At 45.0% G+C, this 67,767-nt stretch overlaps 2 protein-coding genes across 9 annotated transcripts; both read left to right on the top strand.

Moving 5' to 3' along the window:
• The first annotated feature begins 9,229 nt into the window (after positions 1–9,229).
• LOC142906674 (elastase-1-like) lies at positions 9,230–34,622 on the top strand. Of its 2 annotated transcripts, XM_076054961.1 has the most exons (9): positions 9,230–9,378; positions 11,198–11,328; positions 15,573–15,682; positions 24,003–24,131; positions 24,936–25,072; positions 26,401–26,543; positions 28,131–28,307; positions 32,762–33,050; positions 33,990–34,622. In XM_076054961.1, exons 1-9 carry the CDS (start codon positions 9,327–9,329, stop codon positions 33,995–33,997), a joined length of 1,176 nt encoding a protein of 391 aa, XP_075911076.1. In that variant the 5' UTR covers positions 9,230–9,326; the 3' UTR covers positions 33,998–34,622. The 2 variants fall into 2 exon arrangements, with proteins under 2 accessions (XP_075911076.1, XP_075911075.1); XM_076054960.1 differs by lacking the exon at positions 33,990–34,622 and having other exon boundaries at positions 32,762–33,969.
• A 12,730-nt stretch (positions 34,623–47,352) lies between these two features.
• LOC116957101 (E3 ubiquitin/ISG15 ligase TRIM25-like) lies at positions 47,353–60,703 on the top strand. 7 transcript variants are annotated; one of them, XM_032979059.2, is made up of 7 exons: positions 47,353–47,456; positions 49,146–49,742; positions 50,247–50,342; positions 50,664–50,897; positions 54,038–54,060; positions 54,282–54,385; positions 57,296–60,703. In XM_032979059.2, exons 2-7 carry the CDS (start codon positions 49,161–49,163, stop codon positions 57,349–57,351), a joined length of 1,095 nt encoding a protein of 364 aa, XP_032834950.1. In that variant the 5' UTR covers positions 47,353–47,456; positions 49,146–49,160; the 3' UTR covers positions 57,352–60,703. The 7 variants fall into 7 exon arrangements, with proteins under 7 accessions (XP_032834950.1, XP_032834954.1, XP_032834953.1 ...); XM_032979062.2 differs by having other exon boundaries at positions 47,380–47,747; positions 50,721–50,897; XM_032979058.2 differs by having other exon boundaries at positions 47,381–47,747.
• Positions 60,704–67,767: the final 7,064 nt, after the last annotated feature.

Genomic DNA, 67,767 nt, shown 5'->3' on the forward strand with positions numbered 1-67,767 from the left:
TGCCTTTGATTGTCGATACCAGGTAAGTAGAATTTACTACCGCAGAGGTAGTTTTTCCAGTGAAAGGTGGCAGTATATCAGCAAGAAAACGTGCCAGTTTATAGGTGGGGGAGTTGATAGTAGAGACGATGGGACGAAGGGGTGCATCTTCTTTGTGTATCTTTGGAAGGCCATATAATCTTGGTGGTCTGGCAGCAGAGGGTTTCAACGAGAACTGTTTGGGCTGATCAATTAATGCTGTTGAATCAGAGATGATTTTGTTCGTTTTGGTAACCAGGCTGTTGGTGGGATCTCTTTTTATTTTTGTATAACTGCCATCGTTGAGTAGTTCTTGAATTTTGTTGTTATATTCTGTTTTGTCCATGATGACAGTGGCATTGCCCTTGTCGGCTGAGAGGACAACAATATCATCTCTCTTTTTTAATTGAGATAATTCAAAGCGTTAAGCTTTGCTGATGTTGCTAGGTGGCATCTTAGCGTTTTTGAGGGTTGCAGCGATTTCAGATCTTGCTACGTCTGCAGAGATGTGACTCAAGCCCTTGAGTGCAACGTCGACATGGGCAATGATATCATTAACTGGTATGTATCTCGGTGTGACAGCAAAGTTTAGTCCTTTGGCTAAAACGGATTTCAGGCCATCAGAAATGGAACTGCCACCATCGTATTTTTGTTTGCATTTTGACTGCTTGTGTTGTGGCTATTGCAAACATGATGCCTTGAATAAAGGTGTCAGTTTTTGTGCCAGTTAAAAGGGTAAAACCTATTCCTATGTCTTGTTACTGGCAAAGGAGGTCTCATAATGTAAATGCTCACCCCGAGCCCTCAATACTCTGATAGTGCGCTGTTTTTGAGTTGTACGCCTTTTGGCGTCTCCTGGTCCAACACCAATGGAGACTAGGCTCTAAAGAAAGCCGTCTCGGGTGTGGACTAATCAAATTCAAGGACAGTGCATATTATTATTATCAGAGTTGTCTTTTTTGTTTGAATTTTGACTGTTTGTGTTGTGGTTATTGCAAACATGATGCCTTGAATAAAGGTGTCAGTATTTGTGCCAGTTAAAAGGGTAAAACCTATTCCTATATCTTGTTACTGGCAAAGGAGGTCTCATAATGAGTTTAACTTATTCTTGTAAAAAACACGAGGACACGAACAACAGTTATGACTGCATGGATCTGAATTCAACATTCTAAGCATTAAAACAGTGAACGAGGTAGTGTGCTTACACAGTAGGCAAATCCATTCCTAAACACCCGTAATAAAAATGGTGTGGGAGATAGGGGGGGCACTGAGCGCGTTGCGACAGGGGTATTGAGTGATCATAAACTTCACTGCACTGGCGAGTGTGAGGTTATTCACGGGTCCCCAGCACCGTCTGAAAAAGAGCTTTCGAGCTCAGTGGTCCTTACCTGGGGAAATGCAGCTATATTTATATTTACTGGTTTCAATGAGTAGAAGGCATGGAGTGTACTTTCATCTGCAAAACGTCGGATCATATTGAGAGAAGAAGATGACAAGTCATTGATAAAGAGAAGAAATAATGTCAGATTTGGCACGGTACATAAAATACAGAAATTAATATCTGGTTCAAAATATTTTTTTCTGAAGCTATCAACAGAAGATGTGTACAGGATTAACTGCACGTGTGGCAAATGGTATATTGGGCAACTAGGACGAATGATCAGCACGAGACTAAAAGAACATCAGAGAAATATTAAATTCTCCCAAATACAAATGTCAGCAGTAGCAGAACACGTCTGCCAACAAGGATACTCAATTGATTTTGATAATGTTGAAGTTCCGTACAAAACTAGCTACTGGCCAAGACTAATTTTATCATCCATCGAAATTGAAAGAATTAAAAATGATTTAACCGTTTGGATATCCACCGCTAAGTGCTGCGTAGAAGCTAATCATAAAATAATACATAGGGATTACCGTTCGTATGACTATTTTAATATACAATAGACAGGAAGGACAAGATCAAAGGGCTCGTATTATGCTTCTTGCATAATGTACGTTCACTCATTAATCGCATCCCCCCTCCACTTGGCGCATGAACGCAGAAGTGTGTTCACTACATCTACGCCTCTATATAAGAAACGAAGCAGTTAGACTTCTCCACAAATGTGGCTGTCGCCTGACAAGGCTAGTTGTAATTACTGAAGAAACCTCGTACTCAGATTGTACATGTTGTGGCTCGGCTCTCCAACACACCTGTGTGCTGTACTAGTGACGAATTGGCTTGTTATGTTTTCGTGAAAACCATTGCTAGTTCACTGTCGGGTGGTGGCGGGTTTTAATGACGCATATATTTACACTATCTAACAAAAAAACCCCTCTATTATGGAGAATAAATAATGTTGGAAACAAATCATGACCGTGAAAGGTGGCGTCGGCTTCGGGAGGCCTGCACCCATCAGTGGATTAAGTCAACCGATGATTTATGATTATACGTCCAACGTTGTAACGTAACACGTTGATATGCACCTTTGCACTCACATTACAAGCCGCCACACATTTATGAACAATTGCGAAAGGTTTTGCAAATGCATGCGTTGTGGATGCGTAAGTGGCCAGATCAGATTAGCGGGGGACTTCATGGGTAAATTTAGCATTACAAGGTGAGTGTAACTGCTGCAGAGGAGAATATCCTGTTCTCTACGGTTCTAACCTGGTTAAACAAAATCAAAGTGTTTAGACGGTCAATAGAGAGTGTGTTATGCACATGCACAGCCCTGTTATTTCCACTGCCGGATGAGACTCTACTCATAGCTTTCAGATCACATACTTCACCCCACTCGTCAGTGCGGTTTGGTGAAGACAGGGATCACAGGCGTGGCAGCATTTAAGCACATTACTAACATGGATGTTCTCCATTTCCCTCCGCTGGTCGCGGCATAACCCCGTACCTATAATGCATGTAATGCATGATGATCGTCCATTCAAACGCCATTCCTGCCTATACTCTTCTTCAATTTACGAGAATTGATAAGATGTCGAACGCTGGTCGATTTAGTCACAGGCGAATGTGTGTGTAATGTCATTTGTAATAACGTTCAAGATGGGTTTCAAACATAACACACATTTAGTCGAGTCGTTCTTTTCACTGGAATCATTCCAGGAGCAGAATTTAATATTTTGAGCCACCCACATTTTTAATTATTTAGATTATTTCATTTTTAACCTATGAAAGGTCATATCTGGATGTTTGAATGCTGCTCAAACCGAAAATAATCCATATAATGTCCCCACATAGCAGCCACAGATTTTTATGGAGATGTGCTATGACCAATGTATCGGAGTGTACACCCTTTCTGACATGACTTTCCAAACTAACTTTCCCTCCTGATGCTGTGGTGAGTGCACACCGGCCACTAAAGTGTGGCTGTAGATACGATTCGAAAATCCACCAATGTGTGTTAATGGGGCAGTGACGTGGAAGAGCAAGAGACAGGTTTGCTTCCAGTGGTCTTCCTTATTAAGTATGAAAACGTAACAAATGTCATCAATATAATAATAGGGGTTTTCCCCTTTTTTCTGGCAACAAAACTGAAACCTGTTTACAAGGATTCATGTTGCTGCATTATCCACAATACCTGCAGTCAAAATGCAAACAAAAAACATACTCTGATAATATATGCATTGTCCTTGAAACTGATTGGTCCAAACCAAGGGACGGCTTTCTTTTGAGCCTCGACCCAATTGGTGCTCGACCAGATGACGCCAAAAGGCGTACAGCTCAAAGACAATGCACTATCAAAGTAATGAGGGCTCGGGGTGAGCATCTACATCATTAGACCTCCTTTGCCAGTACAAAAACGTAATAATAGGGGTTTTCCCCTTTTTTTCTGGCAACAAAACTGAAACCTTTTTTGACAGCAGGTATTATGGTTAATGCAGACATGAATCCATATAAAAAAGGTTGTAGTTTTGTTGCCAGAAAAAAGGGGAAAAACCCTATTATTACATTTTGGTACAGGTGTAGTGGGTTCACGGGACACGGAGACGGTGGAGTAGAGGCAGCAACTATTTATTTAACATGACAAGGGTTACACTGGAAGGGGTAACGGCCCCTTCACCCGTATACATGCTGGGACACCGTCTAGGCTATCTAGCCTAACTCCTGTGCTTACAGTTCCTCCAACTACAGGCGCTAGCGGAGGCTATCTGATCTGGCCCTGGTCAAGCACAGATCACGGCACCCCACCAACCAGACCGACCGTTAAAAGGGCTCCGGCTCGGAGGCTCTGGGGCCACACCACTGGCTTACCCTGCCGGCCCTTAAAAAGGACTGCGGTCAGGGAAGTCCCAGGGTCTATCTAGCCGGCCTTCCTTCTTCACTGGTTCTTCATTATTGGCCCCAACACACTGCCCCGAGCCCTCTGGCTCCCCGCCCTTTATACCCATACACTACTGAGGGCGGGGCTATAGCGGACGTGGTTGTAGCCACCAAGGTGTGGCTGTGTGTTACCTTCCCACACTGTGTGTTTCCCTCCCACAACACGCCTATACAGGCAAAGGAGGTCTAATGATGTAGATGCTCACCCCGAGCCCTCATTACTTTGATAGTGCATTGACTTTGAGCTGTACGCCTTTTGGCGTCATCTGGTCGAGCACCAATTAGGTCGAGGCTCAAAAGAAAGCCGTCCCTTGGTTTGGACCAATCAGTTTCAAGGACAATGCATATATTATCATAGTATGTTTTTTGTTTGCATTTTGACTGCAGGTATTGTGATTAATGCAGACATGAATCCTCGTAAAAAAAGGTTTCAGTTTTGTTGCCATAAAAAAGGGGAAAAACCCTATTATTACATTTTGGTACTGGCAAAGGAGGTTTAATGATGTAAATGTCATCAAATTGGCAATAGAACGGTGCTAAGTATCCTCCCGGTCAAAATAGCAGCAGCAATGTTAGAAACGACAGTTAAATGATCCGAGCCAAGATGTCAATTGGATCATCACTGAGCATCATGCAGATAAACATTGAAGGGATATCCCATGAAAAAAGTGACTACCTCACAAAGGCGCTGAAAATCGATGCTATTGAAGCGATCGTGCTCCGATAAAAAAAAAAAACCCATGGAGGATGAGGGTGACTGTTTCAAGCTCAATTAATACATTGCCGTTACTGAAAAATACAAAGGCCAAGCAGACGTCGGAGATGTTCGTCAAAAGTGTGACTAAAAACAATAACATCGTCCAAGTAAATGAGACAAGTGTCCCACTGTCGGTCGGCCAAGACAAGCTCCATCCATGCGCGTGAGGTGATATGCGTCAGCCACCGAAACCTTGTTCAACTTGCGGAAATCAACGCAAAATCTAAGGTTACCGTCCTTTTTCTTGACAAGCACAATTGGCACGCCTCAAGGGCTATTGGACGGTGAGATAATATTGGCGGCCAGCATGTCGTTGACCGCCCGCCGTACGCGCTCCTTCACCACCGGACTCAACCGGTGCGAAATCTGACGAATAGGACCAGCCTCACCCACATCAATATGGTGAGACAAAAGGGACGTATGGCCTAGATCGAAATCATTTTTACTAAAAACGTCTGAAAACTCACATAAAAGTGAACGCAATATGTTCCGCTGCTCAAGAGACAAAGACAAATTCTCCCTGCATAATTCGGTGACAGGACAGGAATGAGCCGCCCCCACCAATCACTGTGGCTCACCCTCGTCATGTTCAGAAAAAGCGGTGGTGGCATGAGCCAATTCCGTACCAGCGGGAACAACAACCTTGTCCAACCCCCCATTAAGAACCTGCAAGAATGGGGCTTGCTTGGAGCGCAGGATCGTCTGTGCGCCTACAAGCGCCAGACCTCGGATCGCAGTATTAGATGGGGTCAGAAGGACCCCAGCTGCCGAATCAACACAAGAATTTGGGATCCCGGTGGAATCTCGACCGTGATATCAACCAGGGCTTGCATGGTGGCGCACAACGGCGATGGCAAAAAAAACAACATCTTGCGACCCGAGGGCATTTCCAAGCAGCCCTGATCCACCAGGATCTTAACAGGTATCCTCCTAAGGAAATCAGTGCCCAACAAGCAGGGCATAGCCAATGTCCCAAAAATCAAAACCGGTCAAGATACAGTAACATCCCCTTTTGCAATACCGGTTTCCACCTGGCCAATGATGTACATGCTACCAACATATGTGTCAAAGGCCGGACGGAAATGAGAAACATGAATCGATAGTAATTGAAAGATCACATCTGAAATAATTGTAGCGGAAGCCCCCGTGTCCACTAGGGCGCGAACGTCCACTCCCTGAATCGAGCCGGGCACCGCAGAGGATCCCGCAGCCGCCACAACCACGCGACACACTAATTTCTTCCATTGTGTCACCGAATTAGGCCAATCCTTAGTGACTGAGCTCGAACGCAAAGTGTCAACATATGATTCGCGTTGTGAACGAATGCGCCCCATGTCATGAGATGCCTGAGGTTGTGAAATGGGCCGGGCGGCCGACGCATACCGACTCGCCTGTGGGGGAGGAGGTTGGGCCGTAGGAGAGGCAGCAGCAGCCGGAGCGGCAGCCAAAGTCCGGCAATCCTTCGCGAAGTGCCCCAGCCGGCAACACCTGAAGCAGGTCATGGGTGGTCGTTGTGCTCCCCAGTCCTCACGCTGACGTGATCTGTCGAATCCTCGGCGACGTGCAGCGTTGCCCCATCTTCGATCCCACCAAGGAACGGCAGCAGCGAGATCACCTTCCGAAGCTGCGTCCTCAGGCAGAATCTCCATGACCTTAGTCGATGACCAACCTTTCGGCTCCCCTTCCCGACTAGGGTCACCCATCCATGCAGACATTTGAGACCACCGCTTCAGGCTTTCGTGTGCGTGAAGACATCTGGTGGCCCATCGGGACGACTGCACATTGTGTCCACACGTAGGCAAAACCACCGCCATGTCCCTCGCCAGAGCCAACATACACTCCATGACCAACGAGTCAAGGGCCTCTTGTTTCACGTCGGGGTAGGTGGCCACAGCCAATGCCATCAGTGTGCTACGGTAGGCGAGAGGTGACTCGGAACTCCCCCGCCTACGTTGCATAAACTTTCTTCGATTGTAGGAAGGTGGCTCGTAGACTTCAGCCATCTCGGCATACGCACCTTGCAACATATTCTTCTTCTCTGGGGAAATCGACCTGAACACAGCTAGAGCGTCGCCATCCAACACGGTCTGTAGAGCGACCAATGCCCTCTTCCTCCGACCAATGAACCGAGCGGAATGCCACTTCGAACCTCCAAGCGAAGGTGCTGCAAATTCTTTAACATGCGGGAGCCGTCGGGTGCGCTCAACACCGCTCCGCCCAACTTCAGCGGTGGCCCCCGCCGGTAACATGCCACGCGGTCCCCTTAAAAATGGCGGGCTCTGACCGCACCCTTGCCGTGCCATGCAAGGTGGCGGCATCCCGTGGCGTGCGTAATGGCGAACGTCGTCTCCGCAGTCGAACCTTTCCGAGGCTCCGGCCCCCTAGCCTCTGCTCGTTACCCCCTGGCAATGCTTCAGGTGGGTGCGCCGCCACCGTAGACGACGCGATGAGCGACGCCAGCTGGAGAATCACCGTCCGCAGTGAACCAAGCTGCTCTTCCACCCTCTCCCGGCCGTCCTCAGGCCCACTGCGGCGGAGATGCCGCATCTGTGCCGCCCGCCTCCAGTGCGGCGACCTCACCAGCCGCGGCTCTTGGGACCAGGACCACGGATCCCGGGGTCGGCAGGTCCTGGGTCCCCGCATCCTCGACGTCGTCGGAAGACGCAACAGGTGGGTTCTTCTTCTTGAGATGCTTAGACATTTTCCACACGAGTAGAATATTCTTGTCTCTTGAAGGACCACTTCTGACTCCGATGTAGTTAGCGACTCACACGGCGACTCTTGAACGGTGCTTATTTTTTAACTGAATTACTGCACAGTTCCGCTCCTCTGGGTTATTTACTTTTATCAACTGCCGTGGACGAGGCGTTCTCTCCGTTCCACCGTCGAGGATCGCCACTCTCTCTCTCCGATCCCGCCGCTGGCTGGCGGCGTGCCGGGGAGAAGAGGTGAGCTCTGCCGGGGATCCGCCACGTGGCCGATGGCGAGGAGAGGATGAGCAGTGACGTGGTCTGGACCCGAGGCTTCCAACATCGGCCGTGAGTCCTCCACTGCCTCTGCTTACATTCCTCCCGGCGGAGCTGAGCTCTGCCTCTAGCCACGCCCCCTCGTAGAACCTTCCCAATGGTTCCCGAACATCCCCTCCAACTCCGCCCGTCACCTTTGGCCCAGATGTCATCCCCTCTCAGGATTGGATATCGATTACCTGATAGTGCCCGTACAGTCACCCCCTGGCACTGACTAGATGGCGCTCTCTCATTACACTAATGTACTGGATTTAACTGAATCGCAGACGTACTTCTTGGAGGCAACACATTTATTGATAGCAACACCAAGCAATAACTGCCCCATTACCAGATAACAACCTATGGTGGTTGACCACCAGGCTAACTGCACCAATTACACTGGGAGTAGCTACAACAGACCGGACCCCGGCTTGGGTCCAGGACCACGTGTTGGTGACTCTTCTCGGACGTCGAACAGCAACGCTCAAACCTGGTCCCTCTGGGGACCCGGTTTATATGCTCACTGGTCGTGGCTGGCCCCGCCCTTGGCCACGACCACCGTCTCGAATCCTCTAGCAGGATCTCGCCCGACATGTGACCACTCCCAGCCCCCACTTGGGGGCCCATGTTAGATCTTACCTGTCACGTGCCTTAAAGGGTCAACCATGGCTTGTAGTAACCCCATTCCATGGCTGACACTCTCACACCCCCATCCCGTATGGGTCGGCACTGCACGCCATGCGTGGTGCCACTCAGCACCATGACTCAGCGCTCACCGAGATCCCTCGAGAGCTGGTACTCCACCTACATATACGGGGTGTCCACGATGGCAATACATCGCACGCCGTGCCTCGTTAGAGCCGGCATTATTCAGCGACATCCACGATGTCACGACACAAACAATTTCGGACGGTTGCGATGACACCACCACCGATCCATGAATGCGTCAGGCAGAATCACGCAGGGAAACCAACCACTATTGTAAAACACGAGGACACGCACGTAATTTATGACTGCACGTATCTGAGATTAGTCTTATCGGCATAATAACACTTATTAATTCATAAACACCTGCAATCAAAACAGGTGTGGGGAGTAGAGCGTTGCGACAGGGGGTATTGTGTAATATTAGAGGTGAGAGGAGCAGGAGACCAGGTGTTTAAATAGCGGGTGCATGCGATGGTAGCGCACAGACACGAAAACCCAGAGACCTTCACTGGCAAAGATGCGCACGGTGAACATCTTCAGCTTCCTGCTGGTGCTGCTGCTCAGTGAGGGTGAGCATCTCGCAGACTCACAGACTCACACACACCGACAAAGATAACGGTCCTCCTATAGCCTTACTGGTGTTGACCGTGAGTGTGAATCAAACTGCGGTCGCCCGGTTCGTAGCGCAGAGTGCTAACCGCTAATCTATCACTCATCCCAGACTCACAAATACACAGACTCACACACATAAAGACACACACAGACAGATTCAGACGCAATCACACACATACGCTGTCTTATATACATGATGGGCCATAAGTAACTACCTACTTTTAAATAGCGATATTTTGTTAAAACAAAAAAAAACATAAATAAAGTAGAAGCCTGGGAGTTTATGATGCCCCTGAAGACACCTCAGCAGCGTGTAACAATAGTTGAAATTAATTTCAGAAACAATTGTTCAATGATTTCAGCAAAGACAGACTATCGCAGATTTTTTTAGACCCGAATGGCTCCAACTCCGCACTGTATTCATTCGGGCGTTGATTTTCCGATTTCGGGAAACAGGAACAACAGTAAATGTAAAAAGGTGTTGTCGCACCTCAATCCAGTCGATCTTCGACTTCTATTGAGCAAGTAAAGGGAGAGCGTCAATGAGAACCCCGAAACTTCGGCGAGGAGGAGACGCTGCTCCGCTCAATGGGGGAATCGCACGACGGTCACTGCGGCGAATCTTGGTACAGGACTTGCATCTTTTTCCATATAAGATTCAGCTGGTGCAAGAATTGCAGTCCAGAAACCATCAAAGCCTCCTTGAGTACCCGGTTGCTTTTATTGAACTTGCCGGCCAAGACGATGCTTTCATTACAAATGTAATTACGTCAGATGAAGCTCATTTTTAGCTTAGTGGCTTCATTGACAAACAAAATTGCAGGTTCTGGGGTTCATATATGATTATATCGAGCCTCCATGAATTAAAGAATGTTCTATCATTTAGAGATTGTGTTTTAATATAATTTTACAAAAGTGATAGGCAAAATAAATCAGGTAGTCACTTAAATGCACAGATACTAAGGAACTTGCACATACATTCACAGACACCAAGACACCTTCACTCAAACTCAGCGACTCATCGATACAAACGACACTCAAAGAAAGACTCAAATCAACTTACACGCAGACAAAGACACCCATATAGCCTCTAACAGACTGTTGCGGCTAGTGCTGTAAGCGAGTAGCAGCACCTATGAAGGCCGTCATGGCACACGAGGGGGTGGGTGACCAGCAGCACGCCCGACCGCCTTTGTCTCCCTAGTGGCGACGTTTACACACCGCCCCAGGTACTCATTTGAGGCTGAATCGGTCCTCGGGGAGGCCGAGGACCGATTAAAATAATCGTCACTGGTGTTGGCCTTGAGGAGGAATCGACCTCGGTTCGCCGGTTTCATAGCGCAGCGCGTTAACAGCTGCGCTACCACCCCCCACGAGACATACACACATTGACACACACATACGTACACAATAGTTACCCCCAAATGCATAAACACTCATGATACGTGACGTTGGCCAAACGTCTCAATATAGGACCACAGAGTTTGGATAATTGTTGGAGATTTGAGTGTTACCCTTCCCGCATGCGCTGGTTTCCTCCGGGCACTCCAGTTTGCTCCCAAATGTAGAAACACGAATTTAAGGAGTTTGTTCAACATACCAATATAGGACCACAGAGGGTGATTAATTGTTAACGTCGGGACTTGCTGCTCTTCCCACTTGTCTGTGGTTCCCCGCATCCCTAAAGCACCCTCTCTGTCTTTAATAAATAAAAAACTGCACGCTACACATTCTGAATTATGATATTAATATCGCGTTGTTGTCTCCATGTCTCAGCTTTTATCTTAGCCCAGGAGGATGGAACTGCGTTACTGCGTAACCTGAAGCCTCAAGGAATCAAAATAAACCTCCAGCAGGCCCGCATCGTCAACGGTGAGGACGCGGCTCCCAACAGCTGGCCCTGGCAGGTGAGAGTACATCACCAAAACCTCCGGGGTGCAGGGTGGTGACATGTGCCAGTGGGACTGCATTCGCCACTTTTTATGGAGGTTTAAGGTTTTAAATCTGGCAGACCGCCCTCGATAATACCGTGGTCTGTATTACAAGTAAAATGCCATGCGCTGTCTGCATCACAGTGGACATTAAAAAATTCCACTACGCCATTCAAAACGAGTAAGTCATTCTACGCCAGTGTCATGGTACAAATTACAAAAATACATTGAAAATTTCTCACATGGGATCACACGCAGCGACATCGACCCAAACTGTTAAACGACTGCAGCCTGTGTTTGTGGAACACAGCAACACTTTCCCTCGTAATGATAACCTTGCACTATACAAATTAAATCGGCCATAATACACGTACAAAGTTACCATTAAGTACAATAACAAGTGTAAATCAGTTACCGCTTTCAGGATCATTTACGGTTTCCCAATATCAGGAACCTATAACCGATGCCAGTGTAATTTTGGTAAGAAATGTGTAGCACTGTAGATGGGCTGCACTTACTTGCAATGGCAGACAGGGCCCATCAGGGGTAGTACCTCGTACCGGCAGTGGGGTTGCTTCATTCCCCAGCCCAAAAGCAGGAGGGGGCTGCGGGGTGTCCTAGGATCCCCCGGGACCCCCGCCCCCCCCCCACCTGGAACTCTCTGGAAGAGAGGCGTGGCCAGAGGCTGACACACCGGGGAGGTGTATAAAAGATGGACCTATCAATAGGTTCGGGGCCAGTCCAAAACAGAAGCCAGCAGACCAACCAGCCTAGGACCCTGGGACCCCTAGCCCTGCTGTCCTTGTAAGGGCCGTGGCTCTGTGGGCCAGTGGTGAGACCCTGGGACTCCCAGCCCGACGTCCTCGTAAGGGCCGGGTCCGAGGAAGCCAGTGGTCGGGACCCGTACCTTGGCTGGGTCGGGTCAGAATAGCCTCCCCTTGGTCACTCGTAGCCGGAGGACCTGAGAACACAGCCGGTGTTAGGCACGTTAACCAGAGGATGTGTTCCTAGGCTGTATCAGGGAAAAAAATGTTGCCTGGTTGAAAGCTATGGACTGTTACTGTTGTGCATTATAAATAAATGCGTGGCCTCTACAGGGTCCATTGCATTTCACTCTCATGCATGTGGATTGCACTCTCATGCTCACGTGTCTTTTGGATTACACTCTCATACTCACAGGCCCTTTGTATTACACCCGTTGGGTTGCACTCCCTCGTCGAGGAGGCCGCTCTTATTCTCCTTTTCTACAGTTACATGCTAATCCATCACATTAACATCATGCTAATCTCTCACATTAACATAGCCACTTCCGTGCTCTCTAATTTCTCACATTAACATCACTAGCCCCGGCCACTTCTTTGTGACCCTTGAGCTACACCCATTTTAAACCTTTTAAAAGAGTCTGCCTCAGCAGCAGACCATGCTTTACCAACTGATGATGGACGCTTGTGTTGCGCCCGAAACGTCGTGATTTATTTTATTTTATACCTACGTGACTTTACCGAAAGAACGAAAGAGTATGGATTCCTGCAGCCACGAAAGCTTCAAATTAAGATTAAGTTCATTTTAGCAATTTCTACTTTATATTCAAGTTTTGTTTATTGTTTAGAGATGTATCGGATCCTCCCGTTACAGACATATGGACAGAGCTAATAAATTCACAATTTATGGAATCTTAATCAAAGCTAGTTAAAATGATTTGTGCACCAAACGCAATGCATGGTTTAAGCTGGGTCTCACAGCTGCTTGTATTGAACACGTGTGCACATCATGCAGATGCAGTACATCTTCCTCTTTTTGTTAGCACAGCTGCTGAGAACAGGCACAAAGTCCAAACATGTCAAGGGTCTAGCAACAAACAGCAGCCTTAATGTGTTTTTTTTTTGTATTGAGCAAGGTTGTTATTATACGCGCTTTGGAAAATAGACAATAATCGGAGGGAGTTCCAACAAGGAACGCGAGCGAAAAAGCATAAAGTGTCGTGAGGGAGTGGGTCAGTGAATAGGTGGGTGAGTTAGAGGGTGGCAGGTGAATGAGTGGGTGAGCTAGTTAGTGAGTGTATTTTTGTTATAATAAGGTCATCTGTATACATTTGACACGTAGGCTTTCCCAAGCAGTGTTATGATTCATAATTACGTGTGTGGCATAAACCCTCCTCCACCCAACACAGGCAGCGAATAAAGTTATCACGTGAACAGTAGTGTATTTTTATTACTGCTTGTCACAACAATGTCATGAAGCCAGAACTGTGAAAATTCCTCCCATTTTGGATCTTCAATAGATAGTGTGGAGTCATTAATGTGCGGCCAAAAGGGAGCATGGAGTGACAGGAATTGATGCTGAGAGGTTAATGTAATTTGATGAATTATGTTATTTTATTTGACAATATCTCATGTTAGATATGGAAGTATAACGTGATGAAACAAGTACAATTAGCTGTGCGTGATGGTAATGTTACATTTGCATAAAATACGTGAGATATGTTAATGAGGTAATCCCTTTGGTGACTGCGTAATAACTTGAGCCAAATGTTTTGGTCCTGTATAGCCCTAGGAAAGTTTGTATTTGATGTTCTGTAGAAGATAGTATTGCAGTAGTATACCTGCGATCCTTTTGTGCCACATGGTAGTGTTAGTCCAACATTAAATTAGATTCAAATTGCGCATGTGGTCTGATATGGTAATTGCATGCTTGGCACACTGCTTGTGTCGAAAGACACTCAAGCAGTTAAAGACGACAGACTACCGAGTAGCACGCCCAGTGACTTGATTTTATCCAGTATTGTCACATTCCCTCTTGCAACGTCAACTTCTCCGACGTTAATAATCTGCGTTCTGCATTCTGGAATCAGCTATCAATGCTTCAGTTTTGTCAGGATTCTGAAAAATATTTTTTTGTGGAGGTGTCAGCCTCAAATGGCGAGAGGGATGTGTAACTGGTGTAGTCCACACCCCAGGACTGATGCGACCACTGTCTGTAGAGACATAAACCACTCAGTTCTTCATGGTCGGCCCTTGACACCCCCTATAGAAGTCAACATTGCAACGTCGAGATTAATTCAAATCTGTCCACCCTGGATATCTGTGGAGACAACCAACTGGGCTGTTTTCGTCCTCAAGATCCTCTTGAACAAATCCATAGCTTAGCAAATGGACCGCTTAGTTCCTCTAACTCCCTCCCTTCACCTCAGAAGTGCCTCCATATCCCTACGAAACATTTAATTTGTTAAAACTTTGTTTGGTGAACGAGTCTTTCCGCATTGCTGCTCCACGACTCTGGAATATCCTTGCCGCTAATGTGCATCTCGCGACCCCTCCCTTCACTCGCCCTCTTTACTTCTCGATTAATCCAAAACGCAAAGCTTTATTGCACCTATGCCTCACTTTTTGTCGCCGCTTGCTGTCATATTTTCACTCGTTTTTTTTGGCATTTTTTTGTTGTTCATGACCGTTACATTCCTCGTGTATTTAGAAACAATTCATAAGGATTATTGATGTGTTTGCCTTTGTTTTGTTGCTGTTTATGTACTCACGCACCAAGGATCTCCCTTGTAAAATTGCCAGGAAACTGGCTAAACAGGACCACCCATCTTGATTTGAAGCTTTCGTGACTGCAGTAATCCATACTCTTTGGTTCTTTTGGTAAAGTCACGTAGATCCTCACACCTGAAGACGGTCGCTTGTATTGCGATCGAAACGTCGTGATCTATGAATAATTTTCTACCTACGTGACTTTACCGAAATAACCAAAGAGCAAGGACCACCCATGTAAACATTCAAATAAATTCAACACTTAATCTGTATGTATCTCTTTTGGTCTTTGTGGGTCTCTTTATGAGTCTTTATATATCTCTATGTGCCTCTATGTAAGTTTACTTGTCTCAATGTATCTCTGAGCCTCTATGTATTCCTATGAGTTTCTACGTATCTCGAAGAATGTCTAGGGAAAATAACCAATAAACTCGCGACACGGGATAATCTGAGTAACAAATAAAACTGAATAGAGAATCAGATCCAAAATGGATCTCTCTGGAATGCGAAAGATGCACCACGTGGTTTCCCCAGGCCCTTGCTGCTCCACCCAGCAGTCTGGTGGCTGAACGCAGCATGGATGAAAATCACCCTATACTATATCGTACGAACATCATTATGACTAATAAATGCTTGCTGTGCTTTTCTGATATGAAACAGCTTCTCACGTATATTGTAATGTCATTGCAGATCTCACTTGCGACTGCATGGGATCCCGAAAGTCCTGATGTTATCAACCACACGTGCGGAGGCGTCCTCCTCAACACTGATTGGGTGCTAACTGCTGCCCATTGCATAAAGTGAGTGACCAATTCAATGCCTATAGCAGACATCACACATTACAGTCAATGTTTTTTCACGTGTGACCCTGGAATGCTAAGACGTCACGTCTACCACCTGGCAAAATCTTAGCCCAGTGACCAATATTAATTACTTATCCAATAAAGGATGGACTGCGTGGTAGCCGGTTCGTTTCCAGTATCATTCACTGATTTCTTCCACCACGGTAAAGTACGATGCAGGATAATTGGCACCATGGCAAACGTGATGACGTGTAAGGGCACGCACGATAAAGCAACGTGGGGTTTGAGCAGTTTTACTCTTTGCTTGCAAAGCTCTGATTACAACTATAAACTCAGTTATGCCATTGCATTGAACAGTTTATCCACTCAATACCAGTCTATTCATATGTAGAGGTGATCGCCACTCACCATTCAGTAACCTGCAGTACCACTGGGTGTCAAACAGAGGTGAGAGCGGATCGAAACGACGGATTGTGAGGGCCAATCAGAAGATTCCAAGAAGGGGCGTGGCTTGGACGGAGCCAGCCACGAACTTTGCATTAAAGCCAGAGCGCTGAGAGCTCTGGCTCAGTTCTCTCCACACGAAGACCGAAGCCCTGAAGATAGATAGGACCCTGGATCCAAGCTCTGCAGTTCTTCTAAGGGCTGGGGCTCAGTGTATACCAGTGGTCTAGACCCACAGACCGAGTGGTCGGGTCAGTCAGCCTCCCCTAGGTCCCAGCCGGAGGACGTTAGGCTAGCGGGTCACCAGTGATGGGTCCCGCTGAGTCCGGAGGCCATACCTCCCTAGGTATCGGGTAAGGGGACCGTCATACCCCTTGTCTGTGTTAGGGACCGTGTCGGAAGAAAGACAATACAATAGTGTGCCTCATAAAGAAGTTTATTCGTCCATATTTACAACAGTACACATATATAGGACAGCTTAATGGTGGCAAGATGTAAACTCCCTCTTCTGGTATACAAAGGTCGTGGGTGCGATCCTGACCCTGAACCCTGTTTATTTGGAGTATCGTGTTCTCCCCGTGGTCACATGCATTTTTCTCTGGGTCCTCCGGTTTTCCATCCATCTTTAAAAACGTTCCCAGAAAGTATTTGGTTGCTATAAATGTAACACACAATAAGCCACTTCATTGGGATATAATTTGTGGCCATGTCGCTTCTGAAAACAGAGCAATATGGCTAATTTGGACATACCTGGTAAAAAAAAAACAAATGTTTAGTTCAGTTTAACCTTTCACACTCCTGGTCATCCAAATGCTCAGTGCAGTGAAGCTGTCTCAGATTACATTACAGATACAATCAACACAGACTCAGGTTAACTTCAGAGTGCATTATCTTCACACCAATTAATATTGGATAATAACACTGTGCCTTCATGCAGGCAATCACTATGAGCAGGGATCAGAGGCCTAGGCTGGATCTTTTCTACTGCCTTTTATTCACCAAGCCTCTGCCATGCTTCTCATCCAGTCCCATCTTCTTCAGTCGGGCGTCAAAAGGTGATTGGCCAACCAGTCGAGCAAAAATGATCTAAGCATCAGGGAACTCCCTTCACCCACCAGCTCACACAGAGAGAATCCACCGCCCTACAGTTTATCACAACAGTGAATACGGTTCAAGCGTACCCGTGACACACTGCGTCTAAATACACACTTCCAAGAGGGTCCTGATACATGGGAATGTTTGGCGAACATCAATGGCAGTGTTACGCGTTTAACCATGTGTAATGGGTCCAATTGAGGCGCACACTTTAACTTGGAGGCAACACGGTTTATTAACTAACATAACAGATAACTCTGATATTAACAGGATAACGACATAGGGTGGTGACCACCGCTCCTAACCAACTAACACTCGAGGGGATAATTATATAACCGGACCAGGACAGCTTAATAGGCTGCCTGGTCCACGAGCAGAGATCAGAGACCGAGGATCGTAGACGGCGGCTTCATTCCCAGAGTTGAAGAGCCCAGCTCCCTCTCGGGACGTGGCTTATAACTGCTGCGGCGTGGCCGGCTCCGATCTTGGCCACGTCCCCTCATCACGTGACCCTCGCACCCCCATCTAGGAGTCCCCTGGCCCCCCTTGTCCGGTCACGTGCCGTCTCGGGTTCACCCAGGGTATCATGCCCTGACGCGACCTCAGTGACAGCCGGACTCTGCCCTCTAGTGAGTCATGCCGTGCCATGCTTACGCTGGTGCCATAGGGAGACACCCCACATACATTACCCGTCATCCCTTGGTACTCTCGCAACATAGTAGTGACATTGTTTATGTCGCTTACACATGGGAGGAAACCGGAGAACCTGGAGAAAACTGTGCAGACAAACTCTAAAAGAGAACACCAGTCGCCATCCATCACTATATGGTGGTGATGACACCACGGTGTTTGTGCCAGGGTAGGTGCACTCTCACTGGAAGGTCACGGGTCAAACCTACAGGAGGTGTGATAAATATCTGACTGAGATGACTGACAGATGCACTGCCTGAGCTCCCAACTGTGCCAACCAGAAGTACAGTGAGGGAAAAAAAATATTTGATCCCCTGCTGATTTTGTACGTTTGCCCACTGACAAAGAAATGATCAGTCTATAATTTTAATGGTTGGTTTATTTGAACAGTGAGAGACAGAATAACAACAAGAAAATCCAGAAAAACACATGTCAAAATTTTTATAAATTGATTTGCATTTTAATGAGGGAAATAAGTATTTGACCCCTCTGCAAAACATGACTTAGTACTTGGTGGCAAAACCCTTGTTGGCAATCACAGAGGTCAGACGTTTCTTGTAGTTGGCCACCAGATTTGCACACATCTCAGGAGGGATTTTGTCCCACTCCTCTTTGCAGATCTTCTCCAAGTCATTAAGGTTTCGAAGCTGACGTTTGGCAACTCAAACCTTCAGCTCCTTCCACAGATTTTCTATGGGATTAAGGTCTGTAGACTGTTTAGGCCACTCCAGGATCTTAATGTGCTTCTTCTTGAGCCACTCCTTTGTTGCCTTGGCCGTGTGTTTTGGGTCATTGTCATGCTGGAATACCCATCCACGACCCATGTTCAATGCCTTGGCTGAGGGAAGGAGGTTCTCACCCAAGATTTGACGGTACATGGCCCCGTCCATCGTCCCTTTGATGTGGTGAAGTTGTGCTGTCCGCTTAGCAGAAAAACACCCCCAAAGCATAATGTTTCCACCTCCATGTTTGACGGTGGGGATGGAGTTCTTGGGGTCATAGGCAGCATTCCTCCTCCACCAAACACGGTGAGTTAAGTTGATGCCAAAGAGCTCCATTTTGGTCTCATCTGACCACAACACTTTCCCCCAGTTGTCCTCTGAATCATCCAGATGTTCATTGGCAAACTTCAGACGGGCATGTATATGTGCTTTCTTGAGCAGGAAGACCTTGCGGGCTGTGCAGGATTTCAGTCCTTCACGGCGTAGTGTGTTACCAATTGTTTTCTTGGTGACTATGGTCCCAGCTGCCTTGAGATCATTGACAAGATCCTCCCGTGTAGTTCTGGGCTGATTCCTCACCGTTCTCATGATCATTGCAACTCCACGAGGTGAGATTTTGCATGGAGCCCCAGGCCGAGGGAGATTGACAGTTATTTTGTGTTTCTTCCATTTGCGAATAATCGCACCAACTGTTGTCACCTTCTCACCAAGCTGCTTGGCAATAGTCTTGTAGCCCATTCCAGCCTTGTGTAGGTCTACAATCTTGTCCCTGACATCCTTGGAGAGCTCATTGGTCTTGGCCATGGTGGAGAGTTTGGAATCTGATTGAATGATTGCTTCTGTGGACAGGTGTCTTTTATACAGGTAACGAGCTGAGATTAGGAGCACACTCTAAAAGGGAGTGCTCCTAATCTCAGCTTGTTACCTGTATAAAAGACACCTGGGAGCCAGAAATCTTTCTGTTTGAGAGGGGGTCAAAAACTTATTTCCCTCATTAAAATGCAAATCAATTTATAACATTTTTGACATGCGTTTTTCTGGATTTTTTGTTGTTATTCTGTCTCTCACTGTTCAAATAAACCTACCATTAAAATTATAGACTGATCATTTCTTTGTCAGTGGGCAAACGTACAAAATTAGCAGGGGATCAAATACTTTTTTTTCCCTCACTGTATTCTCTGCCTGCAATGTTGTTGCAGGGCGACTGCCTAAACGTCTTGTTAGCATCTTCTGCGTGCCTTCTTCATAGAGGCCGATATTGACGTCGCTGGCACCACTTGTCACCAAGTCCACTCAGCTTCACATTCTCCAGTACCAAATCAGTCAATTTCCACTCCATCCCGTGCGGTGCCCAAATATCCCCCCCTCTGCCCGGACAAAAAGAAGCAGCTTGGGCATGTGGTGGCTGGGCATGTGGGCTACATGACCCCAGCCAACACAGCCTCGTCCTCCGGAGTAGCTCGCTGATGTAACTGTGCCCCAATATCTCAAGGATGTGTGTGAGCTTCTCAAACAATCTAGTCTGATTAAAGCCTCAATCTATAGCCCCAGTGCAGATGTTCCTTTCAAGTGATCCGAGTTTCATCAGCATAGAGAAGGGAGGGCATAATCTTGACTTAAAGCTTTCGTGACTGCAGGATTTCATACTCTTTGGGTTTTTCGGTAAAGACGATTGCTTGCGTTGCGATCGAAGCATCGTGATTGTTTTCCTCTTTTTTCTTCTATCTACGTGACTTTACCGAAAGACCCAAATAGCAAGCGAGGGCATAACTGTGGCCGAGAGGCCTCAGAGCTCTGCATAGAGTGATTGGCCACATCTCTGCCACTACCCCCACTTGCCACTTTCACCTGTTCAATATTCGTAAAATCTGTCTCCCCATCTCGCTCTCTGCTGCTAAACTCCTACTGAACATCTGTGAAAAATAGCTTCATAGCTCATCGGACTGATCAAGGATAAATAAAGGTTCGTATTCACTTCCTCGTTTCCGCTCACCTTGACTATTGCAGTTCTCTTTTCCTCGGCCTTCATGCCTATGCCTTCACTCCTCTCCAACAGTTACAAAATGCCGCATCCTGTATAATTTTAGCCTCCCTGAGAATTCCCACATTTCTGCTCTACTTTGCCAAATCTACTGGCTCCCTGTCTTCTGTCACCGTCTATTTCAATTACTCACAAGTTTATAAACCCCTCCATTGTCTTGCCTCACGTTATCTTGCTTGTCTAATATCTTGCGATGTCCTATCCCTCCCTATACGCTCCCAATCTCGACTGTCCCTATCTGTCTCTCTCACCCTGTACCCAGTCACGCTCCCATACTTTTCCCTTATTCATACCCTTTCTGGAACTGCACATAAAACAATCACATTCACCACCTGCTTCCATTCCTCCATTAATACCCATCTCTTTGTCCTTGCCCATCCTACTGCTACGCCCTGTCCTCGCCCCCCAACTCCCACCAGCCCGACACCAACCCTATCGCTATCTCTATCCAATCCCAAATCCTCCTTAACCATTCCCATCTGTCCACCTGTCACCATAACTACACCAACCCCTTTTAATAACTCCACTCTTTATTTTAACCACGATCATCTTACTTACTGTTTTATAATTGTTGTAAAGTGCCTTGGTTGAAGGTACTATATATATAACATGCGATAATATAGCTAGCACACATCATTACACAGCTGATGAAAATATAATGCCGTTTGACTGATTCAGAGGGAGACCATCGATGACAATTTTAACTGGTTATAACAATCAGCCTCTCATTGCATTTGTACCAGATGGAGCTTCCTCTAGTATAGTGATAGACATCGTCTTAAAATACTTAGTCAAAAAATATGTTAAATTGTCCAGGAGCCAGAGGACATCTCTGTCGCACCCCAAAGTGAACATGAAATGGTTCTGACTCCGAGCCACGCAGATTTTCCTCGGCATGCCCACCATCAAAACGGTCCTTAATGAATATGAACAAAGGGTTAAAGATACAGAAAGCATACACATTTACTCAGAGCTCTAGCTTATTGGTGGAGTCACAGGCCAAGACTTGGTCATTAAATCAGGAAAATAGGTCTTGTTAAAATTCCCTACCCCCGTGCTGTAGCAGATGGATAGAGACTATGTCACATGTGCAAGACCTTCCCGGTCTGAAACTGCTTTGGAGCTCTTCAAGCCTCTCCTCATCATGCTTGGTGTGGGCAATATTAGCCTCATAATGATGAACAAGATGCCCCAGTTGTGGTTGCAATCAGTAAGGTTATATTTCTTAAACCTAAATCGCATCCTTCCAATCCTATGAAACTCATGCTGTGAATCAGACGATTGTAAGAATGTCAAATGTGGAACCCTACCCACAATTGCAACCCTACTTCAGCAGTGATCTTGTGAGGTCATCATTGCACAGTCCTTTACTTGATCTCAGACTTCAGATTGCTATTGGCTCTTCCTCATCAGACGACACATCAGTCAGCCACTCATATATGGTGTCGTTATTTACTCTAATATTAGAGGTAACATAGTCCCATCAGGGTCAAGTACACCTGCCCCCATGATTTTATCTGAACCTGCAAACCTGTTTCTGGGGATTAGAGATCAAATCATCGCTTTTTACCGAAAGAGTTTCAATCGATGTGGTACTGACAGTTATGTTTTTTCTAGAATTAATGAGCGATTCTTGATTGCTTACTGCTAAGGCAGGATAAATCTCCCCAGCAACCCAAAAACATCCCTCAACCCTGCAGTGCTGCATGGCCCTTCAAATGTTCTTTCTCGGATGTGAGATGTTGCAGATGGTGAGATTGGGCTTGGTCTGAAGTGCCTACTAAATGCATTTACAGACCTAAACCGTCACCGATTCCCCCTAGGCATCATGAGAAAGGGGGATAAAACAGCCACAGCTGAAAACGATGATAAAATTATTTCTTGCAACTTTTATCAGCGAGCCTAGACCAGGCTATTGTGGGTTTGAGTGCGGTCCCAAGTGGATGCCCACCACCACAGAAATAAAATGGCAGATCACAAGTCGATGATTAGTGGACAGATTAACTCCATAGTAGGACATGGGCCTGCATTCGCTCTTCCATCACTATATAGTCCAGCAGATGTTCTTGCTTGGTTCTGGCGTGCATAAATAATATTGTATGGATGTGCCAATGCTCGTACATTGTGTTGGTGAGTAGAGGCCCATGGGCTGCAGAGAATTCGAATTGCCTCCCACCATTGTTATTGACCTGGTCTGGCACATGCTTTTCATTCACTATGGCCATTGTGCCTGCGTCATGACCTACTTTAGCATTAAAGTCACTGAGCAAGATTACTTTATCCTAAGGGACACTTTAACCATCACCTGGGATAGGGAGATAATATAATGCATCGAACTAATCAGTCTTGCCTGTATCCTTCCACTGATTTTCGTCTTTGGTGGAGCGTAAGCCACCACTACCACTATTCCTCGCCTCCCATTTATGGGGTGAGGTGAGCCCATTGTAGCCTGGGACTCACAGCTTCCGAGAGTTCATCACCACGCTCCCATACCCCCTTCATTCTTTTGTTTTTGAGAATAGTTACTCCCTGTCGCAGTTTCCTGCATTGAGTGAAGGACTGTCCATCCCAAACATCAAACACTTACTCTCACACTCTACAGGGGCGAACGTACAAACTCCACACAGAAAGCACAGCTTCCGTCCCGTGTTTCCGAAGCTGCATTGACTTCAGGTTGCTGAACGAATACATTATAACGTCTCACTCATTACACACAAAGTGCTTGCCATAAATGAACGACAGAACCTTGTTGATCTCGACAAGGAGCATAATCCATCATATAAACTCTGGTCATCCTCGCAGTGGCTTTTGGGTAAATCTAGATTGGAAACCCATTTCTTAATAACTGCTTTTATTGATTAGTTTGGTGTCCTTCCCCCGCACTTCTGATTGGAATGGTTGACTACGCACAGTCATAAAGAAGTTCAACATACATACAGTACAAAGGCCCACGTGTGGACTCTTTTACACCTGGTCACCCCATGTCTTACCTAGAGACCCATAAACTTACACAGACAGAGGCGTGATTAAATGCTCTTCTAAAGCGTGATGAATTAATGGTCTCAATGCGATCACCAATGACTGTACAAAAAAATCATTACAATACATTTTGGATTTTTACTTAATTTCGCTGAATTCCAGCTCTCGTAATAATAATTTAAAAAAAATGTGTAGACTGTCATGTATCAGACATTTCGGCCACATGGTAGGGCCGGAGTTAATGTTTTTTTTTTTCCCTCAAAACGAAGAACTGTTATTAAGTGAGCGTCCGATCCTTGTACCTCATTAATCCTTCTAATCTCCTGCTCCCCTTTATCTCCCACAGCACTAGTTTTTCTCAGTCCGTGTGTCTTGGAAAACACAATTTGATAACGCTTGAAGAGGGACAACTTCATGTGCAAATCAAGAATATACACGTCCATCCGAATTGGAATGCAACATTTGTAGAACGTGGGTACGTATATACACGTTTAGCCCATTGGTGAATCCACTGTTGTATGAGGGCTTTCTCACATCTATGGCGCGATGTATAAGTTGTATGGGCATACACTACCACGCTGGTCAGCGTGGGTCGATGGAGATGGGGAACATCTTTTTATTCCACTTTTTAAGTTGTTGAATAGTTTATTTTGTGTTACTGGTACCCACGTGCAACAACACGGTAAAGAACAATCAGTTACAAGTTCCCGCACATATAGGATTGTATAGAGCAATAACCACGTGTTTTATATTTTATTAAATAAAAAAATGGAGCTGCCATAGTGGTACAATGGTTATCACATTGGACTTGCAATCCAGAGGTCCCCAGTTTTATTCGATCTCCTGGCATGGCAGTTGGATAAATTAAGACGTTTCTTTATGCTCTCACCTCTACTCACCGAACAGTAAACATGTACACAGCACAATCGATCGGCAGGTCCTATATGATGACATTAATTGTGGGTATATCCACCTTTCCCCACCCAACATATCTGTTCAGCATAGTAGTGAACCAAATATCATATAGAGCTCCTTATAGTGCTGGCATGACCAAAACATTGTAGGGCAAACCCTTACCTTTTAACTCAGAAATAATGGCAAATGTATCACGAAGTGGCTTAGATTAGGTGCCTTGCAGTCGCTCGAGTCGAATTCACCATGCGACTTGAATGATTATGAAATCGATGACCCGTGTATCATTCCTCATGCACTGTTACCGTAAACTCCGCTTCCCCGTCGTCCATTGTCCACTCACCGTGCCCCAACCCCCCCATGCCAGGTTTGACCTTGCACTCATTGAGCTCAATGAATCTGTGCCGATCACCAACAAGATCCAACCTGCGACCCTGCCCTACCCGGGACACATCCTGTCCAACAACCCCGAGTGTTATGCGACCGGCTGGGGAATTCTGTCAAGTAAGGACTAAACAAACAAAGCATTATATTTGGTAATGTCTGACTTTTCCAGGATCAACAAAGGTCCATCGTGGTTCTCCCTTTGTATAAATAATGCCAGCACAAAGCAGCTGCGTTCATAAATACATTTCTATGCTCATGATATCACTCTATATTTCCCTGAATCTTCTGTCCTCAATTTACAAAGGAAACTGCAATATGATTTATTTATTATCCTACATAACCTAATGGCTTAATACGTAGGCTTCGCGACCAATATGATCCATAATAGAGGTTAAGAATAGCGTGAATATCAAATGTACTAAAACAACATTTAGATTAGCAGACAATGTGCCTCCCTACACACAAAAAAGTTGAGTGTTTTTTAGACATCTCATCAGCCACACGTCCTTCTTGCAATGTATAATTTGACCAGCATTGGTTTAAACAAGAAATATTAATGCCATTAGGTTATCCATAATATAGGTTTTTGGGTTAGATCGCGTAAATATTTACTTTTATTCAAGGCAACCGACATTAAATGCATACATTTCCAAATTCATCAACCACACTTTCTTTCACTCTTTGCAGTTCCTCAATTTAAAACGTTGTTCGCTCTTATAAATACCTCTGTGTCTGACTTGATTCCCAACTAAAATGTGGTTTTCACATTCAGAAACACGCCAAAAAAAGAAAGACTCTGAGAGCGCATCATTTCATCAGCATTAGTTCCACACAATCAAAACTCTGGAACATTGCCAACATTCAGTGTATTACCAGCAGTCAGCCTTGCTTAAACCAATGCTGGTCAAATTATATATTGCGAGAAGGACGCGTGCCTGATGAGATGTCTAAAAAAACACGAATATATTTTCTATGTGGAGGGAGGCATATTGTCTGCTGATCTAAAATATTGTTTCAGTACATTTGATTTTCACGCTATTATTATGACACGAGGATATCATGAAGGTGCTGTTTTAAGATTGTCTGCAGCAGTTTCACAGTAGGGGCCAAGGCTCTATGTGTAATCCCAATTGAGCAATTTTCATCTATTTTTCTTTGAATAAGGGACCATGACGCTGGCAAAAACTGGCCTACTGTTAAATTATGTTATGGTATTGTTAGCGTGCACTGTGACCCAGGTGTTTTTACCATACCTAGAATGGTATGGTTAATACATCTGCAGTTATAACCAATGTGTCCTGAAGATGTCGGACCACAAAACCTCTTCAATAAGATGCTAGCACGCTACGGCTGGGCCATGTCGTCGCCCCTGCGTCTTTTAATGCCAACACCACAACAACACTAATTTTTCTTTTGTATTTGTCACATTGATTGCATTTCATCAGCCGATGGCCCATCGCCCTCCACTCTTCAACAAGTGAAGCTTCCCTTTGTCAGCTACGCCGAATGCAACAGCAGCGAGTATTGGGGGACCATAGTGAAGCCAAGCATGATCTGTGCAGGGGACAGCCTTCACTCTGCATGCAATGTGAGTGTAATGGTTATGCACACTCTTCATGCAAATACATTATTAATAAGAGGACGCTGGCTTTGTGTCAGCCATTGCAATTCCAATGCAGCAAAACACCTGCTAGTCGGATTTCGCATTTATCCGCATGAGGTTGGCTAAATGATATAATAATTTCGCATAGCCTCAACACAGTCTCCGTGCGAGGAAGCCATCCCAATCTGACACTATGCTTGCCACGTGTGTCCAGTGAATTGCAGCTCTCTGTTTGTGATCGTTATATAATCTCAAGCTCCACATGTTTTCCACTATAACTCATCTGCAGCGTTTTTACTGTGTTCGTGAAATATTATTTTCATGAGTGCACTGTGGGATTCTTGAATTGCAGGGCAACACGCTTGAATGGTGATTACTGTACATAACCGTACGATGCCACGCAGCACAAAATAAACTGAACACAGTGTATCGCCGTAGTTTTAATGACTATCTTTGACAACATTTCACAGTGTTTTCGGTAGAATGCATTCAAAATGCATGACAATGCAATTGATTTTCGATTTAAAGCTTGCGTGACTGCAAGGATTCATCTTCTTTGGTTCTTTCGGTAAAGTCACGTAGAATGAGAATAAAATAATAAATCAATAAAATAAAATAATACAATAAAATTCTCACGACGTTTCGGCCACAAGAAGGCCACTTGTGTTGTGGCCGAAACGTCGTGAGAATTTTATCGTGTTATATTATTTTATTCTCATTATACGTGACTTTACCGAAAGAACCAAAGAAAATACAATTGATATGTTTCTGTAATGTTAGGCGTGTTGGGTAATGAGACTCGTCCAACTCATTGGGGCTCTGGTGGCTCGGCACGAGGGCATCTAAGCCCGGCCTGTCTCCCTGGCTTCACGCTGTGCTCTCGGCCCCTCTTTTCCGAGCCCCGTGAGTGCGACCCACAAATGCTGTGTGGATGCTTCCCAATAATGCTGCACAGTTCCCTTGGCGCGCGGTGCTGCCTGCTAATCCCCATCTGGTCCATCCCGCATGTGATGTATCGGATAGTGTTGCCACCTCGAACGCGCTTTGTTTCTGTCGGTGTTCTTGTTTCCTCCCACATGCAAATACAGATTGAATTGGCATGTCTGCGGTTCATCTTCTTTGGTTCTTTCGATAAAGTCACCACGTAGAATGAGAATAAAATAATAAAATCACGCAATAAAATTCTCACGACGTTTCGGCCACAACGCAAGCGGCCGTCTTCAGGTGAAAGGAACAGACCTGTCGTCCCTGTCGTCCCGACAGGTCTCTTCCTGTCGTCCCGACCGATCTCTTCCTTTGACCTGAAGACGGCCGCTTTGCGTTGTGGCCGGAACGTCGTGAGAATTTAATTTTCTTATTTTGTTTTATTGTTTTATTATTTTATTCTCATTCTACGTGACTTCACCGAAAGAACCTAAGAAGATGAATATTTGCAGTCACGAAAGCTTTAAATTGAAATGTCTGCGGTTCCTTCTCGTGCCTCCACACCTTGCGTATTCCCATGAGCTACATGAATGATGCTGTATAAAACTAAGTCATTGTTACTATTGTCACAATTGTCCTTATATGCAGGGAGACTCGGGGGGCCCCCTGAACTGTAAGACGGACAGAGGGTGGGAGGTGCACGGCATCACGAGCTTCGTGTCGAATTTCGGCTGCAACTATTACACAAAGCCGAGCGTCTTCACGCGCGTGTCCGGCTACAGTGCCTGGATCACCTCCATCACGGGGATGCAGTTCCCCACGACGGTGCGTAACTCATAACGAGACTGCGCGTCTCCGTACGAGTCTGTGCATCTCTTTTGTCTCACTCACCTGCTCACTCACGCAAACAGAAAATCACTCACACAGATGATTATCGCTCACCCGCTGATTCATACGAAGAGTGACTCACTCACTCAACTCAAGCCCCCACTCTCCATCTCCCGCCCTCTCCTCTGCATTAGTTGCAGCGATTTACATGGAGATACATGCAGAGAGATCCACAAACACGGAGACAAATAGAGAAACAGGCACAGGAGGCACGGAGAGACACACAAAGACACGGAGACGAATGGAGACATATACAGAGATAAAGATACACAGCGACGTAGATAGAGTCACACAAACATGAATACAGACAAAGAGACGTGGATATACACAAAGCTATACCCAGATAAGTGGAAGCACAGACAGACACGCACAGAGGCACACACAGTCAAAGAGAGACTCACACAGGCACGAAATGCCCGTAGGCAGTTGGGGATATTCTCGTCGCGAATTTTTGCAGCGCCACTAGATTTTCTTGTTGTTGGTGAGGTCAGTAGAAGAAGAGTATCTCGATTCATCAGCTAGAATTCATCTCCACGCACTCATCCGGGCCCAAAGTGACTGAGCTCGAACGTGAGTGCAATGGAATGAATACAAATTGGGAAGCAGTGCTCTAATACTTAGTTAATACATGGCTTAACTCAAAGAGGATATGTGGCCCATTCTATGGAGGAGACCTGGCCCAGCCCAAGCAGATGACGTGGCCCAGTCAATGGAAGAGCCGTGACCCAGCCCATGGAGGAGACATGCCCCAGCCAATGGAGGTTCGAAGAAAATAGCAAACTCTTCAAGCCGGACGTACGATTTGAGCACAAAGCTCAATGTATAATTGTCCACAGCGCGCATAGATAGAGCCACACAGAAAGTGGCACCAACAACAACCACCATTCGCCACTACATGGCAGTGATGTCACCACGGCACTTATGCCATGTTAGGTCCACTTTGAGGCCACGTGGCGTATCGATGGCTTTTTGGCAGGTAACAGGACAGACCCAGATGCCGTGGTTTGACTGACATATGACGTTAACTGCCAAGGCACCCAGCTTATTGTTACCAGCGTTGCTCCTGCAATTTACTTTATTGCTGGAGGGCAATTGCCTCCAAATGGCCAGTAGCGTCCTTCATGAACCTCCTCCAAAGAGGCCAATCGGCACATCGCTAGTACGAGTCATTGGCAAGTCCAATCAGCTCCATATCCTTCGTTAGTCTATCTCTTCTCTAGCCCTGGCCGCGCCTGTTTAGCCCCATTTAGCTCTGTCACGTAATGCACTTTGATACAAATCCAAGAAAGATCATAGGCAGGCAAGCCTGAATGTTTACAGCCAGTGCAGACATTCACTTGGAGGGCTCCATGTTTTGTAAGCTCAGAGAAGAGAAGGTATCACTGTGGCCAAGAACATTCGCAGCTTCATATGGAAAAATAGACCAGGAAGCTTCCACACAGCATTATTCAGCTGATGAAAAAATAATTACACTTGACGGATTCAGAGTGAGACCTCTCCTGCCACACCAGAGCTGGTCATACAGTAAGCACACTGCCCAGGTACAAACTCTTCTACACTCTTTCTACAACTTCCCCTTCCCTCATAGAGAGTGAAGGGGGGGAGGGAACATTTAATTACATAAAATACCCCGGTAGGTGCCTTTTTTTATGTGGGGCTGATGGTAAAGCACCATCTCTTAGTAGGATTCTTCAGGTTTAGCGTCATGTCAAACACCTTCTTAGAGTGGGCAGCAATTAACTAACATGGTTTACGAATAGGGAGACATCTCTGGACCATATCCGAGCATCGATCAGCCCTCCAAAGTATTTATATATACCGATACATCCATGGAAAGTTTCTTTAACTACGTGGTTATTGAATATATTAAATAGTGAAATAGTGAACACTGGCTCCAACTCCGTGTCACCATCATTCAAATATTTAATGATTTTGAGCAGAGGGTCTGGGACTGCAAAATCAGGAAGAATAATCCAAAGTCCTTGCATATTGATGATAGAATAGGTCTTGACCAGGTCAATAAAGCAGAGATATAGGTGCTGTTGAAATTCTGTAAACCTCTACTGTACTAGACAGAGAAAACGGCATCTGTGCAGGACGGCCATGGTCGGAAATAACACCGGGGCTCCACAACGCTCTCATTAGTATGTATGTATGGCAACGTTTTGTTGAATAATCCTTTCCAGGACCTTTCCTGGCACACTTAGGATGGAGATCCCCCCCCACCTTTTTTAAAGATGGGGACCACCAGGGCATCCTTACAATCCTTTAGAAACTGTTCCGTGAACCAGACAGACTACACACACTCACACAAAAGCTCTACATAATGGGGGGAGATCATAACACATCCATAAAAGAAGGCGTCTGAGTTGGTAATTAAACCCAGGACCTTCTTGCTGTCATACACGAAAACTATGCTGCCAGATTACCATTGTTTATCTTAAGGACGGTGATAGGTGTGGTGCTGCAAATAACTTGTTTTATAGAGTGAAAGAGTGAGGTGTGATTAGGAAGAGGGTGGATGATCCCAATCCTAGTTGCAGGCAATGATGAAATTCTCGCTTGCAATTTTAATAGTTCGGTATACCAGGATATTGTGGGTGTGAGTGGGATTCGAGATGAATGCTTGCCACCCCAGTTAAAGTAAGGCGGGCATATTTTACAGATAACAAGCCAATGGTCATTGGGGAGACCACGGTAGGTCCTGGTGCCAAGGACATGGGACTGCATTCTCTGATCTGTCACGATGTAGTCCAGTAAATGTTCTTGTTTGGACCTAGCATGGATATATGATGTCGTGTGGATATTCTGTTGCTGGAACAGTGTTGTTGCTGATTACGAGCCCATGTGTTACACAGAAGTCTAACAGCCTCATACCATCGTGATTGTGCTAAACTGAACCATGCTTCGAATCACTTTGGCCCAAGTGCATGTGACATGACCCATTCGGGAATTAAAGTCACCTATCAACATAACCCTATCCCGAGGGGCCACTTTATCCAGCTCCTGCGAAAGGAGGCCATCGAAGGCATCTGACTTATGAGCCTTCCATGCACCCCTCCACTTATGGTCATCTTCTTTGGGTGTGTAAGCCACCACCAATACCATGTCTCACCTCCTGTTAATGGGGAAGCGAGTCCACAGCAGTTGGGGACTTACAGCTTCCCACACATCGTCTCCACACTCCTATGCCCCATTCATTATTTGGTTATGAAGCAGAACCACTCAATGTTGTTTGGCAGTTTTCTTCCCCACGTGGAGAACTGTCCACTTGTCATGGTGACTGGAACCAGAACCAGTCTACCTCCTGTATATAGAGGTTCCAGCTCGCGAGAGACGAATGGAAGCCTCTCCTCTACAGTGAGCGCTCGGATATTCCACATTGACAACTTCGTGATTTTTTTTTTATATTCGAAGGGAGGTGTAGAGTCTGGCTTTGCCAAATGGGGTTTGGCCCGAAGGCGCCTATATCCCTGGGGCCTTCAGCACAAGCTTAACTCGGAGTTTCCACCGTGGGTATTGGTAAGAAGTAGTGCCAGGTGGAGCAGTTACCACCCCTCGCAAATACTGATCCCCCGTGTAGCCTTAACAGACTATTGGGGCAAGTGCAGTTAGTGAGCACCTATGAAGGCCGGCATGACACAAGAGGGGGTGGGTGATCAACGCCACGCCCGATTGCATTTGTCTCCCCAGTGGCGATGTTTTTACACACCACACCAGGTACTCATTTGAGTCTGAGTCGACTTAGGCCCAGCACCGCTAAATTCACATGCAGATAGACATACACACCACCTGCTCACACTTACTTCAACTCAGCCTTACCACACACACCTCCTATTAACTATTCACCATTACTCAGGTCAAACTCACGGCGTTCAACTTCACAATATGCCTCACACTCATACATATACACCACATACTACCCTATATACGACACTATGCACACACTATATCACACAGACTATACCATCTCTCTTACACTACTGTACATAATATTAAATTCTACACCACTTTACCCATCTGCATCCTGCTATATATACCTGCAGTGTACAGTGCTCCCACATTAAATATATCAACATGCACACAGACGCACAGATACAAAAACTGCACTAATATAGACACATAAACACGCAAATACTTTGTTATTTAAGAAGCACCCGAACGCAAACTCACAAAACGCATGCACGATGGTAATGTTCTTCATGTTGAAGATGATATTGATAATAAATGTATTATTAATGTTGCGGATGATATTATTCATGTTGGTGAGGATGATTTTCATGATGATGTTCATTTTTGCTGATGATTAGAATGATGTTGATCATTAACATCATATCAATCTTGCTTATGATGTTAATGATGATATTAATAATGCTGCTGATGATGTACAGGTATCACCAACAACGACCAGTAAAGCGTCCCCGACGACCAAGGATTGGTCTCCAACGACCAAGATTTGGTTCCCAACGACCAAGAATTGGGTCCCAACGACCCAGAAGTGGGTCCCAACGACCCAGAAGTGGGTCCCAACGACCCAGAAGTGGGTCCCAACGACCAAGAAGTGGATCCCAACGACCCAGAAGTGGGTCCCAACGACCAAGAATTCGTCCTCCTCTCCTCGCAGTGTGATGATGTGGGAGTTCACCGCATCAATCCTCATCAGTATCGCACTGATGTTCTGTGAGTGGTAAACTTAGCCACACGCATCACTACAACCATCGTAGTAATGATGAGGGTTCAAGTGTCAAATTGAATATGTGACCAGGTCAGAGCTCAAGATGAGAGACCAGGTGAGAGATCAGGATTTTGTCGAATTTACAAAAGTGACCTGGGGCATTTGTTTGTTGTCAGTAGGGGGCGATGATTGCTGCTGTGTGGTCAATGTATGGCACCCCAAGTGGCAGCTGTGCCTATGCATTAGTTTGAAAGTACGGGTCGCTGAATGTTTTTGAGTGGTTAAAAACGAAACAGGGGGATTTCTCCACAAACCTGGCTGTCACCTGATGATGCTAGTTGTAATTACTGGCAAAACGTCGTACTCGAATTGTAAATGTTGTGGATTTACTCTCCAACACACCCGTGTGCTACACTCGTAACGAATTGACATGTTCTATTGACGTGACAAACCTTTCTAATTGGCTGTGTCAGGTGGTGTCAGGTTTAACGACACATTTATATTTACGCGATCTAACCCACAACCTCTAATATGGTTTAGCCTATAGCACCCCCAGTGGCAGCTGTCCTAGTGTATTTGTCTGCTACCAGTAAGGAGACGATGATTGATGCTGTTGTAATCGCAATGGAATAAATTATGTCATCATTTTATATTTTTGGAAATTTGGACCATACAATGGAGACACTCTAATGAGGATCATAATTGAGTCCCTGTGTGAGTCCATATCTATTTGTGGGAGTTTGTGTGTTTATGTATGGGAATCCGTGTCTTTGTCAGTCCTTGTGTCTTGTTGTGAGTTTGTGCGTCTCTCTGTGAATCTGCATGTCTCTATGTTAGTTTCCGTCTCTCCCTGTGAGTGCATGTGTCAGTGAGTCTGTGCGTTTTTTTTGCGAGGCTGTGGCTCTCTATTAGCCTTGTGTAACTGTTGTGTTTGTGTTTTGCAGGCATATGAAGTGATGCTGCTTGTTTGCAATCTACGCAAGGATTAAACACAGCAAGCACAGTCACCTCATATACACATGTACCAGATTATAAGATATACCTACTACACACATGTGTTTTGGGAGGTTGAGGAAGGTTGATTCAAATGAGCTCGGAATTGGGGAGTTAAAACGTGGGACAATTCTCATTATTCATAAATTAACATAAGTAACATATATACACGATTATTATATTAATATACTTATATATTAACATTAAATTACATTAAAGTGATTATTACAATGACATAGAACCAATTATTGGCCCAGCTCTGTGAGCAAATCAACTTTCTCCACACAAATTACACTCCAGTTTCCACATTTAGTGACATCAGCAGCAAAGTCAATGTTTGCTTGAACCATTGGTTCAGTGCGAGCAAAACTCTGGACCGTTTCGACATTCAGAGTCTCATCAGCAGATACAGACTTGCTTTTATTCCATATTTCTCCACAATGACGCTACATATCACGTTGTTATGTATTGAGGGAATTAACTATTTCCCGAGTTTTGTAAGGACTATGATTGCCTTTTTAACATTTGCTTGAGTTCAGTGATGCTATATACATCCACTTGGAATAAAATATTTAAAGATTTAATGAGAGTGATGATGATTGTGACGGAGTCCATCGGTTGTGCTCGCATCACGTGGACATGATTGCTGTGATAATGAGGGTGCGCCTATTACACTCAACCAATGGCTACAAGTCCCCCCCTGGTGGACTATTACTACACCATTTACATAAATAACCAGACAATTTGCCTCATTCATGTAAAATCTATCTCTCCATGTAAATAATAAAGTTATGTTTACACATACCATAAACCACATGGTCTGCCATCTTTGAGTGCATCTTATCAGCACCCTTGGTTCAACACATGTGTAGTGACATTGAATGAGTCACTGTAGCGTGTGCCGCTGGAAGATTGGTAGACAATTATAATGAGGGGTAGCAGCCCGTTCTACCAGTTGGACCTTTGGGCAAGGCACGGAGCCCTCTGGGGGAAACAGAGGGGTTCGGGGCCGAGGGCGGAGCCTGGCCACGCTGGGCAGGATAAAAGGTGAGCTCCGACTCACAGTTGGGGCTGCTGCGATCTGGAATGGAACTCATCAGGCCATCGTCGCCGTGATCCTATCTTGCCAGCCGAGCCTGCCTGCGTGCCTGTCTGCATACCTGCCTGAGTACCTGCGAGGGACCCTGGCCGTCGGGCCAGAGGTTACCTCGCCAATTCTAGGGAAATATGGAGACTGACCGTTGTTGTCTGGGCGAGCCAAGGTGGCCGGGCCGAGTCGACTGTTGCCGAGGCGGAAAAGGCTGCGATGCGACTAACTAGAGGATGGAGGTCAGTGGAGGAAGGCGATGCAGCCCAGGTGGCAACCCCGACCGGGAGGCGGCAGACAGGGGGGGGGGGGGGTTGGGGGGGGGGACGCCTGGAGGCAGTGGCCAGAGAGAAGAGAGGCACCGGCGAGGAAGGGGGTGGTCTCTGACAAGCTGAGCGAGAATTCTGCGAAAACTGAGGCCTCTGCTGGCCAGCGGATGCAAAGCGCTCAGAGCAAGGCTATTAAGGTAGATGCTGGACCTGTGGGGGCAGGACAGAACCAGGAACCAGCGGGGGCATTGGCGCGGTGGACCGGGGGTGAGCTTCACACCGGTCCATGCTAGGTGACAAAACTGCGTACGGGTGGCCTTCAAGGAGGATGTGCCAGATGAAGTGACCATGGACCGTTCAATTTTTGTATGAACAATAGTGTTGGGGATGCTACAAGTCGAACCAATGGACCGATCAGGGAAAACATTTTTCGAGCTCCCGACTGCGTGAGGTGTGCGACCTGTTGGGTACATAGAAAGTGCGTACCTCCCCGTACCACCCACAGACGGACGGGATGGTGGAGCGGCTCCACAGGACGCTCATGTCCATGCTGTGCCATCAGGTGTGCGAGTCTCAGGTGGATTGGGACTTCCAAATCCCGGGTGTTCTTGCCGCCTATAGGATGGCTCCCCACAACTGAGTATTCCCCCTTCTTCCTGATGTACGGCAGGGATGCTGATCCGCCCATGGATGCCCAGTTGGGGATTTCGGTGCCCCACCCTAAAACCAAGTTGGCCGATCATGTCAAATTCAACCTTTGGAAATTGGCCGAGGCACGGGAGGCTGTGGCACAGCATTCAAGCTCTCGCCAAGTGGCGAACGAGGGGTTGCGTGCTCACCACACACACACCCACGAGTGGAAGCCTGGCGATAAGGCCTGGCTACACTGTCGGCAGGTACCGTTGGCAACATTCCCTAAACTACTGAGGCCATGGAGAGGGCCGGTTGAGGTTGTGCAGGTGGCACGACCACAATGTGTTCGGATGAAGGGGGGGAAACGGCTATGGTATGTTCACCCCTCACGACTGAAACCATTCATTTCACCGCATACCTACCATGGATGTCCTAGGGGCCGAGCATGTGATGTGTCTGTCGACTCGGGGAATGTGGTACCATCGCCTGATCCTCACATGCCACTGCCTGTTCCACTTCCAGGCACACCGGAACTGACAAAGTGCATCAGCCACCCGAGCCGGACAATGAACGTGGAACTCACTCATTATCAAGCTGAGATTACGAGGCACGAGGTTGCCAAAATTATTGAGAACAGCAAAGTGCCAAAAAACAAATATTAACTTCAGTGAAGCAAAAGCCTTAAGAGAATTGAGAGCAAATAAAGATATCATAATTATTGCTGCTGATAAGGGCCGATCGACTGTTGTGATGTCCCGGGAGGACTATGAAAATAAAATATTTACTCGATGAACGTACCTACGTTAAAATTAAACGAGACCCAATCAGCACCTTGGAACGTAAAACAACGGCAATCATTGGCAAGTCATCAATTCCCAAGGAAGAGCAATACCTCATCAAACCAAGGACATCAAAACCACCAAGACTTTATGGGCTACCAAAAATTCACAAACCTGATGTCCCATTAAGACCCATAGTGGCTCTGCCACGTACAAATTAGCACAATATGTAATTAAACAAATACAGCCCTACATCGGTAGGACCTCTTCGTTCATCAAAAACTCTGAACATCTCGTAAATATCATTAAAGACATTAAGCTTAATCCTAATGATATTCTCGTAAGTTTGTATGTGACCTCCCTGTTCACGAGGGTTCTGGTCAACGAGTCAATTAAATCACTCGACACTCTGGTAACGAGCAAAGGGTTTTGCCAAAGATATCCCAAGACTAGCTGAACATTGTCGAAAGAACAGCTACTTTTTGTGGCAAGGTAACTTCTATAAACAAAAGGAAAGAGCAGCAAAGGGCTCTCCTTTGTCTCCTGCCACAGCGAATTTGTACATGGAAGATTTTGAAGCAATAGCTTCCAGCACACTACAACCATCTGCTTGTTTTAGATATGTCGATGACACATTGGTGTTTTGGCCACACGGCAAAAATACACTGAACGCATTTCCAGATCATCTCAACTCGCAAAACCCATTCATCCAGTTCACCATGGAAGTGGAAGCTGAAAGAACTCTACCATTTCTGGATATTCTGCTCGGACGGGAAAGAAATGGTAAAATAACACAGTGTTTACAGAAAGAAAACGCATACTGACGCCTCTCTGAATGCAGAGTCACACCATCATCCCGCACATAAATCTGCTCTTATCAAGACACTCATTCTTCTAGCTAAGAAAGTATCAGATGGTGACAGTCTGAGAAGTGAAATTCAACATGTTAAAGAAGCGCTGCAAATGAACGATTACAATAATGCACAAATCAACAAGGCATTGAATACCATAAACAAATCAACTAACAAGAGCATTGAAACTGCCCAAGTAATTAAAACGATCACAATACCGTACATTGCGGGAGTAATTGATAAACGAGCCAGATGTTTGTAAAAACAAAACATCCGAGTCAGATTTTGCACGGTACATAAAATACAGAATCTAATATCTGGTACAAAATATGTATTTCCGAAGCTATCAACAGAAGGTGTGTACAGGATTAACTGCACGTGTGGTGAATGTTATGTTGGGGAAACAGGACGAATGATCAGCACGAGACTAAAATAACATCAGAGAAATATTAAATTCTCCCAAACACAACTGTCAGCTGTAGCAGAACACGCGTGCCAACAAGGACACTCAATTGATTTTTATAATGTTGAAGTGTTGTGCAAAACTAGCTACCACTGGCCAAGAATAATTAGAGAATCTATCGAAATTGAAAGAAATTTAAATAACTCTAACCGTTCGAATAGCTACCGTTTTAGTGCTGCGTGGAAGCGAATCATCAAATAATACATTGTTTAAATGCATGCCTACAGAGGGCAGCGTGCTTCAATCGGAATTACCGTTGGTAGGGCTATTTTAATAGACACAATAAACAGGAAGGACAAGTTAAAAGGGCTCGCATAATGCACATGCATAATGTACGTTGCCTCAGTAATTCCCCCCCCCCCACTCATTGTGCAAGAGCGCAGAAGGGTGGTCAACACATCTACGCCTCTATATAAGGAACGAAACAGTTAGACTTCTCCACAAATCTGACTGTCTCCTGATCAAGCTCTCCAACACAACCGGTGTGCTGTACTAGTGACGAATTGGCATGTTCTGTTTACGGACAACCCTTACGAGTTGGCTGTGTCGGGTGGTGGCGGGTGTTAACGACACATTTATATTTCGATTTAAAGCTTTTGTGACTGCAAGGATTTATCTTCTTTGGTTCTTTCGGTAAAGTCACGTAGAATTAGAATAAAATAATAAAATAATAAGCGCTGTCGTCCCGACAGTTCTGTTCTTTCACCTGAAGAAGGCTGCTTGTGTTGTGGCCGAAGCGTCGTGAGAATTTTATTGTCTTATTTTATTCTCATTCTACGTGACTTTACCGAAAGAACCAAAGAAGACACATTTATATATTTACTGGAACAAACCCAAAAAACCTCTCTTATTGCTGAAGACTCGTTACCAGCGGTGTCAATATTGGAGGAGGCTCGTGAAGGACACTGCCACTGGGCAGTTGGAGGCAGTCGCACTCCAGCAACAACGGAAGGCAGAGGAGCAACACGTACAACAACGAGCAGAGCGCCAACAAGTTTGAACAGTGGGGGGCACAGCTGGCGGATCTGTCAGGCATTTTAATTATTCAACCGATGGCACTTGGGTCTCTTCCATTACCTCTTGTCAGCGAGCCTTAAACACTTTACGTGGCCTCAAAGTGCACCTGGCCTGGCACAGGTGCCTTGGTGACATCGCCACTTAGTAACGAATGGCGGCTGCTGTTGTACACACAATTCACCAATTATGATATGTAGTGTGGGTGTTAATTAATTTATTTTGCGTTTTTCTTGTGTGAGGTCGGCGCCACCAACTGTAAGCAATTTGCTTACATGACGAGTGAGTGCAAGAGTCAGGGTTCATCTTCTGTCTTCTCTCTACCCAAAAATACGTCCAATCTCATAAGTAAGTGTTGAACGGTAGGCTTGGTCCACTGCTGGAGTGCTTTGCAATCACCCTGCCTGCTGCTTGTTCCCAGGATCGCCTGCGCGTCAGGCTTGATCTGCAGCTCAAGCACGCTGTGGCCTTTCTGACCGGCACGCCTATTGTGCATAAGTGGCTTGGTCGCATGTCGCGACAAATTCCACGGCACGTTGCGAGTTTGTCAGCAGCAGCTTTGGGAGTCACTTGGTTTGCGAGGACCCGTTGCTGTACACGCTTGGAGGTCAAGTGCGTGCAGGCAGTCACAGGTTTGAACGGAGACTGCAAGTGACAATTCAGACACTCCAAGCCTCTTCACGCCTCAAACAATAGTCAGGTTTACTTGACAACAGCCTATAGCTTGGACAATATTTCAGTGCACACTCAATATTGGTGTATAACTAAAATCTCTCATGGTGATAATCTCTCATTAACACTGCTGTTGTGCGCATATGCGGGCATGACACTCTTATGCGGCGACGGAAGCTCATTCATGCTAATCTCTCTCCATTATCCCTCTCTCCCTAATCCCCCAATTAACACAACTGAGGTACTTAGTGTTGAATGGGGGTGGAATTCCTTTTCAGCTTGCCCATCGCCACGTATATAACATCTTGTTGTAACAGCTCTCTCGCTGGTTTAGCAGTTCCACTGCTGGATCATACTTTTATCCGCCTGAGGACGACCGCTTGTGTTGCGATCGAAACGTCGTGATTTATTTTTTTTAAAGCTACGTGACTTTACCGAAATAACCAAAGAGTATGTATTAAGGGAAGTTGCTGTATACTACAACGAACGATTTGCCAACAATTCCCTGGGAAGGAAATATTCAATAGCCTTACGATAGGTTCACAAGCTATCGTGATTTTTATCATGCCCAGCTATCAATGCCTCTGATGCTTTGTTGTCCAACTTCTCATTCTGGTGCTAATTGACTTTGCCATCTGTTTTTTTCAATTCTCGGAACGCAATGAATACGTGCGTAGTTGTCGACAAAGAACAACGGGATTAAAAACAAACAATATCACATTTTAAAATTAACACATTGGCAACTCATGGTTGTTCTAAGGGTGCCACGTTTTTGAATAGTGCTGAATAAAACGTGCCATTACATTTTCAATATCTCAATTTTCCAAACAAGCTTTGTGGTGTGTGTTGTTAAAGTTTACAGAAAGTGGGGGACACCCACTATTGGTTACTAATACACGCATTATATATCCATGTATCTTCAATAAAAGAGTATCACCCGGGGAATTTTGAGTTTTTAACGTCAGAGACAAAATGTAGGATTTGGAAAGTGAAGAATCACACCCTTGGCGAGTTGAGGAATCGTTAGGATTTCGGGGCACGATTCGCTAAAATAATGTATTATCTCAATTTTTCCATCTTGTTTTTATTTTTTGTTCCATTTGTTCCGTCTTATTTGAAGTCACGTTTTGCCCGTGAACGTTTAATTCCAAATTAGCAATTAATTTACATATAATTTGCATGAATTGTTAATCCTCGATTCACCAGGGCACTCAAAAGAGAGAATATATATGATTAAGTCAAAAAGTGTCCTTCACATTTTTACTCGTGATACCTAATTGTTGTAGCCATATGGTGCTTTTATCCAAACAAGATCAACGCGAGCACAAATATATAGTGCCAATGTCGTCATATGCCTCTTATCATGAGCGCTTCTGTTGACATCGGCCGCGTGGACTTTACTCCGTCCGCCTCTGCGAGGGGGAAACTAAAGTCAACACGTCGTGTTACATCGCCTTCGGGCTACATAACGCATGTGGACTCGCTTACGTGCTTCATTGCATTGCTATACAGATGTGGTAGAACTGGCCTGACCAGGTTTGGCAGGGTCAAGTGCTAGGGTCTGGCAACAGCTAAGATGATGCTTGTGTACGGGCGTGTACTCTGCGATGTCTCGTCAAATAATGCCGAGTAGTGAAAATGTGGGGTTAATCGGAGGCCACCGATGAAATGTGTATGCGTGTGCAGGAGTTCCCATGCAAATCTTGGCTATTTGCGTCACTCGAGGACCCTGTTAATGAGAGCAATCGGTTCATCCTAAGTGAGTGTGTAACCATGAACAGTGTGACTAGAGCAGTGCTTCGTCACCTTTACAGCAGCGTTGCACCCCGATGATTCTCGTAAAAAAAGTAGATGTCACGTGAATAAATGCATACGTAGGGTTTGATTAAACAAAGCAGTTGTAAATTTTGATTTAAAGCTTTCGTGACTGCAGTAATTCATATTCTTAGCTCTTTCGGTGAAGTCACGTTGAAGGGAATCAATAAAATAATAAAATATATTTAAAACAATAAAAAAATTCTCACGACGTTTCGACCATAACACACCTGATGATGTTATGGTCGAAACGTCGTGAGATTTTTTTGTTGTTTTATATATATTTTATTATTTTATTGTTTCCCTTCAACGTGACTTTACCGAAAGAGCTAAGGATAAAGCAGTTGTACTTTATTGCTCGTGCTTAATTTGTGTTGCGACGATTTACCTTCTAAAACAATCTGTGATGTCTGGCACCCCCAGAAAGGGCATGTCACATCCCCAGAGAAACGCGTGTACCCCAGGTTAAGAACCACTGGACGACAAATGCGGTAGCTGTGCAATGGAGTTTGGAATGCCGACGTCCACCCTCTCCACTCTAACATCCTCCTCTTCGGCCGCCTCTCGCCGGGCCCCCGCCGATCGAGTGATCGGACCCCCCGCGCCAGCCCCCTCTCTGAGACCCATAACTGAACGGCTGGCTTACCACGGCCGAGGTTATCCCGCACACGTTGAGCGCTAATCAACAGAAACGGCGGCGGTATAAAAATGCACCTGCCCTCCCCCCGTGGATAAGCCTTAATCCGCTGTGCAAACAGAGGCTAATGCCAGCGGAAAAGAACGGCGGGGATAGGACTATGGGGCACGCCTCACTGTCAACGCTATTCCGACTGTGTAAACACGCTGCATAGAGCGTGCTGTGTAAACTCGCACGCGAGCACGCGCAAACGACGGTGGCCGTACGTGCTGCAGTACAGGCGCGCCTCACGCTCAAATCACTGACGCCACCTCCACGCTGCAGCCCTGCGCTCACGCCGGGCACACCGTCTCTCCACGCAGACGCGCCACACACAGATCACAGACGCTATGCCGAGGTTCTGCCCACACACACAGAAATCACACTACACCGATATTCTGCACTCGAGTTTATTAATGGCACCAATACGCATTACCAGGAGGAATGTTTCGCGGGGAGAACCTAGCGTAACTCTGCCTATGAACCCAGCTACTCAAAGGGTCGTGGCGCCACAGGAGTTGTGGACAATGAGAAGCAGATACTCAGGACTATGATGCAGTGAACATCCGTGAGGCTGTGTTGGGTTCCACAGACTGGACAACGTTTTTTTTATTCCAGTCACTATGTTCATGTGCAGGATTTAGAGTTAATTCCTTTATATATATATTTTTAAAGGCATTACTATCGTCACATAATAAACTGTAGTACACAAATAAAATAAAGCACACTAACATTACTGTAATAAGAGAAGGCAACTGCCCAACCATGGTTTGATCCTTTGATTACTAAGCTCATGAAAACTAGGGACAAGGCTTGGGCATGTGCTCAGAAAAGTAATTTGTCAATGACTGGCTAGAAAATACGATTTCAAGGAATAGATGCGTCAAAAAAATACGCATGCAAAAAATGCTTACTTTTCCTCCACTTTCCTGGAATCACATGGCAATGCCAGGATCTTCAGGAAAACAATCAAATGTATCGAAAATGCATCTAACACAGAAAATCTGCCCGTTGCGCTTAACCGAAATGGGGACTATTTTTCAGAGCCCCAAAAAATAGTCGACAACTTTAACCTTCATTTTTCTGAAGCTGGTGACGTTTTGATAATGTATTGCGAGTCACCCTTGCTCATGTAATTTCCTACACCCCTGTCCAAACATTAAACGAATTTCGTTTCCAGCCTATCCACGAAAGTAATGTTCTGAAACAACTGTCCTACCCCAAAGGGTCCTCCTCTACCGGAACAATAGTGTTCCCGTCGTTGCTCTGCTAACTGTTGGTCACCTAATATACAAACATATAGCCCATATTTTCAACCTGTCCATCAAATTAAGCATCAGTACCTCTAGAATGGAAACATTCCTATGTTCGTCTACTTCACAAAGGGGGCCCTAAAGATGATCCAAATAACTACCAACCAATCTCAATTTTGTCCCCGTTGATGACATTTTTTGGCAAATTATTAAACTACCAAATTAGCAGTTTCCTGTCCTACAACAATCTATTACATCGAAACCAATCTGGGTTCCGAAAAAAATACAGCACCACATCTGCTGCATTAGACTCTCTGAATCACATTTACAGTGGCCTTGATAATATGCAGTACTTGGCCAGTCTTTTTCTTGACCTGTCCAAAGCCTTTGATACACTCGACCACAACACCCTGCTTAGGAAACTAAGTTACCTCCGTTTCTCCAAACACGCAGTAGAATGGTTAAAAATGTACCTCTTCTCTCACCCAAACTGTATTCATGGGTGGTTGGAGGTCAACCAGTGTTAAGATAACAAAAGGGTTTCCACAGGGTTCCATTTTCGGCACCCTCTTGTTCTCTCTTCATGTCAATGACTTGGGCACTGACCTGGATCATTCCAGGGTAAATCTGTTTGCAGATGACACGACACTGATTAGTGCTGGCTGCTCTCCAGATGACGTGATTGCTAAGCTCCAGGGTGGTTTAAAAATCCATTAAGGTACTCCATTCCATCCTATTGTATCCACCATCAACTCACCTACCTAAAAACTGGCCAAATTTCTGTCCGAAACCCTGCTTTCATTGACGGGGAAGACCACCTCAGCAGTACTCAACTCAGCTGACTTGGTTTTTCTAATTAAGGACATTTCACTGTCTCCAGATGATTTGCTTGTCAGTTCAGATGTGGTCTCATTATTCACCAAGATACCTGTACCTGACACCACAGCAATAATTGAAGACTTGGTCCAATTGGGACTGAATCTGGATGTATCAACTTTGGTGAGGCGCTGCCTTACCAACACTTACTTCACCTGGAATGATACATTTTACAAAAAATGTAAGGTACCCCTATGGGTTCTTCATTATCACCAGTGGTAGTGAATGTTTTCATGGAGAAATTTGAAACAGATGTCATCTTGACATCCACCCTACGTTTCCCTGTGGAAGAGATACGTAGATGACACTTTCGTCATCTGGCCTCATGGCCGGCCAGCACTGAACCAATTGTTCAACCACATCAATTCCATACACCCATCCATCAAATTCACCATGGAAGTGGAAAATGCCGGCAAGCTACCATTCCTGAATGTTTTGATTGAGAAGAGGCCCGATGGCTCGTTGGGACATTCCATTTGCAGGAAAGCCACCCACACGGATTCCCATCCAAAGCCCGATTCCCACGACCAGTAGAATTCCCTCATCAAAACACTACACCATCGGGCCCACTGCATCTCCGACCAGCGTCACCTAGCCAGTGAACTGGAGCACACACACCAAGCCCTAAAGATAAATGGACACTGAGACCGCACAATACCCAAAGCTGTATCCCCAACCGTGGGGAGACAACCATCTGAGGACCTAATCAAATCCATCACCCTGCCATACATAGCAGGTGTTACCAAAAATATTTCCAAAATCTTTAAAAAACACAAGATCCAGGTCAGATTCAATACAGTACACAACATCCGTGATTTGATCCCATCTGCGAAAGATGTCATTCCTGACATGCAATACCACGGTGTCTACAAACTAAGTTGCGTGTGTGGCAGCAGTTACATTGGGGAAACAAAACAAAATGTCTTGGATCGTGTTGGCGAACACAAGGCAGATTTGAAACACAGCAGAACCAATACCTCTGCCATGGCTGATCATTGTTATTATGCAGTGGGCTCGCACGATATTGTTTTTCCGAGACCAAGGTAGTCTGAAAACCTTCTGGCTACCATCAAAGATTAGTCCATGAAGCCATCCAGATTTTTAAACACGGAGATAATTTCAACCGAGAAGATGGGTATAAGCTGAGCAATCATTGGAAGGACGTTATTAACAAGTCGTAACTTGCCATGGTGCTTCCATCCTTCCTACCGTTTGGCTGTTATCTCCGACTCTCTGAGTTGCATTGCCCTGTTGGGTGCCTCTTAATTAACGACCTGGGGTCTCACTAACATGGCCACCTCTGCTCCCTTTGCCTCGATCTATCGATGGTTACGCCAGTGAGACAGAGATGGGCTGTGTGTCTCACTGGCGTAACCACCGTTGTGGTGGTTCTCTTGCGTTGACGTGCTTGCCTCTCACAGCGAAGTTGGCAGCGCCGCAGCTTGTTACAAAAAGACGTGACATTAACTTGCTAATCGCCCTAATCTCTCTGCCTCATCTCTCCCATCAACATAGTGTTAGTTTCCCATTAACACTGCTGGTGTGCGCATATGGGGCGATGGTACTCTTGTGCGGCGACGGACGCTCATTTGCTTTGACATGCTAACCTCTCTCCCTAATCTGTCTCTCCCTAATCTCCCCCATTAACACAACTGATGTGCTTGCGTGTGGGGATGGGACTCCTTTCCAGCTCGGACCCCGTCTGCTTGCCCTTGGCCAACATATATAACCTCTTGTTGTAGCAGCTCTCTCGCTGTGTTCTTCCTGGTTCAACAGTTTTACTGCTGGATCATTTTTTTCTACCAGAGGACTATCGCTTGTGTTGCGATCAAAACGTAGTGATATATATATTTTATCTTTTATACCTACGTGACTTTACTGAAAGAACCAAAGAGTAGTTTGAGCTTAGCTTAGAACCACATTAAAATCTTGATCTGGACTTCAATTAACACTTAATCGACTTATTGAGTTATGTTTGTGGCACTGTGTTCTGAATTAAGGTAGACCCAGTGAAAGTACAGGCACCCAATAATATTCCATCATTGAATCTACCGCACAGTCTCTTTGTCATTTATCGGAATGTGCACAATTTTGTAACATCTCAGAAGCTATGCAACATTGAGCCTGCATAGAGCTCGGATCAGTGACCACAATACACATATCCTGGGCAGTAGAGGGCTGTGCAGCAGCACGGTAGTTGTGTTTAGACGTCTGTCCTCCCTTCACGAACACGCACCAACCCGTGGTAAAATATTGGCAAAGAGCACCTAGACCCATTCAGTAGTACGAGGCAATAATCCAGCAGTGCATTGCCAAAGTCACGTAGATAGTTTAAAAAAAATACAGAAAAATAACATGATGACGATCGCTTGTGTTGTGATCGAAAGGTCGTAGTTTGTTATTTTTTTGCTATTTTCTTTGAACCCATCTCCGTGACTATACCGAAATACCCAAATAATATAATTCCTAGCACACGTGTGTCTAACGATTACTGAGTGGAAATATCACAGAGGAAAGAGTACACAGAACCAACACAATATTACATTGTATTATTACAGTGCATGATACATCTACTATCGACTAAGGGTGGTAGAACTGGTTGTAAGAGGCGTGATCAGGGAAGATTAAGCCAGGTGGGGATAATTGAAACCCTAAGTAGAAACATGTGACCCACCCCTAAAAAGGAGGTCGCTAAGCCAATGGCAAGCCAGCCCCTCCCTACTCTCCCCTCTCCACCCAGCCCCACCCCTCCGACGTGGACAGACATACACAATTAATCCCCTGCCTCCTGTGAATTAATCCTGGTTGGGCTTCCAAGTCCACTACGTTTCCCACCAGTATAATTGAAACCCCAAGTATAAACACGTGACGCACCCCTAAAAAGAAGGCCGCTGAGCCAATGGCAAGCCAGAAGGGGGCAGCTGGCTCGCATATATAAAGGACTGAGTCAGACCAGAGAGATCATGGTCCATAGTGGTGTTCAAGTGCAGAGGAGTGTCACATAAAACCAGCAGTATCCACGGACAGCAGGTGATGTGACAAGAGCTAGTCTTAAGAGGCTGTAAGTTAAACCTTCCACTCGTTGCAGAGTATTACAAGATGGTGTATTTGTGGCTCAAGCGGCAAAGTAAATAAGAAGGTTATGCTTGCATGGGGGTGCTGGTGGAAGTGCAGGCTTTAGAGCAGAGGTCTGCAGAAGGCAAGGAAGCCACATGGCGAGAGCAGTTTTAACAGCCGGAGGTTCGTTAAAGAAAGCGAGCTGCCTTCCAGCAGACTAACAGGGTGGCCTGCTGGAAGGCTACAGCGGTGGACATGGCGGAGGTGAGACGGGGGGGAGGGGGACAACCTGGGAGCCCCCAGTGCCACTTTGGCGTTTCCTGCTACTCATAGCAGGTCTAAGAGGCGACCTAACCAAGCTGCGTGTGCGCCTGTGGAGCTGTGAGTGTGTGGTCTGGAGTGGCGTGTCGGCGAGCACGGAAACTGAAGCAGCTCGGCAACCCGAGGTGGAAGGCAACAAGCTCACACGGGACAATGTGAAAACTGCGTGTGTAGTCGCGTTAAGACTTCGTTGGAACAGCGGGTTGTGTTATGGGTTGTGCCTGGGGCACTGCCATACTGAAATTGTGGCGATTCCTCGCTTTTTAGATGTGGATTAAATTTGACGGCTATATGCGCAAGCTCTCGTGTCCGTGACCATCGCACTCCACCCATGGTACTCGACTTATGCCCTTTATTTTTTAAATAACTCAAACGGGGTACGGCAGGTGAGGGTTTTTCTGACCCCCCCCCCCCCCCCCCCATAAGTCCCTGGTGCTCATGCCAGAGCCACCAACAATCAAGCGAACAGGATAACTTTGTTCGGCAATGTTGTAACATTATGTACAGCGGGAGGTTGTGGTAGTTACGTTTTTGGTTTGCCAATTTGTGATATCGCTTTAGTCTCTAAGGATAAGAGGACCGAGCTTTGTTTAACCTCTTGTTCTCTTGTGGGATCCAGTTTGATCTTGGCGTGTTCTTCCGAAAACTCGACTTCATTCACTTACGCCTTCTTGAGTCACCCGAGTCCCTTCCACTGACATAGCTGACACATCACGCAAGCGCCATCTCCTAGACATGCATTTGGCGAGTCTCGGCTCCTGACAAAGGACCGATCTGAGCCGGTGTTTGGGCCCTGTCTGAAAGGTGTAGAGCAGCTTTTCTTGCCTCCGGTCAGCATTTCCCCACTGAAGAGGTCTTGTAGTGGTATTTTTTTGTGTGTGTTCTCTTCAGAGTAACATTGGTCTCGTCTCAATGTGTACATCTCTAAAAGGATAATTGTGTAATTTAAATCGTACATTGTGTAAGGAGGATATTTGAACGAAAACAATAAGTTGAATAGCCCTCTTCTGCTTGACTCATTGGGCCAACCCAGATGAAGGAAACAAAGTAATTAAATAACCTAAAAACTGGGGAGTGCTTGACAGGTATTAAAGTTCCTTATCTTTCATTGTTTTTTTTAGGCGTTTTGTTCGAAATTGTAACTCGATACAACTCTGTCAATGATTAAGCACCACAAACAAGTCCATATCACGTGTTCAGGGTTGCTCGGGTTCGATTTTAAAAGGAATGTATCCCTGGTGTAAAGTCTAAAGCAGTCTTTGCGAAAAACATAGTCGCGACCTAATGAATGGTTAAGTTGCAATTTTATTTTTCACTTGGACTGTCATTCTATACTCGCAGAAGACGCCTTAGCAGATGAGCAGAGCTATGGGTGGATCCTCCTCTTCACCCATTGCTCCTACTGTTGCATCTGAGGAGCTCACTTGCTCCATCTGCCTGGGCACGTTCGACTGCCCGTCCACGCTGAGCTGCGGCCACTCCTTCTGCATGCGGTGCTTGGAGGATGCGTGGGAAGCAGCCGGGAGTCACTCGTGCCCCCATTGCAGAGCCGAATTTACGCAGAAGCCGCAGCTGAGCAGGAACGTGGCGCTCGCCAACCTCGTGGAGCAGCTTAATGTGGCTGATAAAGTGGCTCTCCAAGTTCCCTGTGACAGCTGTCTGGGTGGTAATGAACCTGCTGTGAGAACCTGCCCGGTGTGCGAGATGTCCTTCTGTGAGCCCCATGGTAAACATCATCTGCAGAACCCGAATTTCAAGGACCATGAGCTGACGGAGCTGCGTGCCAACACCGAAGCTCGCAAGTGCAAGTTGCACAAAAAGCGTCTCGAGTTCTACTGCGCTCAGGACGAGAGACTGGTCTGCACGAGCTGCGCCATCGTGGGGGAGCACGCAGGACACAAATGCATCAGCGTGGAGGATGCGCACGAGGCACGGAAGGTGAGTGAAGCCACTAGGATACAGGATCCGAGGGGATTGCACCGGTGCGTGCCTCTGCAAAATTAACAATCTAGCAGATTGTACGCAATCACTTGGCTATCTTTAGTCGCACTATAAATTAGTCTGTGCAGACTTATAAACTTCACGTCTTCCCAAAAAAATCCTATAATTCCTTTTTGCTTTTTGTGAAGATATCTCATTGTAAGATTGACCTGCCAAAACAGACTTGGATGCATCATCCACTTTAAAATGAATATTTGTTTCATACAGAGAATGACATACAACTAATTTGCCATCTGTCATGCAGAGAAAACCAATAAAGACGTTAAATTGCACCATCCTTATTCCAATAGGCTACGCTGCATGATTCACGTTTTTTTTATGGATGTTTGAGCTCGATCAATTGCCTCTCCCCCCCAGCTTGCATTGCTCCATAATGGTTTGTGCAGCTGGGATTCAGAGTTGGGTTTGTGGATACACTCGCACAGTAACTCTTCATTACAGAAACCAATAGAGGAGAAGACGAGAGAAGTGGAGGAAAACAAGAATGAGGCCGAAGAGTCTGTAAAACAGATGGAGGCTGTTCGCAAGAATACGCAGGTGTTGAATCTAGGCATGGCTCTGGTCTCTAAACATTCACTTCGATATTTCCCAACTGAGTGCAGCTCTGCTGGTTTTTTTAGAACTTTGTAACATTCATTTTCAAAAGTAATACGTTACAAGGGGGGGAGGTGTTTACATTGCTTTATACTCGTTTTGAATGCAGTCTGAAAGATGTGTACACCCATCCATGGATGTATTGCTATTGCTTTACTGGTTAAACATGTAATTTTTATCCAAAGACCAACGGTAAATACGTATACAAACATTAGTTTTTTTATAGTTAGAATTGATTTAATTATAATTTACATGTACTTGCAGGAGCCAATTACCAAAACCAAAGATTACATCGCAGGTGTTTTCATTTGCATGAGGAAGGCGTTGGATGAGGAGGAGAGGATTGCGTTCCAGTGCATGGAACTGAAGGGGCGCGAGCTGCTGTCACCGATTGACGAGCGCATCGCTCATTACCAGCGGGAGATCGGAATGCTACAGCAGACAGCCACTCGCCTGCAGGTGCTCGAGGAGGAGAAGGACTCGCTCACTTTTATGCAGGTGAACCATTCTAGATTTGAAGCTTTCGTGACTGCAAGGATTCGTACGCTTTGGTTTTATCGGTAAAGTCACGTAAGTAAAATAAAATAAAACGATTAAATCACGACGTTTCGGAGGCAACACAAGCTTCCGTCTTCAGGTGGAACAGTCACAGCAAGATCGCTGCATCAAGACGCTTGATCAAGACGCTTGATGCAGCGATTTTGCTGTGACTGTTCCACCTGAAGACGGAAGCTTGTGTTGCCTCCGAAACGTCGTGATTTAATTATTTTCTATTTTATTTTACCTACGTGACTTTACCGAAAAAAACAAAGTAGGTGAACCATTGTTTGTCTGAACTTCGCATCGTACATAGCCAACCGTGCTAATCGGAGGTAAGTGTACAATATTAACGAGGCCTCTGCAATAAAGATGGCTCTTGGTTAGAGATTTGCTATTTCCATGACTTTGCAACAGAGCATTCATAATAAACCTGTATAGCAACTGAAGTGATTGACATTTTTAAGATGAAGTATACCAAAAAACAAACTCTACATTTGGCAATGACACTACTTTTACAAGTAAAACCTGTGTAAAAGGCACAGTGTTGGTCGATGGCCCTTGATAATCACGTGTATAAAGAGTCCAGAGTGGTTAATAGTTGGACTGCACTTTGCACCATAGATCCTGATGATAATTACATTTTAAAATGTGTTTTTCTGAGGACCAGTTTCTAAGACTTACACGAAATAGTTGCTTATCTGTTGCTAGTTTAACAAACCCTTAAATAATTAAGTGTATCACCAAATACACACGTTAGCATTATACGTTTTAAAAATGTTAAATGTAATTCTGGGTAGTCTGGAGGTGAGGTCTTCAAAACCCCCATTTCCATAATTTAGCATTTCTGAGGTCAATTAGGATCTCAATGGGATTGGAGATGATCTCCTTTAGATACAGACCTAGACGTTTTGAGCTGAGACACTTTCCCGGGCATCGGAGCATCACTGCTTCAGGCTAAGGCACAGTCCCTGGTCTTCACGAATTCCAGTCTACTTCTCAGTCTCGGTAGCTCTAGGTATGCTGCTCAGACCCAGACCACTTCGCAAACTAAAACTAAACCATTTTACCAGGCCCACACCTCCGGTAATGTCGCAGACTTTGATCTCTCATACTCCCCCACCCCCCGCCCCCGCATTCAGAATTATTATTGTAAAAACCCACGTGCAATACTCTTTCAAATTATTTTACAGCAGAGCCACTGCTACAATTGCACGTATATTGTTTATTCCAACTATGCAACTGTTAATTAACCCTGTGACACAGGATACATCATCATTGCAAGTCGGTTGCAAATGTAGTGAAGTAAATTGAAGTATCATTCACTTCGTGATGCTTTCCTTTGGCCAAACTGTCATTTCAAAAGTTTAATTCTAGTTGAGAGTTAATTTAGTTGCTTTAAGCGAATTCTCCGAAGCAGTATCCAAGTATGAATTGTAGAATTGGAGGAGCTCTTGAGCAATGTAAGGATAATATATCTCAAGCGCTTGTTTTTGGAATTCCTAAACCTTTAATTACTTCAACAGTTCAACCCTTAATGTTACGTGCCAGCAGCATTGTATAACTTTTACTTTACACAGAGTTAATTGATCAACATATTCTAATACACTTTGGTTCTTTCGGTAAAGTCTTGTAGGTAGAAAAAAAATATATCACGACGTTTCGATCGCAAAACAAGCGGTCGTCCTCGGGCGGAAGAAATAATCCAGCAGTGGAACTGCGAAACCAGGAAGAAACGCAGCGAGAGAGCTGTTACAACAACAAGAGGTTATATCTGGCGAAGGCCAAGCAGGCGGTCTGGGCTGGAAATTAATTCCATCCCCGCACGTCAGTTGTGTAAATGGGGGAGATTTTATTTTTCTACATACGTGACTTTACTGAAATAACCTAAGAGTGTGGATTCCTACAGTCACGAATGCTTCAAATCAATATATTTTAATTTGTTTAAGTTTTTAATAATGTGTGCGAATTTCAAAATCTTCATCGGGAAAAAGATATAGAAATAATTTGTCCCATGGTGTAGAGTAGTGTCCAACACTTGTCCACTCTATCTCGAGGCTATGTATGCCCTGCGAAGAAACAGCCATTGGCCAAAACGTCACCTCTTGTAGACAACTTTTTAAGGCATCATTATTCATAAATGCGTAGTGGCATAGCGCTGGCTGCTGGCAGAAAAAGTGATCTGCGGTGTATGGCAGTTCTGATGTCAGCAGGCCAGGATTATACGAGAGGGGCATCTAGGGGAAAGGGTCACAGAAGGGACCCACCATGTACCCTCTAGTAGGTTCCAGAAAGAGGGCGTGGTTGGGGCGGAGTGAGGCCACGCCGACAGTAAAAGAGGGGCCCCTGTGGAAGACCTTGGGGCTGTTAGGAGTGGGGATCCCTGTCGTGCTGCTGAAATCCATCATCACCATTCTACTCATCTTCACCATTCTTCTTGTCGTTGTCTCCATCTTTACCATCTCGGGGCGCCACCAGTCGGCCTACTAACTGTTCTAAGCGGTGTTGCTGATAATGCATTAACCCCGATGGTGCTCGTTAAATAAAGCCATGCCTCCCAAGTCTTATCGTCCCTGAGTTAGTCACTACAAATGTCTTGGGTTTTTCTGTGCTTGGCCTCCTGCCCAACAGTAGCATCAAATAATAGTTTCATGCAAGCCTCGTACAATACCATAATGCCTGGAAAACTTATGGAATATTACATTAACATTTCCCAGACGTTTATTAAAATGTAACTTTAGTTTTCTGTTTTGTTATGTGTTGAGAGTAGATGAAGTGGTGGCTGTTCATCCCATTTTTAGGTATCTCAAGTGACCTCTGGTCTTCCCATGAGGTTATTTGCCAGACCAAACATTCATATTCCTACTCTTTGGTTCTGTCGGTAAAGTCACATAGAGAAGAAATAAATTGAATCACTAGGTGATTAAATCACTAGGTTCTTGAATTTATTTTATACCTAAGTGACTTTATCGAAAGAACCAAAGGGTGGATTCCTGCAGTCACGAAAGCTTCAAATCAAGATATTCATATTCCTGTGTATCGCATTGTGAAAATTACTGTCATGGAGAGTCACATTTAACACCTCTCACTCTCTCCCACAGGGATATCTGGAGGAGACGCACAGGTACAATCTCTAATCACATTTAAACAAAGTGGTGCTGTGTGAGAGACATGGGCTGTGGAAGAGATCACACCTAATGAGGAGGGACTGTAAGACATGAGCTGATGTGATATATGGCCTATGTATCAGGCATGGACTGTGTGGTACACGTTTGATTATGCTGTGCTCATACATTGCGTAATGTAGCTGTGTCGAGCAAATTTGTCTCCTAACTTTTGTTCCAGGACAAACGTCACAAAGAAATCCCCACCACCAGTTCCACCTTCCCTGGACCCGACCACAATCTATTCCCTCGAAAGAGTTGTGGACAAATTCCTTCCGTTCATCCGTGAGTTTATCAGTACAAATTTAGAGGTGGCGTTTGTGTATTCGCCAGAGATCGCATCTCTTCCACACGCACACCTGATTGAGCTCTCTGGCGCTGTTTTCAAGCATCTGTGTACTTCATTCTCTCATTGCACCTTTGTGGTGCAAAAATAAGTTAAACATGCAACCCATTCATTCGATGTGTTTTACCACCAAATGTAGCTCGCTCAACACAATTCTGTAGTCCAACTACCATGATTGAACTTGTATATACGGAAACATAATGGTGCCGAGATCATCGTTCTTGATGACCTTGGGTGCCAACAGTTCTTCACTACTATATCAAATTTAAACGGCCATGACGCAGATTATTTTGCTATCGAGAACCATGTTGGTCAATTTGTTTTCTCGCCAAACCGTCTCTCACCTTACATCTGCTCGACAAACGCTTTCCACATGCGACTTTTCTACACTGGCAAACCTAACCACTCCCAGAAACAACTGAAAATCTGTCCCTAAGCAATCAAAGCTTGACTTGGTAAATCGTAAATGGGCATCCTGTCCAGTTGGTTCTCATCCTTTCTAGTCGTTAGACATAACTCTTTCAAACAACATCTGCAGATTTTTCGATTTCCACCAGTAAGGGATACATCTGGGGCAAATTCTTCACCTGCATGAAGAGGCCACTATTAGTATGCTGCAGTGGAAAATCGACTGACAACATTTAAATAACGCCGTCAAACAGTGGGTGCCTGGTAAGTTGGGTAATATCCAAACGTAATACCTCAAGGCTTATCCCGATGGTATACCTGGCATTGTGTTAAAATATGTTCTCGAACTTAAGTTTTTTGTAGGCTCTTCGAGCTGTCACAGCAGCCACGATGTACAAGTAACTTGAAATCTTGGTTCATGCCAGTACCAAAAAAAAGTAAACGTGTAATTGGCCAATAGTTGTTTCTTCATTACTCTAAAAAGTTCTCTCCTCGGCAATTTGTTCAATCACTTTTGAGAGTGCAATTCCAGATCAATGATCGGTATGGGTTCTGTAAAGCATGGCAAGCAGGTGCCCTGTTGGCGGATGCAACTTAATTTTGGTGGTCAAGCCTGAAACAGTTTGGAGAGTCAAGACCATAGCCTCCGACCGCTCGATTATTTGGTATTCCACGCCAATTGCCAAGTTACCATTTTTGGCGTACACTAATCTGCAAGTTTGAATTCACGTTGTAGGTCAATATATTTGGTAGCTGATGGTAGCCCATATGATGCCTTAACCATTTCGTTCTGTTCCACAAGTCTTTGTTTTTACTTTTAACTTTTTTTTATTTGGTGCCTTCCACTCAATAAAATCCCTTCCCAGATCATAGTCCTCATGATTCACAAGTTAATTAACAGACATGCAGCTGCTCTAAGTACATATACTTCACTGTCGATCAGCAGTTACTTGTCACCCAAATCAAGAGTCGTGTTCAACTACGTAATAAACACCCAGTCAGTGATAATACCAAAGAAGATAGCAAACTCCAGTTCTTACACGCTTAACAATGCTCCCAATACATAATAAAACACAGCAATCTCAACCTGCCTGTCATTGAATGGGTAAGGAGGCATCCAGAACCTTGGTCTTGAGTTTAAATCCCTTTGGCATAGCGGTGGGCACTTTTTACTGTGCCTTAAGTGATACTTCCGATTCCGTGCCATAGCTAACATCGGTGCTGAATGCGATCTATAAATATATCCTGAGCCTCTTCATCATCCTGCACTGACAATTATGGTAAACCTCGGTCAATCAACCCCGATATGACCGATAGTGGGAATAGGCCTTCATCCACCAACGAAGTGACAAGGGGATGAAGTTCTTGTAGATCAATAATGCAATTTGCATGTATATATTAAACCCTTTTAATTAATCAAATACTTCCATGAGACCTCCTTTTCCAGTAGCAAAAACTGAGTAACTCCGAGTTTACTCTGGTTCGTTGTTTTTGAGTTGTGCGCCTTTTGGCGTCATTTGGTCGAACACCATATGAGACTGGGCTCTAACAAACGCTGTCTCTGGTGTGGACCAATCAATTTCAAGGACAATGCACCATAAATTATCAGTGCTGTTTTTGTTAGCATTTTGACCGCAGTTATTGTGGTTAATGCAAACATGATCCCTTGTAAAAAAAAGTGTCAGTTTTGTTGCCAGATAAAAGGGAATTTTTTTATCATAATAAAATACTCTTTAACGCACCTTGTATATAAAAAATACATCGTTATGCATCCTAAGTTTATTAGTGCACATGTATATATTATATTGTTTATTCTGTTATACATTATTTCTGTGCTATCCTTTACTAAAGATGGACATTCACGAGCTATGGGCATAATCTCAATCCATAACGAATTCCTATTTGACTCGCTCCTTGGCCTCGCCCATAAATGTAAGACTTATTATTATACTGCTTAGTTTCATCATTTGTTTCTTTAAGTTATTTCTCCTATAGATGTTCTCTTGCTTTTATTGAGGCTTTCTTGTTGGCACTTCAGTTTCTCCTTATGTCATACATTTTTGAAGATGAAGGTCACACGCTAACCTTGTGCTCTGATTCGAGACTTTTACATTTGCACTGAAAGCCGCAATCTACATTCACATTGTGGTTTTTGAAGGCGAGGTGACGGCCAGCAAGCTTGGTGCTCTTCTGCCTTTTACCTCTGTCCCATTTTTGAGGACTCGTTGACAGTGATCACAATTGGTTTCCCTAGCGGTACAAAGAGTCCACAATATCATGATGGAATGATTGAGCTTGTGTCAATAGACTTGGTGATATCACAAATGAGTACACGTCTAGCGGTCAATTGTGCCACGCACGAGACGGTGAACTTGCCCGGGACTGACATGGCAATCGTGAGTCTTGATCTATGCGTCTGAACTTGTCTTTTGCTTTTCCAGGCGATGAAGACCGAGCTGCCCTGGGTGAAGTCGCCACAGCCGACCCAACTATCTGAGCATGAGGCGAACTCGCCTACCACCCCTCCTCCCTTGGGACGACCTTTCAGGACGTGAGCAGGGACCAATTTGAAGCTCAAGTCTGAAATGCACGTGGTGACTGACATGAGCGAAATGTCACTGCGCCCTACCGCTGGAACTGGCATTTTGCGACCCCCCATTACGTAACATATTATTATATGATAGGACAATAGTCTGAGTCCATACTTGGCAATAAGTAACGGCAAATCGGTTATAAGTGACTCAGAATTGTGCGCAATTGCGTATACAGTACACAACTTCCCTGAAGGCATCAACACCTTCAGCGAGCGCGATGCCGATCACACATGGTTCGAATTAGACCCTCGATCGATGGCTGCGCCATCGCCGGACGCACGTCGAATAAAAGCAAGGGACAAGTCCTTACTAACAACTCCGATAATTTTTCATTGCTGGAGGGGTTGCCCCGCCCCCCCGCCTGAAAATCCTGGCTCTGCCATTGACTACACATACACAAGTGAATCCAAAAATATTGTATTTCTGATTGGTCAATTGAGAGTACGCATCTTTAACTCGAAGCGAAGTACACGTGTTGTGCAATTTATGATTCACATCAACATTAATGGATGTGTGCAGTGAACAATTTGCATTGGCGACGTATGTTGCGAAACGTTCTACGTACACACGTTTGGATGCCTAGCAAATATTTGAATATAGAAAAAAGATAGTTTTTTGGAAAACACAGGGCACAACTTAATATTCAAAAATAATGCAGCGTAACCTCCATGTAAGCTGTGGTGGCTGATGGGTTCTTAGCTCCATGAAAAGGTTTGAAGGGTTAGTGAACTAGATATTAAATGTATTACTTTGAATTAAAGTACGATTCAATAATTATAAAAATAACATACGTTATTTTTCATTATATAGTCGGTATGAAAAACTTTGGTACGAATTAATTATCCATGACATTTACCAATTTTATTGATCGATTTTAATAATTACACAACTTATTCACGATTATGGTGCAGTCTTTGAGTATTATCAATGGTCAATTATGCATATAGTCGATGGCAATTACGCATGATCAGGAGCGATTGTCGATTATGAGAGATATTATGACTTTGAGTTCAATGTTATTTTGTCATATAAAGTTAACAATTAATTTATATAGCCTCATTAATTAGGTTATTGGATTTTACGTTGTCTACAATATTGTATTAATCGTGGTACATGTTTGTGACGGGCACACCTCTGGTTGGCTCCTTGTCCCGGTCACGTGATGCACTTCAACCAATCCGTGCCGCGTCATCACAGAATGACAATAACAGACCTGGGTGTTTATATATATTTATAGTGACTCCTGAGTAATGCAGTTCATGACATGAGCATGTGAAAGAAGCACAAGAAATCAAGACCGACCCCCCCCCCCCCCTCCAATCAACCAATACAGACACTCTAGTGATAGTAGATGTATCATACACTAAATGTAATAATACAATTTAATATTGTGTTTGTTCTCTGTACTTTCCTCTGTGATATTTACACTCGGTAATTGTTAGACACACGTGTACAAGGAATTATATTATTTGGGTCTTTCGGTATAGTCGCGAACATGGGTTCAAAGAAAATGGCAAAAAGTAACAAACTACGACCTTTCGATCACAACACAAGCGATCGTCATGTAATTTCTGTTATTTTTTTGAAACTATCTATGTGACTTTGGCAATGCACTGCTGGATTATTGCCTCGTACTACTGAATGGGTCTGGGTGCTCTTTGCCAATATTTTACCACGGGTTGGTGCGTGTTTGTGAAGGGAGGACAGACGTCTAAACACAACTACCGTGCTGCTGCACAGCCCTCTACTGCCCAGGATATGTGTATCGTGGTCACTGATCCGAGCACTATGCAGGCTCAATGTTGCATAGCTTCTGAGATGTTACAAAATTGTGCACATTCCGATAAATGACAAAGTGACTGAGGTAGATTCAATGATGGCATATTATTAGGTCCCTGTACTTTCACTGGGTCTACCTTAATTTGGAACACAGTGCCACCGACATAACTCAACAAATCGATTAAGTGTTGATTTGAAGTCCAGATCAAGATTTTAATGTGGTTCTAAGCTAAGCTCAAACTACTCTTTGGTTCTTTCAGTAAAGTCACGTAGGTATAAAAGATAAAATATATATCACTACGTTTCGATCGCAACACAAGCGATAGTCCTCAGGCAGAAAAAATTAATCCAGCAGCAAAACTGCTGAACCAGGAAGAACACAGCGAGAGAACTGCTACAAGAGGTTATATATGTTGACCAAGGGCAAGCAGACGGGGTCCGAGCTGGAAAGGAGTCCCATCCCCACACGCAAGCACATCAGTTATGTTTATGGGGGAGATTAGGGAGAGACAGATTAGGGAGAGAGGTTAGCATGTCAAAGCAAATGAGCATCTGTCGCTGCACAAGAGGACCATCGCCACATATGCGCACACCAGCAGTGTTAATGGGAAATTAACACCATGTTGATGGGAAAGATTAGGCAGAGAGATCAGGGAGATTAGCAAGTTAATGTCACGTCTTTTTGTAACAAGCTGCGGTGCTGCCAACTGCGCTGTGAGAGGCAAGCACGTCAACGCAAGAGAACCACCATAACGGTGGTTACGACAGTGAGACACACAGCCCATCTCTGTCTCACTGGCGTAACCATCGATAGATCGAGGCAAAGGGAGCAGAGGTGGCCATGTTAGTGAGACCCCAGACCGTTAAGAGGCACCCAACAGGGCAATGCAACTCAGTCGGAGATAACAGCCAAACGGCAGGAAGGATGGAAAGTACCACGGCAAGTTACGACTTGTTAATAACGTCCTTCCAATGATTGCTCAGCTTATACCCATCTTCTCGGTTGAAATTATCTCCGTGTTTAACAATCTGGATGACTTCATGGACTATTCTTTGATGGTAGCCAGAAGGTTTTCAAAGTACCTTGGTCTCGGAAAAACAATATCGTGTGAGCCCACTGCATAATAACAATGATCAGCCACGGCATGGGTATTGGTTCTGCCATGTTTCAAATCTGCCTTGTGTTTGCGAATATGGTCCAAGACATATCGTTTTGTTTCCCCAATGTAACTGCTGCCACACACACAACTTAATTTGTAGACACCATGGTATTGCATGTCAGGAATGACATCTTTCGCAGATGGGATCAAATCACGGATGTTGTGTACTGTATTGAATCTGACCTGGATCTTGTGTTTTTCTTTAAGATTTTGGAAATAGTTTTGGTAACACCTGCTATGTATGGCAGGGTGATGGATTTGATTAGGTCCTCAGATGGTTGTCTCCTTATGGTTGGGGATACAGCTTTGCGGATTGTGCGGTCTCAGTGTCCATTTATCTTGAGGGCTTGGTGTGTGTGCTCCAGTTCACTGGCTAGGTGACGCTGGTCGGAGATGCAGCGGGCCCGATGGTGTAGTGTTTTGATGAGGGAATTCTACTGGTCGTGGGAATCAGGCCTTGGATAGGAATCCTTGTGGGTGGCGTTCCTGCAGATGGAGTTTCCCAACGAGCCATCGGGCCTCTTCTTAATCAAAACATCCAGGAATGGTAGCTTGCCGTCATTTTCCACGTCCATGGTGAATTTGATGGATGGGTGTATGGAATCGATGTGGTTGAACAATTGGTTCAGTGCTGGCTGGCCAAATGACGAAAGTGTCATCTACTTATCTCTTCCAAAGGGAAGGACGTAGGGTGGATGTCAGGATGGCATCTGTTTCAAATTTCTCCATGAAAACATTCGCTACCACTGGTGATAATGAATAACCCATAGGGGTACCTTAATTTTGTTTGTAAAATGTACCATTCCAGGTGAAGTACGTGTTGGTAAGGCAGTGCCTCACCAAAGTTGATACATCCGGATGCAGTCCCTGTTGGACCAAGTCTTCAATGATTGCTATGGTGCCAGGTACAGGTACCTGTGTGAACAATGAGACCACATCGAAAATGACAAGCAAATCATCTGGAGACAGTGAAATGTCCTTAATTAGAGAAACCAAGTGAGCTGAGTTGAGTACTGCTGAAGTTGTTCTTGCCCGTCAATGAAAGCAGGGTTTCGGACAGAAATTGGGCTAGTTTTTAGGTAGGTGAGTTGATGGTGGATACGATAGGATGGAATGGAGTACCTTAATGGATTTCTAAACCACCCTGGAGCTTAGCAATCATGTCATCTGGAGAGCAGCCAGCAGTAATCAGTGTCGTGTCATCTGCAAAACAGATTTACCTTGGAATGATCCAGGTCAGTGCCCAAGTCATTGACATAAAGAGAGAACAAGAGGGGGCCGTAGATTGAACCCTGTGGAAACCCTTTTGTTATCTTAACACTGTTTCACCTCCAACCAGCCATGAATACAGTTTGGGTGAGAGAAGAGGTACATTTTTAACCGTTCTACTGCGTGTTTGGAGAAACGGAGGCAACTTGGTTTACCAAGCAGGGTGTTCTGGTCTACTGTATCAAAGGCTTTGGACAGGTCAAGAAAAAGACTGGCCAAGTACTGCTTATTATCAAGGCCACTGCAAATGTGATTCGGAGAGTCTAATGCAGCAGATGTGGTGCTGTATTTTTCCGAACCCAGATTGGTTTCGATGTAATGGATTGTTGTAGGACAGGAAACTTAATTTGGTAGTTTAATAATTTTTCAAAAAATGTCATCAAAGGGGACAAAATTGAAATTGGTCGGTAGTTATTTGGATCATCTTTAGGGCCCCCTTTGTGAAGTAGACGAACATAGGAATGTTTCCATTCTAGAGGAACTGATGCTTCTTTGATGGACAGGTTGAAAATATGGGCTATAGGTTTGTATATTAGGTGACCAACAGTTAGTAGAGCAAAGACGGGAAAACTATCTGCTCCGGTAGAGGGGGACCCGTTGAGGAAGGACAGTTGTTTCAGAACATTACTTTCGTGGATAGGCTGGAAACGAAATTCGTTTAATGTTTGGACAGGGGTGTAGGAAATTGCATGAGCAAGGGTGACTCCCAATACATTATCAAAACGTCACCAGCTTCAGAAAAATGAAGGTTAAAGTTGTCCACTATTTTTTAGGGCTCTGAAAAATAGTCCCCATTTCGGTTAAGCGCAACGGGCAGATTTTCTGTGTTAGATGCATTTTTGATACATTTGATTGTTTTCCAGAAGATCCTGGCATTGCCATGTGATTCCAGGAGAGTAGAGGAAAAGTAAGCATTTTTTGCATGCCGTATTTTTTTGACGCATCTATTCCTTGAAATCCTGTATTCTACCCATGCCCAAGCCTTGTCCCTAGTTTTCATGAGCTTAGTAATCAAAGGATCAAACCATGGTTGGGCAGTTGCCTTCTCTTATTGCAGTAATGTTAGTGTGCTTTATTTTATTTGTGTATTACAGTTTATTATGTGACGATAGTAATGCCTTTAAAAAATATATAAAGGAATTAACTCTAAATCCTGCACATGAACATAGTGACTGGAATAAAAAAAAACGTTGTCCAGTCTGTGGAACCCAACACAGCCTCACGGATGTTCACTGCATCATAGTCCTGAGTATCTGCTTCTCATTGTCCACAACTCCTGTGGCGCCACGACCGTTTGAGTAGCTGGGTTCATAGGCAGAGTTACGCTAGGTTCTCCCCGCGATACATTCCTCCTGGTAATGCGTATTGGCGCCATTAATAAACTCGAGTACAGAATATCGGTGTGGTGTGATTTCTGTGTGTGTGGGCAGAACCTCGGCATGGCGTCTGTGATCTGTGTGTGGCGCGTCTGCGTGGAGAGACGGTGTGCCCGGCGTGAGCGCAGGGCTGCAGCGTGGAGGTGGCGTCAGTGATTTGAGCGTGAGGCGCGCCTGTACTGCAGCACGTACGGCCACCGTCGTTTGCGCGTGCTGGCGCTCGCGTGCGAGTTTACACAGCACGCTTTATGCAGCGTGTTTACACAGTAGGAATAGCGTTGACGGTGAGGCGTGCCCCATAGTCCTATCCCCGCCGTTATTTTCCGCTGGCATTAGCCTCTGTTTGCACAGCGGATTAAGGCTTATCCACGGGGGGAGGGCAGGAGCATTTTTATACCGCAGCCGTTTCTGTTGATTAGCGCTCAACGTATGCGGGATAACCTCGGCCGTGGTAAGCCAGCCGTTCAGTTATGGGTCTCAGAGAGGGGGCTGGCGCGGGGGGTCCGATCACTAGATCGGCGGGGGCCCGGCGAGAGGCGGCCGAAGAGGAGGAGGATGTTGGAGTGGAGAGGGTGGACGTCGGCATTCCAAACTCCATTGCACAGCTACCGCCTTTGTCGTCCAGTGGTTCTTAACCTGGGGTACACGCGTTTCTCTGGGGATGTGACATGTCCTTTCTGGGGGTGCCAGACATCACAGATTGTTTTAGAAGGTAAATCGTCGAAACACAAATTTAGCACGAGCACTTAAGTACAACTGCTTTATCCTTAGCTCTTTCGGTAAAGTCACGTTGAAGGGAAACAATTAAATAATAATATATATATAAAACAACAAAAAATTCTCACGACCTTTCGACCATAACATCATCAGGTGTGTAATGGTCGAAACGTCGTGAGAATTTTTGTATTGGTTTATATATATTATTATTTTATATGTTTCCCTTCAACGTGACTTTACCGAAAGTGCTAAGAATATGAATTACTGCAGTCACGAAAGCTTTAAATCAAAATTTACAACTGCTTTGTTTAATCAAACCCTACGTATGCATTTAATCACGTGACATCTACTTTTTTACGAGAATCATCGGGGTGCAACGCTGCTGTAAAGGTGACGAAGCACTGCTCTAGTCACACTTAATGGTTACACACTCACTTAGGATGAACCGATTGCTCTCATTAACACGGTCCTCGAATGACGCAAATAGCCAAGATTTGCATGGGAACTCCTGCACACGCATACACATTTCATCGGTGGCCTCCGATGAACCCCACATTTTCACTACTCGGCATTAATTGACGAGACATCGCCGAGTACACGCCCGTACACAAGCATCATCTTAGCTGTTGCCAGACCCTAGCACTTGACCCTGCCAAACCTGGTCAGGCCAGTTCTACCACATCTGTATAGCAATGCAATGAAGCACGTAAGCGAGTCCACATGCGTTATGTAGCCCGAAGGCGAAGTAACACGACGTGTTGACTTTAGTTTCCCCCTCGCAGAGGCGGACGGAGTAAAGTCCACGCGGCCGATGTCAACAGAAGCGCTCATGATAAGAGGCATATGACGACATTGGGACTATATATTTGTGCTCGCGTTGATCTTGTTTGGATAAAAGCACCATATGGCTACAACAATTAGGTATCGCGAGTAAAAATGTGAAGGACGCTTTTTGACTTAATCATATATATTCTCTCGTTTGAGTGCCCTGGTGAATCGAGGAATAACAATTCATGCAAATTATATTGTAAATTAATTGCTAATTTGGAATTCAATGTTCACGGGCAAAACGTGAATGCGAATAAGACGGAACAAATGGAACAAACAATAAAAACAAGATGGAAAAATTGAGATACATTATTTTAGCGAATCGTGCCCCGAAATCCTGACGATTCCTCAACTCGCCAAGGGTGTGATTCTTCACTTTCCAAATCCTACATTTTGTCTCTGACGTTAAAAACTAAAAATTCCCCGGGTGGTACTCTCTTATTGAAGATACATGGAATACTAATGTGTGTATTAGTAACCAATAGTGGGTGTCCCCCACTTTCTGTAAACTTTAAAAACACACCACAAAGCATGTTTGGAAAATTGAGATATTGAAAATGTAATGGCACGTTTTATTCAGCACTATTAAGAAACGTGCCATCCTTAGAACATCCATGAGTTGCCAATGTGTTAATTTTAAAATGTGATATTGTTTGTTTTTAATCCCGTTGTTCTTTGTCGACAACTACGCACGTATTCATTGCGTTCCGAGAATTGAAAAACCAGATGGCAAAGTCAATTAGCACCAGAATGAGAAGTTGGACAACAAAGCATCAGAGGCATTGATAGCTGGGCATGATAAGAATCACGATTGCTTGTGAACCTATCGTGAGGCTATTGAATATTTCCTTCCCAGGGAATTGTTGGCAAAACGTTCGTTGTAGTATACAGCAACTTCCCTTAATACATACTCTTTGGTTCTTTCGGTAAAGTCACGTAGCTTTAAAATAAAATAAATAACGACGTTTCGATCGCAACACAAGCGGTCGTCCTCAGGCGGATAAAAGTATCATCCAGCAGTGGAACTGCTAAACCAGCGAGAGAGCTGTTACAACAAGATGTTATATACGTGGCGATGGGCAAGCTGGAAAGAAATTCCACCCCCATTCAACACTAAGTACCTCTGTTGTGTTAATGGGGGGATTAGGGAGAGAGGGATAATGGAGAGAGATTAGCATGAACGAGCTTCCGTCGCCGCATAAGAGTGTCATGCCCGCATTTGCGCACAACAGCAGTGTTAATGAGAGATTATCACCATGAGAGATTTGAGTTATACACCAATATTGAGTGTGCACTGAAATATTGTCCAAGCTATAGGCTGTTGTCAAGTAAACCTGACTATTGTTTGAGGCGTGAAGAGGCTTGGAGTGTCTGAATTGTCACTTGCAGTCTCCGTTCAAACCTGTGACTGCCTGAACGCACTTGACCTCCAAGCGTGTACAGCAACGGGTCCTCGCAAACCAAGTGACTCCCAAAGCTGCTGCTGACAAACTCGCAACGTGCCGTGGCATTCCAGATGGTGTTAACATGTGCAAAAAATTCTACTTGATAATGATTTGTGACGTCATCGGATCCGCGTAGCCTACCTAGCGTTACACACAGCATAGAGTGTCAGGCGTTAGGCACATGTCATCAAAACTGTATGTATAATTCCCATCAGTGATCCTTATCTAAACCTTTCCTGGGCCTCCCCTAAGTCGACTCAGCCTTAAATTAGTACTTGGTGGGGAGACAAAGGCGGCCATACATGATGCTGGCCACCCCACCACCTCGTGTGCTGTCAGGCTTCATAGGAGCTCACTAACAGCACTTGCCAATTAATGGATATACAGGTGTGTCTCGCTTAACGAGCAATATACGTTCCACGGAAATGTATCTTTAAGCGAAAATGTGTTAGACGATCCATTGACTCCCATGTTAAAAGCTGAGATACAACTTTTAACCACCTTTTCAACGTGAGAAATACAAATATTTATTTTAAAGTAATCAAACAACAAATGTAACTCCACACCTGAAGAACCACAGTGCTTGCAGGTGCCTACCCTCAGCGTCTGCTATTAATTAGAACCACCCCTATCAATCCCAACCCACCGCTCCCCCACCCTCCCATTATATCGCCACCACGAGGCCCTCCCTCCCCCACCCCCACTTCTTTCACACCGTACGTAACCAACCGTGCTAATCGGGGGGGGGGGGGAGGGTGGTGGTGCGGGAGGACAACAAGCTAAACACAGAAAGTAGTTCTAAAGAAATTTGTTTTCAATTTTAGATTTAAAAGTGTGCATAGCTCCAGTGGCTTCCTAATATCGGAAGGAAGAGCGTTCCAGATGGCCGCAGAAGCGCATCTGAAAGTGCACGACGCAAACAACAAACCATGTAAGTATGATGAACTTCTTCCCCACGGTACGTAGCCAATAATGCCTATAGGAAGTGCGGGGGGAGGGCGACAAACTAAACACAAAAAGCAATTTAACAAAAAAAACTCACCGCTGGCCGCAGTGCGCCCCCTGCCGCCATGGAACATTATACATCTTTCCATCAAAACGTGTTCTGCATCAGAAGATTAGTGCTGGATCCAACCACATTTGCCAATGTGATTTGAACTTTTTGATTATCTTGGGACTACTCTTCCTGTTATTTTACTGCCTTTGCCAAGCCTGGGAATTTATGTACTCGTGCAATTAGAAATTATATACTTCATGTTGTTCAGTGGTGTGATGTTATCTTCCCTGACGGTAGCTGGATATTTGTGTTTCGCATGTTCTCCCTGTGTACGTGTGGATTTTTTTTCTCCAGCCCCTCCGGATTTCCATCCCAATAAAAAAAAACATGCGTTTAGATTATTTAGATAATTTTACTGCTATAAATTTCCACATTATAAGCCACTTCGTTGCGCTACCATTTATGGCCAGGTCGCTTATGAAAAAAGCGAATAGTTCAGTGGGCTTTATCTAGTAAGATACTAAGATAATTAGTTTTTATTTCTACATATTTTAAGTGAGTTCTTTACCTTTCCTCTACGTTGCACTCATATCGTGTTTTTGTATCGTTTGTTGTTGTAACGTTCTGACCTGTCCCGACTGGACATCCGTGAAAAAGAGATTTGTAGCTCATCGGATTCTTCAAGTACAAATGCATAATCTTATTATGTAATCACGAGTGAAACGTGGATTTACGACACATTTATATG

This window comes from Petromyzon marinus, chromosome 69 (genome assembly GCF_048934315.1).
Source record: "Petromyzon marinus isolate PM22_M1 ecotype Great Lakes invasive population chromosome 69, UKy_Petmar_22M1.pri1.0, whole genome shotgun sequence".
Taxonomy (NCBI): domain Eukaryota; kingdom Metazoa; phylum Chordata; class Hyperoartia; order Petromyzontiformes; family Petromyzontidae; genus Petromyzon; species Petromyzon marinus.

Bases quoted from the DNA above. Each gene is read 5' to 3' on its own strand.
- LOC142906674 (XM_076054960.1), top strand. From the start codon at position 9,327: ATGCGCACGGTGAACATCTTCAGCTTCCTGCTGGTGCTGCTGCTCAGT. The intron at 11,329-15,572 runs GTGAGAGTACAT...ATGTCATTGCAG, and splicing joins CCAACAGCTGGCCCTGGCAG to ATCTCACTTGCGACTGCATG. The intron at 15,683-24,002 runs GTGAGTGACCAA...TATCTCCCACAG, and splicing joins ACTGCTGCCCATTGCATAAA to CACTAGTTTTTCTCAGTCCG.
- LOC116957101 (XM_032979059.2), top strand. From the start codon at position 49,161: ATGAGCAGAGCTATGGGTGGATCCTCCTCTTCACCCATTGCTCCTACT. The intron at 49,743-50,246 runs GTGAGTGAAGCC...TCTTCATTACAG, and splicing joins ATGCGCACGAGGCACGGAAG to AAACCAATAGAGGAGAAGAC. The intron at 54,386-57,295 runs GTGAGTTTATCA...TTGCTTTTCCAG, and splicing joins CAAATTCCTTCCGTTCATCC to GCGATGAAGACCGAGCTGCC.